The 72,089-nt window shown below is 39.1% G+C and overlaps 2 pseudogenes; both read left to right on the forward strand.

Moving 5' to 3' along the window:
* Window positions 1-15,603: 15,603 nt before the first annotated feature.
* LOC114694760 lies at window positions 15,604-20,733 on the forward strand (annotated as a pseudogene).
* Window positions 20,734-63,592: 42,859 nt separating this feature from the next.
* LOC114694797 lies at window positions 63,593-64,017 on the forward strand (annotated as a pseudogene).
* Window positions 64,018-72,089: the final 8,072 nt, after the last annotated feature.

A 72,089-nucleotide genomic window follows, 5' to 3' on the forward strand; every position in this document is an offset into this window, starting at 1 on the left:
TCCTCCTGAAACTGGAACTGGAGAGCAGGTGATATGTAGAAGAATTTCTAAACAGTCTTATTACATAAGAAACGCAGAGCCAAATACAGGGTTGAAAGCCGTCGAGATCAGAGAAATAGGAATAGCCACCAACTAACCTCAGCTCACCACGCCACACCACCATAGCTTCCCAAGAGAACCAGCTTCTTCCTGTCTAACCTGCGTCTTTATTGCCTTGCTGTTCTGCCTTCTCATTGGATCTTAGCCAAGTCACCTGACTTCCTTTCACTGCCTGTCTGTACAAACTCCAGGTGTCTATGGTTGTACTGAGATTAAAGGCCTGTGTCACCACACTTGGCTGTGTCCTTGAACGCACAGAGATGCTGCCTGCCCTGTGATTGGGTTAACGGTGTGTGCTACCACCGCCTGACTTTTGTTTCTGGCTGGCTATCTATGTCCTCTGATCTCCAGGCAAACTTTATTTATTAACATACAAATAAAATATCACCACATTTCAGCACAAATAAAGTATCACTACAGTGATATTCATCTCTGTTTTCAAACATTTCTCATGCATCTTCTACCCTTGAATTCCCCACAGTAAGTGAAGATTGGTTAGGCTAGATTCTTCAAATGACTATGGAGCTAGAACTCTCTGAACTGCAAGGCACAGAGAGAACTCTGTGTGTGGCTGAGCAAGGAGCTTTCTCCCAGGTTTACAGAAGACACATTTGATAAAAGATGGGACTATAGAGAGCAGCCATTAATTACAGAGTGCCAGCTTTCCCTGGAGACTTAATCTAGGATAGTAAATGACCAAATGTCAGGTCATTCAGGTTCAGAGTGACTAGGGGACAGTCTTGATTGAAGAATGTTGTAGATTCCTTTCACAGTGCATGGCTTACATACACACAAATCTCTTCTTGTAAACACAAATCACATAACCTCAATCTCTGTGAAATTTGAAGGGCACATGTATGTATATTACCTTCATCCTGAAAGGAGGCAGGTATTTACTGGAAAACAAACATGTAAATTGTTTCTCTTGTTCTTATTCTTATTATCATTGATCTACAATAGTATACACACATAATATGTTTCTCCATATACCCATTTCTGTGTTGGTATATTTTAGCACATAAAGCAAATGAAAGCAACAAAAGTTCATTTCTTGACCCTCCCCCACTGCATCTTAAAAGTGGCACATTTAGAACTCATGCCTCCCCTAGACTGCCTGGCTTGGAAAAAGAGTTGGCACTTTGTGATAAGTTTCCTACCTGTCAGCCCATCTCTGCATTTCATGGCATCCATAGCTGTTCTCATTTGGACCCCCAAAAAAAAAAAAAAAAAAAAAAAAAAAACAAAAAACCAAAAAACCTACCTTCAGACTAAATTTTAGTTGTTCTGCTAACCAATAACTCATCAGCACAGAAGTTAGAAAAGAATTGAGGCCCCATTGTCGACTACTGAGTTAACTCCCAACGGAAGATGTTGATGTTCTAGCTTTGGGGCGCTGTGGCTCCCTTGCTTCCTCAGCAGATCATTGCTGAGGGACCCTGGTCATTTGGTTTACTTTGTTTCTCTTCCCTACAGCTTCTCCAGAAAGTGCAAATGAGGGACACCAATATCAATTTCATACCCGTCAGAAAATTTCCTGTTATGTGAAATCCCATAGCTTGTACACTCATGCAGAGAAAAGCCTCTTTTCCTTCTGATCTACCATTAAAGTTGGATGCACATGGTGAGCCCATTTGTGAGGAAAAATCAGAGTTTTATCCCAGGTGGCTTTGGAACCTCATGAGTCTAGCTATGAAATTCTGACCATCTGGGTTCAGCAGTACCTGTTTTCATGGCTTCTTGAGGCTCTTGTTAACACAGCAGATGTTTCACACAGTCAAGGGACAGCCTGGCAGTTCAACCAATGCTTGTACTCTCTCAAACTTTCTCCTAGTACAGTTTAGTACGTGGTTTCAGTTGAAAGGAATGAAGCATTGCTTGCTTTATGCTAAATGTGTCCATATGTTTAACCTTACTAAAAACAGATATTAAAACAGAAATATCATGGTACAGTAACAGACCTAGTATCCTAGCCCCAACTCTAGCATAGTTTTCTTTTAAATAATAAAACACAAGGAAAATAAATGTGACTCTATTAAAGTAAAGATGCTGAAATAAAGGTGGATACAAAAATTACTAAAGTATTGTTCCTAAGATTACCATTCTCATTGTCTTCATTGCATTGTACTAAGTATTTGTTTGTATATGCTAATTCTTAATATACTTACATTACATCTATATGTAAAACTACTCTATCTGAAAATTTCTTCTCACTAAAATGCACACCAAGAACTCACTACATTGCACACTCTTAACACCTTACCCCAAACTGACAGACAAAAAATGCATTAACACCACAAAAACACCACAAAGCAAGTTTTAAAAGCACTCTCTGAACGAGATTGGCTATAAGCTAGGTTGAAATCATAAACACTTTTGACATAAAGAAGAAAATAAAATTTGCATTCTATACTTGTAAAGTCTCTTTCTTGGCCCCTTGAAAAGCTTGGAAACTGTGAATTAAAATGCATTATAGAGTTCATCTTACTATTCAAAAGTATCTTATAGAAAAGAAAAAATAGACTCAATAGATCTAACTCAAAAATCATTGAGTGAAACAGAACAACTCCAAAGCCAAAAGGACTGGGGGAAGCAGCACTCAATTTGTATCTAAGGGAAAGAGTCTATTTGAGAGGGTTTCTTATTCTATATGTCAACAGGGACCATTCTTGTACCCTTGCTCAAAGGAAAAGAAACAGCAAATTACACCGCATTCTCCATTGCTGTGCATAAGCATTAGTCTAAAGCTATTATATTGGCCAAGTCCTTTTACTCTATGCACACCAACTAGCAGTTAATTATGGCAATGTGCCCACAGGGAACTCAAATGTGAGGATCTTACAAGTTTCAAATTCTCATTGCTATGTAGGATATAGATGTCGTTCTCCAGTGTGTCATTTAAAAGATAGGAATAGAGCCGAGCAGTGGTGGCGCATGCCTTTAATCCCAGCACTCGGGAGGCAGAGGCAGGCGGATCTCTGTGAGTTCGAGTCCAGCCTGGTCTACAGAGTGAGATCCAGGAAAGGCACAAAGCTACACAGAGAAACCCTGTCTCGGGAAAAAAAAAAAAAAAAAAAGGGTGGGGTGGGGTTGTAAGCACAAGGCATGGGGGTTAGCTCAAGATAGGAATAGCGGGGGGGTGAGGGTGTGGGGGGTGTGGGGGGTGACCCACACCTTTAATCCCAGCACTCAGAGGCAGAGCCAGGCAGATCTCTGTGAATTAGAGGCCAGCCTGGTCTACAGAGCTAAATTCAGGACAAGCACCAAACTACACAGAGAAACCCTGTCTCAAAATAACAAAAAAAAAAAAAAAAAAAAAGACAGGAATAACCAAATTCATTTATTAATATATTCTACCTTACCTGGGAAAGGTCTTCCAACATCCTCTGAATAAGTTTTTTAACTGAAGGAATCTGAAGAATGTACCACCCAAATATCTGTAAGTTAACTGCATCTGAAATACCCTAGCCCTTCAGGCTTACACCCGCAAGCCTCGGGAAAAGAGAAACTTCAAGTACCAGGAAAAGAGAAACTAAAAATCTAGTTCCAAGGGCAACCTGACTTAGCCATTGTTCAATCTCCCCTGCAACCATATAACAAGATTTCTGTTAAGAGATGTGCTCAACTGTGACTGGGATAGTTGCAGGTGTTCCAGGAAGGACCACTGTAACCCTTGAGGTTTCACGAAGAATGTACCGTTGATGTAACTGTACCCCCTCTGTGATCACTCTGTGATCAGACAATGATCTTGTGAAATGAAATTGTATGGGAATTATAATCTTGTGGATTTTGTGGGTTTTTCCTTTATAAGCCCTTATGGGGCTGCAGTAAGATGTGACTCTTGCTCTTGGAGCAGAGGAACCCTTCTGTACAGAAGCTTCAATAAAATCCTCGTGCTGTTGCATCAACTGGACTTGAGTCTGGGTTCTTGGGGCACCCACTTGAGACCCTCAACTTTTGGGTCCAACACATCTACTACAGTAAGATTTACTTAGTATAAAGAAATAGCAGACAACATGGTTTAAAATATCAGTTCTATGCCTCAGTCTGATGGAAAATGTCTTAGAAGGTAGACTAAATCTGATATCAGGATCTACAGGATCCACAACCAGATTATAAGCAAAGTTTACCCAAATGATGAATATCAATACTAAGTCTTGCCAATGAGGCTGTAAAAGCTTTGGGAATATCTACTAAATCTGTTAAGGGGCTTGTAGACAACGTTTACCTCTTTAGACATGTAAGCAAGACTGACAGTTTCGAGTAGCTGGCAATAATTACCTAAGTGGGATAAGAGTGATAGCCCAATTTAGAAAAACATAGTTCCTATCTCTTCAAAATTAGAGATGAAGATCACTTATAAAAATGTAAACTTAGTAGGCCACACCTGCCAAAAGACAAGGTAGGCTGTTCATGGACCTTCTCACCTCACCTCTCTCTGTACCCCCAGAACCAATCCTCAGGATCAACCCTAACTTTGCAACAGAACACCAGCTGCAGCCTCTCCTCCTTCCTGACCACACCTTCTGTGGATCCTACAGACCATTCTTCCCTAGTCTTCTGTTCCCCCATCCTCCAATACCAGCAAGTACTCCTGATGAACACACCAGCCCATCAGGCCAGTAAAACAGACAACACATAGTTGTTACACTCTCTGAAAATCCAAAGAGAAAACAGAAACCAGGAAACAAAACTCCTACACAATAAAGACAAACCCAGAAATCAGTACCCAGACATATCATCACTCCAAACCCAGACACCAGGATAAGAACACAATCAGTAACAGCCAGGGAAATGTGTTTCCACCAAAGCCCAGGTACCCTACCACACCAGGCCTCGAATATTCAAACATAGCTGAAGCACAATGAAAGGGAAAAAAAAAACCATAAAACCAACTATATGAAGATGATAGAGGTCCATAAAGAGGAAATGAATTAATCCCTTAAAGAAATCCAGGAAAACACAAGCAAACAATTGGAGGAGATGAATAAGTCCCTCAAAGAAAGCCAGGAAAACACAAACAATAAGAGGAAATGAATAAATCCCTTAAATAAAGCCAAGAAAAAACAACAGTTGAAGGAAACATAACTGTTCAAGACATGAAAATAGAAATGGAATCAATAAAGTGAACACAAACTGAAGGAATTCTGGAAATGAAAAGTCTAGGAATACAAGCAAGATCTATAGAGCAAGCTTCACCAACAGAATATGAGGGACAGAAGACACAATTCAGGTGTTGAAGATATGATAGAAAAAAAATGGATAAATATTGGTCAAAGAAAATGTTAAATCTAAAAATTTTCTGATATAAAACATTCAGGAAATTTGTGACATTATGAAAACACCAAACCTAAGAATAATAGGAATAGAGGCAAAAGAAGAATTCTGGCTGAAAGGTATAAAAAAAAAATACTTTCAACAAAATCACAGAGCCAGATCCAGGACAAGCACCAAACTATACAGAAGAAAGTTGTCCTAACCTAAAGGAGATACCTTTCAAGATGCAAGAAGCATATAGGACACCAAATAGATTGGAACAGAAAAGAAAGTCTCCCTGCCACAAAATAATCAAAACACTAAATATATAGAACAAAGAAAGAATATTAAATTTTGCAAGGGACAAAAAAAAAAAAAAAAAAAAAAAAAAAACCAAGTAAAATATAAGAGCAGACCTATTAGAATCAGACCTGGCTTCCAAACAAGACCCTAAAAGCCAAAAAGGCATAGACACATGTACAGCAGACTCCAAGAGACCACAGATAACAGCCCATATTACTATACCCAGCAAAACTGTCAATCACCAAAGATGGAGAAAATAAAATATTCCATGATAAAGTCAAATTTAAAAAAAAAAATCTATCTATAAATCCAGCCCTGGTGGAAGGTGCTAGAAGAAAAATTTTAACACAAGGAGGTTAACAACACCAATTAAAATACAGAAAACAAATAACCTTGTACCAGCATAACCCAAAGAAGGAACACACACCACCATCAACAACAGCAATAGCAACAAAGTAACAGTAATTAACAACCATTGGTCATTGATCTTTCTAAATATCAATGGTCTAAATTCCCCAATAAAAACACACAAACTAACAGAATGGATTTGAAAACAGAAAACAAAATGGATGCATACAAGATACACATCTGAACATCAAGGATAGACATTATCTCAGGATAAAGGTTGGAAAAAGATATTCAAAAAAAATGGACTTAAGCAAGCTGGTGTAGCAATTTAAATATCTAACAAACTAGACTTCAAAACAAAACTTCAGTCAAAAGCAATGATGAATGACAGTCCATACCCATTAATGAAAAAAATCACCAAGATTACATTTCAATTCTTAACATCTATGTCAGAAAAGCAAGAGCACACACTATTGTAACAGAAGCCCTACTAAAGCTTCAACCACATATTGGCTCTCACACATTAATAGTGAGAGACTTCAGTACTCCACTCTTACCAACAGACAGGTCATCCAGACAAAAACTAAACAGAGAAATACTGGAGCTAACAGATGTTATAAACCAAATGAACCTATCAGATATTTACAGAACATTTCACCCAAACATAAAAGATTATACCTTCTTCTCAGCACTTGGGGAACTTTCTCCAAAATTAAATACATACTCAGATACAAAACAAGACTCAATGGACACAGAAAATTGAAATAACTCCCTACATTCTAACAGACCACCATAGATTAAAGCTGGATATCGACAACAACAGAAACAACATAAAGCTTACAAACTCATGGAAACTTAACAATGCTCTACTGAATAAAAAAAAATAGGTCAAGGCAGAAATAAATAAAGACTTTCTAGAATTCAATGAAAGTGAATACACAACTTATCCAAACTAATGGGACAGAACGAAAGCTGTACTAAGAAGAAAGTTCATTGCACTAAGTGCCTACATTAAAAAAAAAATGAGAATTGAGAGATCTCATACTAGCAACTTAACAGCACACATGAAAGCTCTAGAACAAAAAGAAGTGAACACACCCAAGAGTAGACAGTAAGAAATAATCAAACTGAAGACTTAAATAAATAAAATAGAAACAGGGAACAAAACAAAGAATCAATGAAACAAAGAGTTGGGTCTTTGAGAGAAATCAAGATAGACAAATCCTTGTCCAAACTAACTGAGAGAGAATATCAAAATAACAAAGTCAGAAACAAAAAGGGGGACATAACAACAGACATCAAGGAAATCCAGAGAATCATAAGGATATATTTTAAAAACTTGTACTTCACAAAATTGAAAAATCTAAACAAAATGCATAATGTTCTCCATAGGTACCACTTACCAAAGTTAAATCGATATCAGATTAATAATTTAAGCAGATGTATAACACCTAATAAAATAGAAACAGTCAGTAAAAGACTCCCAACAAAAAGTGAGAGAGAGAGAGCCCAGGGCTAGATGGTTTTAGTGTAACATTCTAAAATTCTACTAGACTTTCAAAGAAGAACTAACCCCAATACTCCTAAACCATTCCAAAAAATAGGAACAGAAGAAAGATTGCCAATTCATTTTATGGGGCCACAGTTACCCTAATACCCAAACCACATAAATACTCAACAAAGAGAAAATTACAGAAATATGTCCTTTATGAATATAGATGCAAAAATACTCAGCAAAATACTTGCAAATCAAATCCAAGAATACATCAAAATGATCATCCACCATGATCAACATACAAATGTCAGTAAATATATTCCACCATAGAAATAAACTGAAAGTAAAAACCTACATCATTATCTCATTAGATGCTGAAAAAGCCTTTGACAAAATGGAACACCCCTTCATAATGAAAGTCCCAGAGACATTACGGATAAAAGGAATATACCTAAGCATGATAAAGTCAATTTACAACAACCCTAGAGCTGACATCAATTTAAATGGAGAGAAACTCAAAGCAATTCACTAAAATCAGGAACAAGACAAGGTTGTCTACTCTCTCCACATCTATTCAATATAGTACTTAAAGTTTGAGCTAGAACAATAAGCTGAAGAAGACAAATGGAATATAAATTGGAAATTATAAAAATCTCAAAGTATTTGCAGATGATGTGGTAGTATATGTAAATGACCCTAAAAATTCCACTAGTGAACTCCAATAGCTGATTAATACTTTCAGCAAAGTGGCTGGATACATGATTAACTAAAAAATAAATAAATAAATAAATAAATAAATAAATAAATAAGTAGCTCTCTTATATACAAATGGCAAATGTACTGAGAAAGAAATCACAGAAACAACACCCTTCACAATAGCCTCAAATAATATAAAATATTGTGAGAGTGCCCTTAGGGGGCAGTGTGGAAACCTAGTGCTGTGGAAATTTCCTGGAATCTATGAAGGTGATCCTAATGAGGACTTCTAATAATGGAGGATATAGTCTAACTGGCTATCTTTTGTAGCCAGGCAAGGCTTCCACTGCTGGGCTTGGGTTACATTCAGCCAAGTTGTTGGCTGAGGGGGTCCTTTGGAGATCCCCAAACAGCCCAGACTGATGCTAGGACAGAGGGTTGCTTTCTGAAAACTGATAGGGGCCCTCATTGCTGAGGACAACATCCACACATGACACATTGAATGTTCAAAGGTTGAGCTGGTGCCTACATGGAGCTGTCACTCCTAAATTCTAGTCACTTTGGTACAGGAAGGTACTTTGCAGGCTACCAAAGAAAAAACTGGACACCAACCCAGGCACAAAACTTTCAATGTAAAATCCATCCTGCCTGCAAGATGTGCTAGGACAATGATGACACAGAACTTGTGTGAGTAACCAGCCAATGTCTGGTTTAACTTGAAGCCCATGCCCAGCACTGCTTTGATTGCCAGGAACTGAAAACTGGGTAGCTCAGAGACCTAGGGTAGAACCAACAATAACTTGCAAAGGAAAAAAGATCAATGAGGTAATTCCTAGTGATATTTTGTTGTTCTCATATCATAGATCAGTGACTTGTCCAGTTGATATCAGAAAGGGTTCCTCCAGCAGCAGATGGGAGCAGTACAGAGATCCTGTAAGCAGGTACAGCCAGACTTATGTGGAAAGAATCTCTAAATTGGAGGTCTTTCCCCGTGATCCCTTAGAAGAGGAAGTAGAAAAATTGTCAGAATCAGAGGGGATGGAGGACACCAGGAGAGCATGGCCCACTGAATCAACTAAGAAGGGATGACATGGGATCACAAAAGACTGAAGTAGCAAGCATGGGACCTACATGGATCTGTGCCACATTCTCCGCATTTATGTTATGGCTGTTAGTTAGCTTAGTGTTTTTGTGGGACTCCTAACAGTGGGAGTGAGTGAGTCTCTGACTCTTTTGCCTGCTCTTGGAACTCTTTTCCTCCTATTGGGTTGCCTTGTCCAGCTTCAATAGGAGGGTTTTCATCTTATCTTATTGTATCTGGTTTTGTTGTATTTGGTGGTTGTCTCTTGGATGTCTGCTCCTTTCTGGAGAGAAATGGAGGAGGAGTTGATCTGGGGGAGAGGGGAGTTGTAGGAGAGGTGGGAGGAATAGGGGGAGAGAAAACTATGGTCAGTATATATTTTTATGAGAGAAGAATCTATTATTTTTAATCCTGGCATGATTAGACACTAAACAGCCTGGGAATTGAACCTAGGTCCTCTGGAACATCAATCAGTGAGTGCTCTTAACCACTGAGCCATCTCTTTCTGAAGAATCTATTTTTAACAAAAGAAAATAATAAATCCCCAAACTTAGAGGAAAAAAGAAAGTAAACTTTACAAAAATGAATGTTGTTTTAACTAAAAAAAGATTAATTTTCTATAAATTATAACTTTCCTTACAAGAGAAGAAAAGTTGACCAGTTATAACTAATTTTAATCAATCAAAATTACAGAAATTAAAACTGACAAACGTTAGAAAATAAATATCAACTCTAAAAGCAGGTTCTGGGTTCTGATTATAATTTAAGCTGTTGTATTCTTTGATCAAGACTAACCGTGAAGGAAAGTATGAGAAAGAAAAATCTTCTGATAATTTAAATATAAATTATTTTGATATAGTATTTATGTGTATATATTTATGTGTGTTCAATTTGTGTGTTTTTGTATTTGTATATATGTATTTGTGTATGCATGTGTGTGTGTGCGCGTGCTCGCATGTAGACCCTTGTAATGAAGTGCTTTCACTTCAGTTTAAGTGTGAAACATTTTTGAAAGAGAAAATATAAAAGTCTTATTTTGATTTTAGGACAGAGGTATAAATATAAATTCAAATTATAAAAATTAAAAAAGAAATAGATAAAAAAACTAACTCTGCAAATTGGTTAAGTTAGTTTAAAATATATGCAGCCCTACTGAGAATTAAAATAAACATACTAAATTGGAAAGCTAAAAATATAAAGTTTAGCAGGCACATGCTGCTTCTAACTGACATACCAAAACCATGATGACACACAAATATTGGAAGAAAACAATAAAAATGGCCTATCAGGCTAAAACCACTCAAAAACTAAACTGATATGACACACTAAGCTAAAATGGACATATCTTAGATAAAGACAACTTATTAATGCTTAATTCTCTGAAGAACCATCCAGAAATGTATACATCATATCTAGAAAACTTAATAAGAAATGTGTACCAATTTTTCTAAAATCATGATTGTATCAATAGAAGTAACATAAAACTTCAAACTGTCTATAAAGGCAAAAATACCCTCATTATACAACCAGACAAAAGTCTTACAAGAAGGGTGACATGCTCATTTCACTGATGATAGATAAAAAAATGAAACACCTGGTACCAAATCAAATCCATGGTGTAGTCTAAGGATTTAAGGATAATTCAGCATTAAGAAATCCATAGATGCATTACTTTCAATCATACATTAAGAGTGAAAAAAAAAAAACCCACATACTCATCTCAATATAAGCATCCAAAGCATGTAATAAACTTCAGTTCTCATTCACAGTTTTGAAAAGTCTCTTAGGTGATGTTAGGTTTCAAGCCTAGGACAAATGGCTAAGGTGCCTATTTAACATATCATAGCAAACTTGGCTGCCAGGTTCTCCCTGCATCCCTCAGTCCCTACCTGTTATAGGACCCTCTGGCTGGCATACCCACCCTCTACCCTAAACTCTCCAGCCTGGGGGCTGGGCTGCCCTTCCCTGTATAATCCAACCATTTTGGTTACTCATCTTCTTTGTACCTTTGGTCCCCTTGGTTGCTGACACTGATTCCCTTCTCTCCTCTCTCCACCTCCCCACTACACACACATGGCACATCTCAGTCTGGTCATATGCATTCTGGATTCTCCCAGATGTCTCTGACTCTGGCTATCCTCTCCCTGGTATCTTCGAAAAAAACCTCCTCCACCATACCCTGAAGCAATCATGTCCTTCCCTTTATATTTCTTCCTTCCTTCCTTCCTTCCTTCCTTCCTTCCTTCCTTCCTTCCTTCCTTCCTTTCTTTCTTTCTTTCTTTCTTTCTTTCTTTTCATTCAAGGAATCCTTTGAATTCTACCAGAAACAAAGGTTAATTCACAATGGCCATCAAACTTAAATATAAGTCCTGAGATTGTCAAACTCCTAGACAGAAGCAGAGGTAAAAACCTCGTGTTCATTTATCTTTGCCCCCAAACACAACCAAAGCAACACTGAGCAAGTGGAACACCCAGTTGAAAGGTTCTGTACAGCCATCAAAGCATACATTCAAATGAAAGTGAACATACACATTGAGAGGAAATACTTGGGTTTCCTATGATTTAGAGCTAAAACTTCAAAATACCTAAGGAGCCAATAATGAAGCAGCAAGAAAACAGATAACCTACTTTGAAAATGATCCATCAATGTCAGTAGACATTTTTCTGAAGAAATCATACAATGGAAATAGCCTTTAAAAGGGTTCTTGGCTTCTACACATCAGGAAAACACATATTAAAAGCCCAAAGAGAGGCTACTCAAATGGCTGAGCTAGTAAAGATGACTGCTGCCAAGGTTCAATCCCCAAGACTCACATGGTTGAAGGAGAACACTGAGTTCAGCAGGCTGTCTTCAGGCCTTCCCATGTACACAAAATAAATAAATAAAAATGTAAGAAAAAATTAAAAACCAACAAGATTTTGTTCGGCACCTATTAGATACCTTTCATTATAGAAAATAAAATGAAAAGTGTGAGAGAGGGATAAATGCTGGGAAGGACAAATATTGGAAAGAATGTGATGTAATGAGCATGCGTACACACGTTGATGAGAATGAACATTAGAATAGACATTACAAAAATGGCTTGAAGTTTCCTTAAAAAATTAACAGCCAATCTGCCAAACAAGTCAGGACTTTCCTTCTGAGTATATATCCACATCATGCACGCAGTTAACTTAACTTCTGGACTTAAGGTAATTGTTTCTTCTCTTGGGGAATCAAGATGCCTTAACTACATATACAGCTAGGATTAAGTCCATCAACAGCAGCCTTGTAGCAAAGGAACGCTTTCAAAACATCGCTCTGATTCAAAAACATCTGAAAGATCCCTGTTTATCCTACTACATAGAATTGTTCGGTCTCACTCCATGCTCTCCATTTCATACACAAATAGTTGCTTTGTGCAAACCGTACCCAATTCCTGTCAGTCATTTCATGCCTCTATGCCTTGTTTCACATTATTCTTTTAATAAATTCCATCTTCTTACTTACCAACCTCTACTCTTTTCAAAACTTAGCTCCAAACTCACCAATACTCTTCAGTTTTTTTAAAAAATATATTTATCCTGCTTTTGTTTAGAAAATCAAATTGCTATCACAGATGTTCTCCTGTGGGTCTCTATCCATACCCCTATTAGAACACTAATACACAGGATAATAATGTTACTGGCATGTGCACTGGTCTTGTTAAAATCTTCATATTTAACTGGTTTAAATGAGAATGTGTTATTTTGAGATGCCTACTGTCAAAATGACTTTCCTATTTGAAGAAGGTTTGTCAGATTTAACAAAGATAAATACAGGAGACCCAGTTAAATGTGAGCATACTTACACAGAACATCTATTTTATTAATCTGAAATTCAAGTATGACTGATTGCACTGCACTTTATCTGTCAGCCCCAGTTTTGAGGGAAACCAAATATTGGTAGATACGAGAACCACACTTTCACAAGAAATGGCAAGGGACAGCAGCCACCTTTCAACAAAGCCCAAAAGAGGGCAGGAGACCTGGCCTGAGCTGTATCACTGGTCTTGGCCCAGGCTGTGATGATGAAGTGATTACACAAGCAGGTACCTGGTAGCAGAAGTCAATATGAGCATCCCCATGCTCGGTCTCCAAGGTACATTCAGCAGCACCCTCCCCAGACCAAGTGAGCTATGGCCACAGCTGCTTTATCCTCCCATGCATCACTTTTTATGACTCTAGTTTATGAACTTTTAATCAATTATTTCACTTTTCTTTCTTCTTGTATGTCAATTTTCAACATTTATCACATGGCATATTTGTCTAATGTGTCTTCCTGGTAGAAATATAAACAACCTAAGGCTAGAGCTGGACATCATCCCTTGTTTCTTGCACAGAGCCCAATGTGGAAATTAGAACATTTAGTTAAGGGAGAAAATGAATACATTGTTCAAAAATACCTTTTCTATGCAAATGTAACCAAATATGATTTCTGCTTTGAAACCAAAACACTTATTTGTTATATTCATTTTCTTAGAAAGTACATCATACAATGCAATTGTGGTCATAAATGAACGTATCTTTTATATTCTAGGAGCCTGAAACTTTTCCTGGACCTCAGAACAAGAGTTAATAATATACCTTAAGATCACTTAAGACTGCTAGACTACTGTGTACTCAAACTGTTTGTTTAACCTGTCTTTAAGAGGACAGTGTAACAGTCAACCATTCTCGCTTTGGATTTCTCATGTAATCAACTTAAGCTAACGCATAGCTGCGGTCTTAAGTTAAGCCCCTGACCCAGATAATGCATATGGAATCATTTGCTGAAAGCAGAAAACACAGAAGTTGAAAGCAACTTCCTAAAATCCACCAAAAAATTTGGAAGCATCCATTATGGATATTGGCTGATAAACAATGATGTTTGTTATCTGGGTCAGTTGAGATCAGTTGGAGCCAGTGACTCAATCCCTTGTAAAAACTCTGTTAAAGATTTTTATAAAGTATCCCATCCCTTCCCCATGTGATACTTTCTGTGTTGTTGAAAACAAAGCCCTTTTTGTTGGGGAGATACATACACACATAGATACAACAGACAGATGCAAAACAGACACACAAATACAAACACACACACACACACACACACAAACATACCACTCACACAGAGAGATACACACATCTCATGCAACAGGCAGACACAGGGACAAACATTCACAAGACAGCCTTCAAGCAGACATAAATTCAGACTCATTTAAGAGACAGAGGACAGAAGACACACGGAATTGAAGTGAAAGATTCAAATCTGGACTTGCTCTTGGTTAAATGCCTCCAAGGGCGGGTGCTTTTATTTCTTTCCTTAATGTGACACCGGTGCATTATTGGTGGCTCAGCCTTAATCATGAATGCATTAAAATCCATGTATCAAATCCACCATGTCAAAAATAATTGCTGAAGGCTTGGATAAAATAACATAATAAGCTGTAAACCCCATAGTGCAGGAGGTTATACACCAGGACCCGTGATACATGTGAATGCATGTGGCTCTCTAAAATTCACATGGGTATTTTTGACAGCTTCATACACACATGCAGTGAACTGTCATTATACTCGCCTGCCTCCCATTATCCTCTGATATCCCACTTCCTCCCCATCTGGACCACTTCTTCCTCGCTACTTTCCCGGTGGCTACACCATTAGAGAAAATGATACTCCCTCCTCCAGCAACCATTAGCAGTCACTACCTCCTCAGGGAGGGATGGAGCCTCATGGGGACCTCCTCCTACTCCATGAGGAGAAGTTGGAGTGCCCAGACTTGTGCAGGTGTAAGTAATTGCTGAAAATTCACACCTTGCTGATCTTAACCCCTCAAAAGAAAACCCTCAGGGGGTCATTGGGTCAAAAGGATTCTGCCTTTATGAGGGCAATGAGTATCCTATAAGATGGACACAAGAGAGCCTTTTTACCAAGGCAGGAAGTAAAACTTCACCAGACAGACTCTGCTGTCATTTTGATTGTGGAATTTCTAGTCTCCAAATGTGCACAAAACAATTCCAAGTAACCCTGTCTCATCTACCTGTCTGTCCATACACCTCTCCACCCTCTATGCGTCCAACTATTCGAGTACTTGCTTGGCTTCTATGGGAGCCTTCACTGCTACCCTAATATTAAGTAAGTCCTTGTTTACCAATCTAGCAAAGCAGTGAACAAGAATGTTTTTGTTCAACTAAGCTGTTTTTGCAGAAATCGGAACTAGGCTTTCAGTAATTTTTTTCTAAAAATCAGTATTTTTATAACATTTGAGCTTGGTATGGCAGTTTATTATCTTAAAGAATTATAGAATGGAGGTGGGGTTAGAAATGGGAGGGGGAGTTGCTTCAGTGTGGTGGTGCAGCCGGTCACGTCCCGTGCGTGGTCACTCCGCAAAGATGCCTGAGGAAACCCAGACCCAAGACCAACCCATGGAGGAGGAGGAGGTCGAGACTTTCGCCTTTCAGGCAGAAATCGCCCAGTTGATGTCCTTGATCATCAATACTTTCTATTCAAACAAAGAGATCTTTCTGAGGGAGCTGATTTCAAATTCATCAGATGCTCTGGACAAGATCAGATACGAGAGTCTGACGGACCCTAGTAAACTAGACTCTGGGAAGGAGCTGCACATTAATCTTATTCCCAACAAACAAGATCGAACCCTTACTATTGTGGATACAGGAATTGGAATGACCAAGGCTGACCTGGTCAATAACCTTGTACTATTGCCAAGTCTGGTACCAAAGCCTTTATGGAGGCTTTGCAGGCTGGTGCAGATATCTCTATGATTGGCCAGTTTGGTGTTGGTTTTTACTCTGCATATTTGGTTGCTGAGAAAGTGACTGTGATCACCAAACATAATGATGATGAGCAGTATGCCTGGGAATCCTCAGCAGGGGGCTCATTCACAGTGAGGACTGACACAGGTGAACCAATGGGCCGTGGAACAAAGGTTATCTTGCACCTGAAAGAAGACCAAACCGAGTATTTGGAGGAACGGAGAAGAAAGGAGATTGTAAAGAAACATTCTCAGTTTATTGGCTATCCCATCACTCTCTTCGTGGAGAAGGAACGTGATAAGGAAGTCAGTGATGATGAAGCTGAAGAAAAAGAAGATAAAGAGGAAGAGAAAGAAAAAGAAGAAAAGGAGTCGGAGGACAAGCCTGAAATAGAAGATGTTGGTTTTGATGAAGAAGAAGAAAAGAAAGATGGTGACAAGAAGAAGAAGATAAGAGAAAAGTACATTGATCAAGAAGAACTCAACAAAACAAAGCCTATTTGGACCAGAAATCCTGATGACATTACTAATGAAGAATATGGAGAATTTTACAAGAGCTTAACCAACGATTGGGAAGAACATTTGGCAGTGAAGCATTTTTCTGTTGAAGGACAATTGGAGTTCCGGGCCCTTCTTTTTGTCCCAAGACGTGCTCCTTTTGATCTGTTTGAAAACAGAAAGAAAAGAACAACATCAAGTTGTATGTGCGCAGAGTTTTCATCATGGATAACTGTGAGGAGTTAATCCCTGAGTATCTGAATTTCATTAGAGGAGTGGTGGATTCTGAGGATCTTCCTCTAAATATTTCCATGAAATGTTGCAGCAAAGCAAAATTTTGAAAGTTATCAGAAAGAATTTGGTCAAGAAATGTTTAGAACTATTTACTGAACTGGCAGAAGATAAAGAAAACTACAAAAAGTTTTATGAGCAGTTCTCAAAAAATATAAAGCTTGGAATTCATGAAGACTCCCAAAATCGGAAGAAGCTTTCAGAGCTGTTGCGGTACTACACATCTGCTTCTGGAGATGAGATGGTTTCTCTCAAGGACTATTGCACCAGAATGAAGGAAAACCAGAAGCACATCTACTTTATCACAGGTGAGACCAAGGACCAAGTTGCTAACTCGGCCTTTGTGGAACGTCTCCGAAAGCATGGCTTAGAAGTAATCTATATGATTGAGCCCATTGATGAGTATTGTGTGCAACAGCTGAAGGAATTGAGGGTAAGACCTTGGTGTCAGTTACCAAAGAAGGACTGGAACTCCCAGAAGATGAAGAGGAAAAAAAGAAACAGGAAGAGAAAAAGACAAAATTTGAAAACCTCTGCAAAATTATGAAAGATATTTTGGAGAAAAAGGTTGAAAAGGTGGTTGTATCAAACCGACTGGTGACATCCCCATGCTGTATTGTCACGAGCACATACGGGTGGACAGCAAACATGGAGAGAATCATGAAAGCTCAAGCCCTCAGAGACAACTCAACAATGGGTTACATGGCAGCAAAGAAGCACCTGGAGATAAACCCTGATCACTCCATTATTGAAACCCTACGGCAAAAGGCGGAGGCTGACAAGAATGACAAGTCTGTGAAGGATCTGGTCATCTTGCTGTATGAAACTGCACTCCTGTCTTCTGGCTTTAGTCTGGAAGATCCCCAGACACATGCTAACAGGATCTACAGGATGATCAAGCTTGGTCTAGGTATTGATGAAGATGATCCTACTGTGGATGATACCAGTGCTGCTGTAACTGAAGAGATGCCACCCCTGGAAGGAGATGACGACACATCGCGCATTGCTGTGGATATTGTTCTATATAAATAAAACACTGATGGCCAATGACCAGGCAGGAGGTAGGTGGGACAAGGAGAGAGGAGAATTCTGGGAGGCGGAAGGCTGAAGGAGAGACACTGCAGCCACCGCCAGGAGAAGAGCATGTAGAGACGCCGGTAAGCCACCAGCCACGTGGCAAGGTATAGATTTATAAAAATGGGTTAATTTAAGATAAAAGAACAGTTAGCAAGAAGCCTGCCACGGCCATACAGTTTATAAGTGATATAAGCGTCTGAGTGATTATTTTATAAGTGGATTGTGGACTGCGGGGCTTGGGGAACCTGGAGAGAAGCCCTCCAGCTACAAATGGCGCCCAACGGCACGAGTTTCCACCTTAAACCTGAGAATATTTAATAACCAATTCTAAACAGAGCCAAAACCAGGTTCCTGCTTCTTGTCTCATACGGCAGCTAGATGCGGCAAAACACAAGTTTAGACACTGGCGGGTTCCTGGCGGGTGCGTTTGACGGCAGTATGGCGGAAATGAGGCATCTGCCAGCGGCAAATTAAGCTGTGTGGTAGATTTAGTCTTTACTAGTATTTAAAAAAAAAAAAAAAAAAAAAAAAAGAGGTTTCTGGGCTACACGCTGCTTTGATAAAAGCTTAGACCCACTATTTCTGAGACTTGATGACTCCAGAGCTGGCAGAAAACGTACCACTGCCATGTTGGGAAGCTGAAGTGAGCGAAGCCAGCAGCCACAGCTCCGTTTCAGGCTTACAATGGTACAGTTTAAAGCAAATAGGCTCAAGGCTCAAGGTAATATAAAACATAAGCCACATAAAGATGGCTACCACACAGAGAATCTGGATTATGTTCTCTTTGATATTCATAATTAAAGAAAAACATTTGATTACAAAAGCTGTTGAGTTATGCCAAAATGTATATTTTAAAGATACCTTGACTTCAAAATTTGGATATAAGGATATGTTACTTTGGAAAAGAGGTTCTGCTTTTGTTTCCACAGAAAGCCAGAGGCTGTGGACTTGTTCCAGATTAAGATACATCAGGTTTCACCAGCCAAGACCCCCTGAAAGGTCTCCGATGACACCATAGCCCAGATGATCCAACATCCAGAGCGGTTTCAAGCAACTGGTTCAAACAATACAGCCTCAAGGACTACCCCATAGGTCTAAAATTTTCTTTGCATCCCCATAAGATACAGCGCCCCCTCCAGCAGGAAGTAGTAAGAGATGCTACGCCCAAATTCCCAAATATACCAAGCTGGCTTTAGAGGTGGAATTGGCTCACTCCCCCTCTAAACCCAGACATATTGCTTTAAAAAAAAATGGTTAAGAGATTCTTGTGTCCCAAATCAGAAGAGCCCTCTGGTGTGGGACAGAGAGAAACCAATATTTTTATTTAAAACAGGTTGATTATAAATGTGATCTCTTTCTAAAAAAGAAAAGGGGATATAATATAGATATATAGGAGGATATGGAGATGATAAGATAAAAGGGTAGATTAATGAACCTACTTTTAAAGAACAACTTGTTTAAAATGTTTTACATTGGTATAGATTTTAGTTTATGTTTAAAATGTTTTACATTGATATAAATTTTAGTTCATTGATACAAGCTTGGGGTTGGTTTTGCTATACTGTATATATATATATATTTCTATTCTTGTTTGAGGTATTGTGTTTGTATAACTCATTTAAAATTGTAATGGATAATTTAAAAATAGATTAATAATTAGTCATCTATGATAATCATATCTGTAGCCATGTTAGTTAAGTCTTCTAGGTATACATAGATATATTTCAGATAGATAGGTAATCTTCAAACACTTCATAGACCTAGAGAATATGGCATTTAAATAACTTAGAATTCTGTTGACATGAGACACAATTGCTCCTGGCTGCACCAATTGATCCCGAGAGAATGTTGGGCTTCTAAGACATTTCCATTTGGAAGTTTGTCTTTTGGCACAAAATGGCCTACTGGGCAAAGAACTGCCCTTGCCTTGATGGCTGACAGTACAAATGCAATGCTCTCCTTTCTGGACAAGCGGGACACAAGGAAAGCGACCACTGTACTCTGCCAAGACAGGGTAAGATGGTCTCTTAAAATTCCTGCTTCTAAAAGTGGTCTGTCAGATACTCTAGCCTGTAGCCAATTTGAATGCACCAACAATGCTGAAAACATTAGGTGACTGTCCAGGCTGCCAGCTGTCTTGGTCTACTCTTGCAAGATTCCCGAAAGTTGCTTGCATCCACCTACCATTTCTCAGGTACCATTATGTTCCTTCTCAGGTCTTTGATGTGGTTGAAAACTAGATAGTTGTAATTTCCTCAGTTATGATAAAAGATAAGTTAGATATAAAACCTTAAATTCACAAATATAAGATAGATAGACATCTTCTTTAATATTGTAACTATAATTCTTGCTTGGTAATTGTTTTGTTATATGTAATTTTACCATGTTAAAGTTAAAACCTTCCTTTTTAAAAAAAAAGAAAAAAGGGGAAGTGCTGTGGATATTGTTCTATATAAATAAAACACTGATGGCCAATGACCAGGCAGGAGGTAGGTGGGACAAGGAGAGAGGAGAATTCTGGGAGCAGAAGGCTGAAGGAGAGACACTGCAGCCACCGCCAGGAGAAGAGCATGTAGAGACGCCGGTAAGCACCAGCCACGTGGCAAGGTATAGATTTATAAAAATGGGTTAATTTAAGATAAAAGAAACAGTTAGCAAGAAGCCTGCCACGGCCATACAGTTTATAAGTGATATAAGCGTCTGAGTGATTATTTTATAAGTGGATTGTGGGACTGCGGGGCTTGGGGAACCTGGAGAGAAGCCCTCCAGCTACAGCACATGGAAGAAGTAGACTAAACTTCACCAGAATTTTGATGCTTACCTCATTCCTTCTCTGATAATATATTTTCCAGGATTTTTGTTTATTTTTGTTAACGTTTAAAACATCTGTGTGGCATGTAAACTAAGGGGAAGATAAAATTTCTTTCTACTTGTGATACTGTGATACTATAGGTTTAATTCAACAGGTTGGTAGAACAACAATTGTAAGACGTAATGTAACCTATTAACTTTGTGGTCTGAAGTGTTTAGCTGTACAGAAGCTGGATTCCTTAGTAGACCAAATAATTTGTCACTTGGGAGTATTCTGAGATTTAGCTTCATGTTTAAAAGGAAAAAAATTAAGATGGCTTAAGTTTCATCTTAAAATTTTTCATCCCCTGTAGTCATTCTGCATGTTGTAGTCTTAGAAGAACAAAAGCTAAAACAGAAGAATTCCCCATGTGGCTTGTTTTCCAAAGTACCGAGAACAAAACCCTACGCTTCCCTAGGTCTTGTAACCCTTCAAGTCTGAATGGAAATATAGTGCTTGGTCATATTCTACTTTAAAAGGTAAATACAGATGAGATAAAAAAAAAAAAAAGAAATGGGAGGGGGAAGGAAGGGAGAGCTCTATAATTATATTTTAATGAATTTTTAAAAAAAATATTTATTAAGTAACTCACTCTCCAACTACAACTCGGGAAAAATAAAAATACCCCAGTGTAAAAAAAAAATTAAACACAGTATATAAACATATTCCTAAATATATAAATGAAACCCACTCAGTCTCAAATTTAAAAACTATTTTAAAAAATAAAATATGATTATACATGTTTTCATCAGAAGAAAATTAAACACTTTATTGGTGACATCATAAAACACATGACAACAAAATTTGCTTTTAAATTACATATCATTCTACTGTCCCACAAAGTAAATTGACTGCTTTCCTCTTACTTCTGTATTCCAACATTAGTACACTTCATGGTGTACTGATATCTGCCCACACCATCCTCTACACACACTCCCCTCTATGACACAACCAGCTTACAGGTCGAGAGCACACTGTGCAGCAAAAAGCCAAAGAGAAGAAAACATGCTAAGGATACCTTGTCTGGATTTAGGATTTATCCACCCAGAATAAAAGTGATGGGTATTGTGTGAAGAAAGGTGAGATCTTAACTGGTCGGTCCTCCCCTCCTATCACTCTTTGTGCGAGACTCCAGAGAGTCTAGGGTGCCAATACAGACTCATTTTGGCCTACCTACATTGAGATTCTGTGGACCTCTTCTGGTAGAACCTGTTCTAAACTTGGATTTATTCCTCCTGTTTCTTCCTAGTGAGCCATACTCACTGCTTTGCATTATGGACTCCACCAGCTAGAGAATCTGAAGAATGCCTCTGTGCGTGGAAACCCATCTGGAATTTTGTTTATCCCATCCATTTTGTTTATCTTGACTTCTCAACAGAGTGAAATCACCCTCTGTATTTGATTCCTTTCGGTTGAATTCTATTGCATTATACCCTGCAGGACATTCTTCTTACCTTACTAATTGTCTTTCCTTGGTTTTCTCTAGCTTTCAAATATTAAAAATTATTACGAGACAGGTTTTCGTAGTTTGTTTTATTGTAAGTTCAATCAAGATCTCTTCCTCTCCTCTTTAACTCCCCGCTTATTAAGTGTTTTTTGAAGGCTCTTTTCTTTTTGTAATCTCAAACTTTTCCCTAAGGAAACTCATTGATTACAGGGTGTGTATGTCATACGGACAACTAATTTCATTCATTCTTCTAAGAAAGTTCATTTGAGCATTAGACATTCAGATTCAACTGTATAATTGATACTCTAGAAAGGTATTCCCTAGCCATTTGTTTTAACAGAGACTCTTATGGGTAACTCTTTTTTTTTTTTTTTTTTTTTTGATTTTTCGAGACAGGGTTTCTCTGCATAGCTTTGAGCCTTTCCTGGAACTCGCTTTGTGGACCAGGCTGGCCTCAAACCCACAGAGATCTGCCTGGTTCTGCTGGGATTAAAGGCATGCACCACCACCATCCAGCTACACTTCCTTTAATAGTATGTCACCATTAAATCCCAGTCAGGAGCCATTAGTGAGGACCGAAAGCCTAGTTATAATTGAGATAAATCTAGATTCTAGGCTTAGCTCACATGTATATCAACCATTCTCTTAACCTTTATGTGAATATTATTAATTGGATTAATGAATCAAGCATTCAAAGACTAAGGCTATAGCTATGTGGTCAAGTGTTTACCTAACAAGCACAAGACACTGGGTTCAGTCCTCAGCATTAGGAAAAATATAAATACTGAATTGTCTTGTTATCTCAGTCCCTTATTTCTTAGTCATTCTTATTTCTCATTTATGTGTTTCCCCCAGGATAACTTTTTGTCTGTCACATCTGTCCTTGTAAGCAGATCTCTGATTATACAGTTGCCTGAGCATCCTGATTTCTTTCTTATTTCACTTTTGTTATGAAATCCCATGATATTTCCCTTGCAAATGATCTTGCTTTTCTGTGCCTCCAAGTTCAAGTAGTTTATCTAGCATTTTTTATCATATTCATCAAAGGTAAATATTTCTAAAATGTTTTGTCTATAAAACATTTATAAATTACTCAACATAACTGTGTTTTCACAAATTTGGGGGATTGTCGTGATATAAAGTTACAAAATGGAAACATACATTTAAAATTATTATTTTTAGATTTGTAATGGATGTTCTTTTTTCCACTTAGTAAAATATTATCATTTTGTTGTATATGGGCTTTATTATTTTGAGGTGTAGTCTCTCTATTCCTATTGTCTTCAACACTCTTTATCATGAAGGTATATTGACCTTTATCAACTGCATCTTCTGTATCTATTGAGATAACCGCATACTTTCTATCCTTAGCCTTATTCACATGGTCCATTGCAATTACTCATTTGCATGTATCCAACCAACCTTGCATCCCTGAGATGAAACTAATTTGGCCATGGTGTGTGATCTTCTACATATGCTCTTGAGTTAGGTTTGCAAGTATTTTATTGAGGCTTTTTTAATCTTTGCCCACTATGGAAAGTGATGTAAGTGTACATGGGGAGGGGTAGGAGGATGGTGATCAAGAGGGGAATAGGGTCAACAGAAATAAAAGTGACATAATAAAACCAAAAATTTTGGATGACAATTCAAACACTAATAGGTAGTATTTTCACTAATATTACGTTAATGACAGGAACAATACTATTTCTACTATTTCACCAAGCTCTCTGTAATTTCAGTGGTAAATAGTTAGCTATAGGTTAAGTGCCCATCTGTGTTGATTTATGATTTATGTTTTCCAGTCTAAAGATCAACCAAAATAACATAAAATTTAGACAAATAGCTAAACTTTGATGAAAAAAATCAATTGAGAAAGTTCCCCCCAAACAGTGTTTTCTGTGATTCTAAAGACTATACTTGGGTTTCCATATCACTTACAAATATTTTAACTTGGAAAAAATAGGAAACAGATTTATTTTCTCATTGTATTTGGTCCTAGAAAGTATCTTGTGTCTGTCATCACCATGACACACTTAAATATAGGTGTGTAAATCTAATTATGGTGATCAATGACTTATTGGATTGAGTAAATGACATCATCATGGATTGAGCAGGAATCATACTCATAATTTGAGCAATTTTCTCCACAGTTCTTAGTTTAAATCCTGTATACACTACCATAAAAACGAAGTACTGATTATTTCATTTTTTAAGCAATTTCACAAAGATTTATCATTTGAAATTGTGGATATAATAATGGATATTAAAAGAAATATTTTGTGTCATTTTCATTTCAAAAACGAGGGAAATTATCTGTTTCCAAAAGACAGTCAGTGTATCCATCCTGGAGAAAAACTAGTCTACAAGTTGTCTATATTTTTTTCAAAGCACACTGAACAGAGGGCAAATTCTGACAGTAACTTTGTTGCATTTGATAATTTTCAATACTTCATTGACTGAATGAAGAGAAATTGTATCCAGTCGAGTGTAAACTGTGAATAAAGCAGTTTGCTCCTGGTATTTCAGGACATGGAGCTCTTTGATCCAGGCAGTAACACTGTTGCCTCCTCTACATACTAATCCAGAACACCTCTGGTGTTTAGTGGAGCCTCAGAAAATAGTCATTAGCAGTGTTCTTTAAAAACTCTCCTGTGGTATCAGTGGTGGCCAAAACAAAAGTCTGAGCACTTTTCTTTCAGACACTCTGCATATCCTCCATAAATATTCAGTCAGGGCCTTGTTGGACTTGTCTTACCAAAGCTGCTGAATATTTAGTAAGCATGTGATGACAACTACTTCCTACGTTATAAGCCTTGATGTTAGACAGGGTTATTTGATTTTTAAAACCATGGTTTACATATAACCTTTTTTTAACCTTCAACATTAGTGATATTATAAAATAATCTTAAGAATGCAATATCAAACTTTACATCGTTATTTCTGTATTATTTAAAATAAGATTCATTTGTAGCAGAGCCTGGCGGCCCACGCATTTAATCCTACCGCTTGAGGGCATAGAAAGACAAATCTCTATGAGTCTAAGCCCAGAAAGTTCCAGGCCAGGCAGTACTACAAAGTGAAACAGGTCTCAAAATTTTAAAGAATTCATTTATTCATTCATTTATACATTTATTCATTCATCTAAATATCCCACTTTTTTGTTGGTTGGTTGGTTGGTTGGTTGGTTGGTTGGTTGGTTAGTTGGTTGGTTGGTTGGTTGGTTGGTTGATTGTATGCCTATGTAAACTAGTCATAGTTAATTATTTTCTGAGACTATGGTATTTATGTTCTATATTAATATTATTTTTAGGTGATTCATTTACCCTGCAATTATTATCACGACTTTTATCAAACATTTTTTATCCATTAAGGTATATTTTAGAAGTGGGCTAAAATTTGAAGCAACTATCAATACAAGTATGAACCAGAACACTTAAGCAGTAAGTGACGATGTATAAACACTTCGCTCAAACACCCTCAGTGTGGGCCAGTGTAATCAGTTTCCAACTTGAAGTACATTTGAGATTGCAAGAGTGCAAGGCCACTCCAGAATATTGAACAACTAATCAACTTTATCACTATGTACTACATATAAATAAAAGTGCTTCTTTTCTTCGTTTTCTTTATAAATATCAAATCCCATGATAGGCCAGTTATTATCAGTGGGAATTCAAAGGCCAAGACTTGATGAACTGTGCTTCAATATTAATACAAAAGGTACTGAAAAGGTCTCCCCTAGATAGGAAAATCTGTGTAGCCTTGGGGCTACACAGGAGTTACCCAACCTCTTCTCTGAGACGCTCCATGAGCAAAACCCGAGCCCATGACAATTATTGGGGTTATTACCCCGGGAAGTGTTGAAGTGGTTGTCCTCTCTTTTGGACATTTCTTTGAAACATTATTGGAAATATTTTGTAGTGTTGTTCCTCAGTCCCAGCTGGAATAAATTGATTTCTGGGATTTAAGGAGTCTAAGCAGGCCTCATTTATAGCTTAGATTTGTGGCTCTCCAGAACCAGTTTCTTTTCTGAATAGGTGCTTCAGTTTGGTTCTGGTGTTTGGTATTTTCTCAGCTTCTGGATTCCCCTGTCCTAAGGTGCTGGCCATTGTTAACTCTTAGTAGTCATTTTCATATTTACCCAATGGCTTCTTTATCATCAGGCTTTTTCTTTATAAAGTATTTTTCAGCTTCCACTAAAAGTCCAGCTTCATTTTCTAGAATCTTGGATGTTTAATGAGCGCCAGAGGAACTGCCCCCCCTACCCCCACCCCTACCCACTTTTCCATGTTCATCTGCTGATTCATTTTCCCATTCCAGCACTAATTACTTTTCAGAATCTTCATCCTGTGTCCCTTCTTAAGTTCCTTTTTTTCCCCTTATCTGGACATTTTCAGCACTTTTAAAAGTAGAAAATTTTGATGCAAAAGAGAAAGAAATTGGTGCTCCAAAGGTGGATTTGCCACAATCATTATAGTTCTAGTGTGAATTAGCAGAAAGGTAAAATCACTCTAAGCTCAAACAGTTCAAATACTTAGCAGATTTTTTTAATGTTCCTTTCTCTCATCTGCTAAGTAGATATAATAATATCCAAATGAGCTCTACAGGGTAGAATGTGTAATCTCTTGTAAAAAATAAAATAAAATAAAATAAAAAACAGATATTCAGCACAAGCTCATTACCCCTATCCTGTTTCTTTGGGGCAATAAATATTTGCAAAACTTAGATAAACTACTTTAGTCTTTTTATTTCATTGACCAAAAGCAAGGAGGTTACAGCAGCTGCTGGGAAAGGCCCCTAGGTTCCCAGCAGTCTGTGAACTTGGGGAATGTTGCTTTTACAAAGCCCCTGCTGTGCTTGAAGAGGTGGTGTTTCCATCCCTTCTGTTGGGGCTCAGCACCCTCCCATTAGAGGTGACTGGAATTTCCTCTGTACAAAGTAAACATGTCTGCATCTTGGGGGTTCAGCAGGAGCAGCCCCCAGGGGCCTCTCCTTGGTCTTTCACAAAGCACTGTTGTTGCCTTTCATGAGCCTCCCTAAAACTCAGCTTATAAACGTCCAAGGAAACAGCTTCCTTGTTCTTATTACTTAGGCTGCAGATGCTCCTTGTAAGCTGAGGGATTTCTCAAAGTTTTATTAAAAATTTATATATTTCAGCAATGAGATCCTGCCCTAGTATCTATGCATATAATTATCAATGATGTCCTGATCACCGGCCCACTATGCAGAATGATTCTTCTGTTTCCAACCAATGGCACTGTACACTTTAATACTCTTCCCCAGCCAAGTGTGGCTCAACTGATCTTTTATCATAGTGTTAAGAGGGGATGTTAACACTAGCAAATCAAGACAGAAAGCTGACATCATTAAGGCTGTTGGTGCCGCTGGTACTTTCCCCTGCATCTTCTTCCAATGGGATGGAACAATATAAATCTAAGAATTATTTTATTGCTGTGCGTTTCTCTGAAACCATTGCCCCAAATGATAACTCTTTCATGTAAAATAACTGATTCTATCTCATATCAGAGCTATTGGCTGTTTAATATTGCCTTGAAAATTACATGGAAAATTAAACCAATCTAACCAGCCAAGACATAATGTGACATTAAATGTCTAACAAACTCACTCGAGCTAAAAATAAGTAGCATTAAATCAATACATTCAAGCTATTTACATAATTGTCCTCATCTTTCAGAAGTCTGTTTGCCACTCCCTGCCCACTTTGTTTTCCACTATACATATCATGGTTAATAGATTTTTAATTAACCTACAAGCAATACTTCCTTAGAACCTGCTGGAAACTACTTATTAATGGTATCTAGCATCCAGGCACAGCATTCAGACTCATATGACTTTCACAAAAACCATCTCATAAGGATCCTTTGACATGGTTTCTATTAATAGTCAAATAGGAAATGTTCAGAGTGGCTGGATGAGCAGTTCATAGTCAAGTTATCTGTGTCACTCACTCAATTAATTAACTACATCAAAGCCATACAAAATGAACATTTAAGATACTGTTAGTTTAGATGTAATCATCTAGTTGTCCAGATGTTTTTTAAAAGCTTTGAAGAAAATGACCAAAAATATATGTATATATACTTTAAGAAACATAATTCCTGTGCTAATTCTTTGTGAAGGTGATTCTGAAAATTGTGCTTTCTTTTAGTTCCATTGACTATAAGTGTAGTAGAAATTTGACTTGACTAGTCACTGAGTACATTTGTTACATTAGAAAAGGTTATTTTAAACTAATAATAATAATTTGTTCTGGGAAAATGGTTTTTGTAAACTGTGTTCTTTTCCCATTTTTTTCCTGTTTAAAACTATATCAAATCAGTCTATTAGAGTGTTATTTGGTGTGTAAATTCTATGGCTATACATAAAATAAAGGATGACTTTCTGAAAGAGGAAAAATTAAAAAATAAAGATAAAAATGAAACAATCTTGCATTACTATATATTGATTATATTTATTAAACTTACTAAGAAGTGAAAGGTTATGTTCTTTTTATCTTTTCCATCTCTACCATGCTTTGATCATAGCAATGTTATCACTGCTCTAGAGAATGTGACTCTGTGTATGTGACTGCATTTTAAAAGACACCCCCATCCCAGCTCACAATATCTTCCCACTTCTGTCCCTTCCTCATACTCTTGCGTGATGCAGCCACCCTGAGAAATGGTTCCGCATCTGAATAATGCCAAGTCACTCTTTTAGGAAAGAGAACAATAGTGAACCAGCAAGCCCAGGGAGAGTTCAAGTCCAAACACAAACAGGGATTGGGGTCTGCCTCATTTTTGTCTTTATGTTCTTGTGGATGGTGTCAAAAGTAGAGACTTTTTTTGAGCTGGAGAAGGAGACATAAGATAGCCATGAGGTTTTGAAAAGCTCCCTATTTTTCTATCTTCTTGAAGTCTGGCTACTCTAAATTGAGTTCATGCTACAGATCACTAATGCTTTTAGGTGACTGTGGGAAAGCTTGAGGCCATGCCCTTTAACCTTGATGTCAGCGTGTGCAGTGATTCAATTTCCTTAGCCCTCTTCTTGATCCCTGTCCTTCTGTGAAAAGCTTGGGTTCTCCTGTGGTCCAAAGGCACATTCAGTATTAGGGAAGAGATTTGTAATGTCAATATATTTGATATTTTTTAAGTGTCCCAAATACTCAACTTCCTTGCACTGCTCTTTAATCCTGAAGAAGCCAACACTTTTCAGTGTGCTCCCTGAGTATCCAGATAACACATACAAATTTTAGCATTGCTTAGAGTCCAAGGGTCACACCTGTTCAAGGCTTTTCTCCCTCTTTTATGTACCTGACGTATGACAAATGATGAAATTTGCCATTGGCATTTCCATATTTCTCTATGATGGGTCATCAAGTCCTGCCAGCCTTCCAGCCATAAACAAAATTTCAACTTTCATCTGCATTTCAAGCTGAGGTGAAAGTGTAAAAATTAAACATTTTCAGTTTCTTCTGGGTATCAGTCATGCTCTGTGAATGCTCCAAAACCAGCAAGGTACACTCTATATGGCCTCTCCTTCCAAATGGTTTCTTGGAAAGGCCATAGGAAAAGAAGATGTTTTTATTAGCAGATCTACAACACTATGAGGGGAGCATGCAGCTTGGACAAACAGGACAGGTTTTCCAACAGAAGAGGCTGTGACAAAGCCAAAGCCGGCAAAATAAGATGCAAGCAGCCGGGCCAGACAAAAAAAGGAAAACAGTCTCCTAATTCCCATGAACTTGGAATTAACCATGGAAAACTGATGATTCTGGAAGAATGTTGGAATAGAAATGTCTATTTAATATGTCTCATCAAGGGGACAACTAATCAAAGCGAAGGTGCTTTAAGGTATTTTGCTAAAACTCCATTGATTTATACATAAAGAAGTGCCTGTTGCCCTGGTCTACAAGTTGTTCCCACACTGTTTTTATGTGTTTGGGTATTGCGTGGTGGTGGTGGCTGTAAATGTGGATGGGTGTGTGCATTTCGTTTTTCTTTGGAATGTAAATTTGGAGGGGGGGGAAGTGATCAGTTCATGCTGGGTAGCTAAATGAATCAACCTGTCTAAACTGTTTTCTTTTTCCTTTTTTTTTTTTTTTTTAATTTCTTTTTCCGCAAAGAACTGTGTCTACATTCCACCATCTTGAAACTATCGTTAAAAAAAAAAACACAGACCAGGGAACCAAAATTAATCCCCAGTGGACTGTAAAGGTTGCCGTTAATAATGTTCACCTGAACTTAAGACTTCAAGCTTGGCACGTCTGTCAAATAAAGGAGACAGACTGCATGGATGGAAGGCAAGGACAGGCTCAGGCAAGGCAAGCACTTTCAACTTCAACAGGTACAAATTGCAGACGGGACACAGAGGGCTAGCAAAATAAATTATTTCCTGCCATCCTGTAATGTTTTGCAATCCGGGTGGCAGTGGTTTCACTGATGAGACCATCAACCCACCCTCTGCATCTGTAGTCACTCACTGTGACCCAGTGGGGACAGCAGCCTGTGTCTCCAAATAACCAAACACCAGACTCTGCATAATGCAAAACACCTTCTGTTTTCCCAAGCGTACAACGGAATTAAAAAAAAAAAAAAAAAAAACTAAACCCAGTCCAAATACTGCGTTTATTTAACAAGGTGGTTATACAGAGAGCAAGTGTTTATGGAGTCTCTTCTTGTTTTCAAACTTCTGGCTCAATTTACACCAAAACAAATCCTAAACTGCTCCTTCAGGGAAACATTTCACAAATGATAACCCCTCCCTGAACCTCCCTGAGCAGACACAAACACAAACACACACCTCCTCACCCTTCTCTCTGCACCCCTTTCCCTCAGAAATGAAAGACTATTTCTTCTGTTTTTATCCCAAACAGCAACAAAAACATAATGGCTACTTCCTAGGAGAAAAAAGTCTATATAAACACTTAGGAGCATCTATAAAAGTCACATATTTTAATCCATTTATGAGTAGACCATTTTGAATAATGTTAGTCTCTGGTGTTTGGGAAAGTGGCACAAGTATCTTCTTGGAACACAGTGTCTCTACAATGAAGCTTAAACAATCTCCTATAAAGATAAGGGTGGGAAAAAAGGAGAGCCAGCCCCAGGGCCCAGAGTGAAGGTCTGTTGAGACTCATGAACAGGAAATGGCAAAGGTCAGCTGACATGGTTAAAACTGCCCCACTGGGAGGTTTCTATGCAGCATTAGTTGACCTCACTTGTTCAGTAATGAGGAAACTCAGAGCTGGTGTTAAATAATTTCTTCAGACTTTACAACAGCTGTGTGACAAAAGGAAAACAAGAAACTTTAGTGACCTATTGTGAGGTGGGGATCCAGGGGTGACCGGATCTCCACTTAAGACTCACAAGACAGCTCAGCCAGTACACAGTAACCCAGGCTTGCTAAAGATAATGCAAACAGAAACTGGGAGAATGTTTTCTATACAAACAATACTTTTATGAATGCCAATCACTCCATTGCCCATGTGGATAAGGATGAAGGCTCCTGGCAATAATGTCTTCATATTTTACTTCAGAAAATATACCGGCAGTGGGAGAGATGGCTCAGCAGTTAAGAGCACTTGCTGCTGTTGCATGGGACCTACATTTGATTCCCAGGACCAAAGCCAAGGGGGCTCACAAGCACCTGAAACTAATTGCAAGAAGCCAGCCTCTGACCTCCATAGACACCAGCACACCTGGGACATGAACACACAGAAAGGCAAGCACGGACCTACACAGAGACACATCCATAAATAAAAGTAAACTGGAAAAGAAGAAAAAGGTGTAGAAACTTCTAAATGGTGCTGCCTCCAGAGCCACAGTTGAGAATTCTGGCCATGATGACTGGCCATTCCCTCAGCTTTCTCTGTTTCTCTGCTGCCTCTGGAGGGAAATGCTGCTCTCTGGGGTGCCTAGCACAAGATAAACCTGTGAGGAGGACTTTTAGTCTAACCACAATAATAACAGTAATAAAATTACCCTGCCTGCCTTTACCTCAGCAGAGTTGAACAAAAGTTTCTCATCTTGAACCACCAGAACTCCAGGGAGTGATAGAATATACATGACTCTCACTATTAATTTAACCAGTCACACAGGAACGCCGTAGGAAAACAGAGACTCCCTCCTGCTCCAGTACATCAAGTAGCCACATGTTGCCCTACTGCAGACAGCCTGTCATTTCCACTGCAGAAGCTGTCATGGGACAGAGAAAGTTATCTGAGTGTCTGACAGCCCGACAGCATGTTTGAGGCAGGAGGGCACAGAGGTCAAAAGCCTTGCCTAGAGTTCAAATATTTTCCCGTTACAATAACAATTTTGACTGGAGTGTCAGTGTTCTGAATACATTTTCCTTCGTTCAGTCTTTACTATTAAGTGGATAGTCATTCCTGGAGCCAAAAGAGATCAAGTTTCCTCAGAAGTTTCTTTTAAAACAACCTGTTAGCTTTCATCAAAAGGCTATAGATGTTTCAATGAGCTGTATCAATGATATTCTTGAAGATGATTAAGTGTGAGAGACTGGGAATCGTCTGTTTAGAGGGCACTAAGTATACTGGTGTACAAACTGAGGGTTTGGGCACCAGATGTATAAACTGAGGCACGACAACACAGTATGGTTGAGGGGAAGGTTTTTCTTGTGGATGTGAGGGGGAGTTCAGGCAGAGGCACCTGAGAGAGTCCAGAGCATGGAGAGAAAGTAGGAGATTGAACAAGGCCAACTGACTGGAATTGACTATCAGAGGAGAGAAAGATGTGAGAGACAGAGACAGAGAGAGACAGAGACAGAGAGAGACAGAGACAGAGAGAAAGACAGAGAGAGAGAGAGAGAGAGAGAGAGAGAGAGAGAGAGAGAGAGAGAGAGAGAGAGAGAGCAGGCAAAGGAGAGTGGGCCAAGAGAAGAAGACAAAAGTACTGGACAAAAGAGAGCACATCTCAGAAATGTCAAGGTTATATGGGAATGAGAAGCTAATGGAAGGGACGTCCTTGAGCTGGAGAAGTTTATGGTAAGGGATGATATAAGAAGACCTGAGAAAAGCCACTGGTACTGAGTGATCCTGGAGGTCAGGATGCGTTTTGGTATGCTAATAGGTGCCACAGATAGCCATTTGTCCCTTCTGACTGATAAGGACCTTTCCTTTGGTAGAGGCAAATGGGCACCAGAATATCTGGAGTGTGATTTCCTTTAGGCCTGACTCACTGTACAACATATGCTCAAAAGGAAGGGGTGGGCTAAGGCTGTGACTCCGTGGTCTAGTGCTTGCCGGATTTTATGAGATCTGCAATTGATCTCCAGCCCTGAAACAAAATCCTGGGGTTTGAGTGAGTATGTCTCTAAATTAAAAACTCAGATCACTGACATTTTGTTTCAGCCACAGGAAGATGCATACTTCATGAAATACAAAAGTTCACAGCCAGGGGCTCAGTGGGGAAAGAGCTTGATTCATGAGGACTTGAGTTTGGATCTCGAATTCTCACATTCGAGCTGGGAATAGGAGTGGACATATGTAACCCCAGCATTGGCGAGGCAGAGATAGGCAGGTCCCTGGGGCTCAGTGGAGAGTCATTTCAGCCAACCCATGGGCTCCAGGTTCAGGGAGAGACCCTGTCTCAAACCGTAATGTGGAAAGCAATTGAAGGAGGAACCTGACATTGACTTTCCGGCCCTTACAGGCGTGAGTGTACACACATACGCATTCACATGAAGTTATAGGTCTTTTTTTTTTTTTTTTCAAGACTAATTTCAGAGTGGTTTGTTTTTCAACAGTGAGGTTTTATGGGAACAACTAGAAAAGTTGAAAGAAAAAGCCTGGAGGTGTGGAACTAAGAAAACTCTGCTATGGAAACAAAAGGAAACAAGAGCAGTAAATTAAGTAGGTTTTACATTATATACCCTCCTAATGGAGACACATTCGCTCTCATCAATTTGCGCTTAAGAGGGAAAATGGATGTTTATCAAGGTTTTTAATAATGCCACTGCTCACATAAATTAGCATGGGGCTGGCTGGGTTGATTTAAGTTTCACTGTAAAGAGCCATTCCCACGGTAGAATTCAATCTCATCTCTGAAAATACAATTATAAGCCCAATATACAGCACTTTCCAAGTACTATTTTCCCAAACAGCACTTTTTTTTTAACAATTATTTTTATTGTTTGAGAATTTCATAGATGTATATAATGTGTTTTGAATAAACCCACCATCCGGGTCTTCTCTTTCAATTCCTACCCTTTCCACAACTTTCCCTCCCAACTCCATGTGACCTTTCTTTTAACCCACGGTCCACTGAATGCTGCCTGGATGTGCATGGGTGTAGGACCACCCACTAGAGCATGGCAGCCTCTCGGGAACCACATCCCTGAAGAAACATCCTCTCCTCCACCAGCAGCCATCAATTGCCAATGGCTCCTCAGACAGGGGTGGGTCTTCACAGTCCCTCAGTGATCTGTGCTGGGCTTTTGGCTTCTTCCTGTGCAGATCTTGTGTATGCACTCACCGCTGCTGTGAGATCATGTGTACAACTGCTCCGTCATGCCCCGAAAACTCTGGCTCCCATAATCTTCCTACCTTGTCTTTGGTGATGATCTCCGAGACTTAGGAGCCGGGTGTGATATAAATGTACAATTTGGGGCTGAGCACTCCAAGGTCTCTAGTCTCTTCGTGTTGACCGGTTGTAGATCTCTATGTTAACTGCCATCTACTACAAAAAGAAGCTTCTCAGTGAAGGTTGAGACATGGTCTAATCTGTGAGCCTAAAGATCTCCCCGAGACATCAGCAGAAGCTTGAGACCCAGGGGATTCACCAATCCTGAACCAGAGCAAGGCCTATTGTCAAGATTGAAGACGCAGGGTAGAGACTGGATTTGACATGGGGTTAGGCCCAGAGATCCATAGGAAGTCCCAAACAATGCTTTTAAAATCTGATTTCAAGTAGAATCTATATATCTTGCTGTGATCTTTGCTTTGCTTTATTTGAGTGTGTGTGTGGGGGGGTATTTTTGCCTTTACTGTGACTGGTTTATAATTTTTTGATCTACATGATATTTCAATATCTATGAGGTCCGAAATCCTGCCTCCTATGCTGAAGTTTGACAAGGAGTCTGGAGAGCAGCCCTTCATAGTGTTTATGACTGAGGGAGAAAGTGCTGTTTTGGATAAGCAAAAAAGAGGCAGGGGCACAAGGCAGAGGAAGGGTGGGGCCTGCATCTCTACAGAATTCGCCAGAAGCAATGTGTTATCTCCGAGCTGCTATCATACCTTGTGTTGTGTTACTGTCAGCTTTTATAGACTTAACTCAGTCTGAGAGGTTCAGAATGGAGTGAGGACTGTAGCATCTTCCTTGCCGCTGGGATACTGGTTGAGGCTTCCCTCCAGGCCTGCTAGCCTGTCTCCAGGGCAAATTGGCACACGGTGATTTTATTGCTTTTCATTATGAGCCTTAACTCGACATAAATGGTTTCATCTGGGTACTTGAATTGTCCCTTTCAAGTATTTATCTATCTGATCACTTTCATAAGTACATAAAATCCCATGTCTAAGCTCACTTGACTTGTAGAAATGCTAAAATCCTTGGCTACGATTAAGATATCTGAGAGTAAAAACAGTTCTCCATAAGGAAAGCTCACACAAAGTAGAGCTGGGATAGAGCTGACAAATTTAGCAAATAAAAGTGTAAGGTGCCCTTGTATAAAATGCATGGCAAACAAGACTGTCAGTATAAATTTACTCCGTGGAGCATCTGGCACATGCTGAGGTTTCTAAATCATTCACTCTTTAGCTAAGGTCAGATTTAACTAGCTACTTTGGTCTACTGGGCAACCCTAGCCCAAACCACCAGAAAGTCTTAGGCATCAGCATATTATTCACCTCTCACTGTTTCCCATGGTTTTCATCTATAAAACTTGAAAGTATTGTCTCTGGTTATGTTCACCAACCTAATTATGTCAAACATAGCACAACCTGCAAAGTATTCCAGGCACAGAAGAGATCTGGAAAATTAAACATTTCCCTTTCCTAAGCATGTTTTTCCTACATAACTAAAAATATGACTCTTGAAGCATTTCAAAATTAACATTAAAAACAGATTACTATTCTTTTATTCACATCCCTAGGATTCTGCTTTGAGATGTAAAATCTCTAAGGTAAAAAAAATTTAAATAGTTTATGAAATTTAGACAAGCCACATACACATACAACAAATGACTGTGTGGTCCATATAGCAAAGATTGATCCAAAAGTACCTAAGTCCATCACCTAGATGTCAGATGAAATCATTAGGTCTGGTCTTTTACCCACAGAGTCACCTTGGTGACATAATGGAGATTAATTAAGGTAGACACAGCTGGTATTCTTTAAGAAGAGATAAAGACACAGTTATTACCTCCAATATTAAATGTAGAGAATGTGAAATTAAACCTCTTGCTGTTTGGAAGTAGGAAAGACTGCTAAAAAATAATAAACACATTTTAAATATCTTGAAAAGCAAAAGTACATTTCTACATGAGGTCAAATGCTTTCAGAAAAGAAAAATCTTGTGCTCACAGCCAGTTAACACTGAGAGAACCCTACCATGGTCTCACCTCTTCCCTGAGCAAGGCAAGCCAATACTTTGCTTGATTTACTACCTAAAATGAGACTAAGAAGGGACACATGGCACAGTGAGATCTCCAAATGCCAGGATGACGAATGCTGTTTCTCTGTTTCAAAGGACAAACCATCGATGCAGAGAAAAACAAAATTTCAAAAGCACTCTGGCAAGGTATCATGAGAGGCATTAAAATAGCACAGTAAATCCCACCTTGAGGTAAGAGCCTGTACCCTAACACGGACAGGAGATGCACAGTGGGACATTCTAAAGGAACAGGAAAGCACCTCATCCCCTAGCTACTATGGTTTAGATGAGAGTGTGTACTCCATTAGTGAAAGGTAAATGAATGTGCAGTTAAAACTAAGATCCAGAACTTTCTAGAATGAGGTCATTATTTTCCAAATGTAAGGCATTGCTTGCTAATCATGTAACTTTCATCTCCCAAATGCTATTCAGCCTCCCCTTGCCTTAGGGTAGTCATAACATCCAATAACTAACAACTGCCTGTAACTCCAGCTGTAATGGATCTGATATCCCTGGTCTCCTTGAGCACCTGCACTCGTATGCACATACTCATAGGCACATATGCATACCAATAGTTTAAAATAAGAATTTTTAATCACTTAAATTAATAGTAGTATAGCATTTTTCAAAGTATAAAAACTACCTTATTTAATTCTTCCATATGTGTCCACCGTATGTCACCATGAGTAAAACAAAAACTGAGTATATTTTATTTCTAATAATCTTTAGATTTTTTTTTTATTTTGATTGATTATCCAGGGTCCATGGTCTTACATGACCCAATGTGTGTGTGTGTGTGTGTGTGTGTGTGTGTGTGTGTGTAATTTCACACAAGTCAAGCATGTCAAATTTTAGCATCTGATTTTGGCAAACTCACAAGACCATAACCAAACTGTTCGGGCATTTTTCTAAATCAAGTAACAGAAATAATTCCATCTTCCTCTCTGTCACTCATCTTTTCACCTCAGTCTAATTACAAGGTTTTCTCCTGTGAAAATCAGTTTTAAAAATAATTTATGCAACTGTATGCAACTCAAGTATGAGTTTAAATGAAAATCTTGATAAATGCAAGTAATTGATGTTAATTTACATGTTCCTCAATGATTATCATTGGTTTCAGGTAAACAGTCTGAGGCTCTGGGCTGCATCTTAAATACTAGAAATGACAGTGCCTACATGAAACTGGCTGAAAGGTCAGTTTGGGACAAAGACAATCACCTAGATGGAACCTGGGAGAAGTATTGGTAAAGGACCACAAAACCTAAAGACTTTCCTCATGGCAAGCAAATAACAAAAGTCCTGCACAATTCATTATCATAAAAATGAGATTAAAACTATTTGCTCATTTATAAATATTAATTAACTTCTAATATGTATCAGACTCTGCTTGTAACATTGCAAATTCTGCAGAAAGAAATTAAAGGCCTGGCCCTGCTCCATGACTCTGTGTAGAAATAGAATTAGATCTAGTCTGGGAAAATGAAGAGAGTATTTGTGTACAAGAAAGCTGCATGGGGAGCTAAGAAGGAGTACTACCCATGGCAAAAAGGAAGGAAGGAACGATGTTAAAAGTACTTGTATACACGAGATGGAAAGACAGAAGAAGAAGGAGCACACAGAGGCATGATTGGAGATGAAGCTAGAGAAAAGGCCAGGGTAAGAGCAGCCAGGACATGGTAAGACCCTACAGGTAGAAAGGAGTCATCAGAGAGTCAGCAAAGAGGCCCTAAGGAAGGGAAAACAGAACACATTTGGACATCGCAACAAAAGGGCGAATACTAGGAATGGAAAGATCAAACAATACAAATGTTCATTTAAAGTAAAACAATAATGAGGAGGCTGAAGCTAATGCCAGGGTGGGTGAAGTGGACTCTGATTTTCAGCTCTTGGAAAGGCCGTTCCAGTAATTGTGTGGGTGAGCCTGGCATATTATTGCTACAGAGTGAGAGGTGATGACAGCTTGGAGTAGAATGGATGGCATTAAGAGGGCAGGTTGCATAAGGATGGAACTGATGGAACACATGACGGCCACAACTGGGACTTCTTATTATCAAGTGTGACAGGCCCTAAGAATGGTACCTGCTCTATATTAGCACTTAAGTGTTTTGGAATGAGCAATATTTAGAACTGATGAAAATAATGATGAAAGGAATCGGGTAACAAGAATTCAGAAGATTCTACATGGCATATCTTAGATGGATGGTGAGGTCATGAAAAAACGAGAAGCCCAAGAAGAAAGATGGGTTTTGAAGTAAGAGCCGTAAGTTAACTGTACCTCTTTGATCTTGATGTATCTTGAAGTCAACTAATAGCAGTTAAGAAAAAAGAGAGGGAGGGCAATGTAAAGTTCCAAGAGATCCTGTCACCAGACAGACATTTCTGAGTCACTCATTGATGGGAAGTGATTAACATCTTAGCATAAATGCGATTTCCTAAGCACAGACTACAGTGGAAGAAGAGGAGCAGATGGGAACCAAGTTTGGAAAAGCTTTCTGACCTAAAGACAAGGAGTAGTTGAGTCTGCAGAGGAGAAGCACATGTAGAGAAGCACAGGCATTCATTGGAAAGACTTAGTGGGAAGCAGGGTCAGGTCTGTTTCAAGGCAGTGAGCATATTGAGTGCAATTCAGAAGTCACACAAGATGAGAACAGAAATAATGTTTATGGCTCATTAATGGCAAAATGGTGTACGAGATTAAGTAATAAGTGATGAAATGAACTCATGGTATAGAGTGGATTCATATTATACAGTGGGCATGGGGCATACAGTGGAGACATGGTATATAGTGGAGACATGGTACAGGAGTAGACACATGGTATAGTGAACATACAGCACATAGTGAACACATGGCATATAGTGGATGCATATCATACAGTGGCATGTGGTATATAGTGTACATGTGGTACAATTATAGTGGACACATGGCATATAGTGGATGCATGTCATACAGTGGCATGTGGTATATAGTGGACATGTGGTACAATTATAGTGGACACATGGTATACAGTGGGCATATAATAAACCATGACCATGTAGCATACAGGCAGGAAGAAAAGAAACATACTTTGCTGTCTGGACAAGGGGTGGGAAGGGCACACGTGACCAGGAAAGGTTGAAGAGAGGCCTTCAACTGTTAAGAACAGATCACCTAAACAACATTGAGAAGAACTGATTCTTTTGAAAAGATCAATTCTATTCAAATATTATAAGTTTTAGAAATACTGATAGAACCATCAAGAAACATCTAAGAAAAAGAAGGAAAAAATATCAAAAGCTGAATAAACAATAACAACAAAAGCAAGTTGCAACAACAAAATACCCCTACTGAGAAAATTTACATCAAATTTGGTGTTTCAGAGTATCTATGAAAAAAAAAATCTTCCTTGGATGTTCTCAGATATTACTCTATGAAGAAAAAAAAAACAGTCTTAAATATAGGCCATTTCCGTGTATAATTCATGTCTTGAGAGTTACGAGTGATACATTAATCAGTTCAGCCTGCCATAACAAATGAGCAAAGGCTGAGTGGCTTAAAGAACAGAAATGTGTTTCTTACAGTTCTAGAGGATGGGGAGTCTATGATGCTGGTACTCCAAGCATCAAGGAAAACCAAATGATTTGGTAAGGCAGGTTTCATTCTGAGACCTTCTCTGTGACCCCATCCCTCTGTGTGCTAGTATGACCTCATCTTAGAGCATTTGTGGGGGAACAGTAGTCCCTGATGCAGACAGAAAGAGAGCTCTGTGTGTCTACCTAAAAATAGACTATGCCTGTCAGGCCAGGATCCCATGCTTATGATCCCAATGCTAATTATCTCTATAATAGCCACACTCTATCATATTGAGTGTTAGGAATTTACACATGGATTTTAGGGGATTCAGACTTTCATCCAATAAAAATGAAAATAAATCTTAAAAACTGCACTGATATTTAATTCAGTCTTTCCTCAGCATCTGTGGTAGATTGGTTCTAGATTCCCCTTTGGCTAAGTCCTTTATATAAGATGTCATAGTAGTCACATGTAATGTCACATTTTCTTGTGTGTTTTTCAAATTATCTCTGGGGGCTGGAAGTAGTTTATACTAGAGCATTTCCCTAGCATATGTAAGAATTATTACCCATAATACAAAGGCTAAAATTCATCTCTGGTCATGGTACATGCTTATGATACCAATATTCAGGAGGTGGAGGCTAGAGTATCAGGAGTTCAAGACCAGCCTGATACACAAAATAAATAAATCTCTCTGTACTGCTTGTAATGCCTAAGATAATATAAATGGGATACAAATGGCTGTCAGTATTGTTTGGGGAATAATGGTAAAGGGGAATCTGTGCATGTTGCATACATATGTAACCATTTGTTTTCATAGTTTTGATCCGAGGATGGCTGAGTTCACAAACACAGAGAACTGGAAAGGCTGACTGTACTCCAAGTGTGGAGGATAACCACGTGATTGGGAGTTCGGGAATAGAAGGCCTTTGAAAGTTTATTTGATCCAAGTTCTGTGCACCACACTATCCATCCCAACTTCTTGAAAAAATGCATTTGTAAAATCATATCTCTTGGCCAGCAGGCACATAAAAAAAAACCTGCTCAATGCCATCCAATGTCAAGGAAATGTAAATAAAAATCATAGTGAGATATTACAACATCCCAGTAAGAGTGGGTCTTATCAGAAAGAGTAAGGCTAGCATGTGTTGGTGAGGAAGAGAAGAAAAAGAAACTCTTAAAATCCTGGTATTGGTGGAATGTAGACTAGTATAGCCACTATGCAAAACAGTATGAGGGTGCCTCACAAAAACTAAAATTAGAATAACCAGATAATCTATATACCCAAAGACAATGCAATCCTTGTATTGAAGAAATATCCACCAACCCATGTTCACTGCAGCAATATTTATGGCAGCCAAGAAGTGGAGACAATCTCAGCATCTATTATCTGATGGACAGATGAAGAAAATGTGGACTGTATCCCCAGTGTAATACTGTTCAGGCATAAGATGAATAAATCTTATCCTTTGCAACTGTGCTAATGAAAAGAGGGATCATGCTCTAAGTAAAACAATCCAGACATGGAATCATCACATGATCTCACTCATCTACAGAATCTACAATGTTGGTCTTATGTAAACTGAGTGGTGGTTACCAAAGGGGAAGAAGGAAGTGGGAGATGGAGAAAGACAGCTCAACGTGTACCAAGTTAGATGAAAGAAAGGCATTCCAATGCACTATTTTGCACAGTAGAATGACTATAGATAATAATGTAATATGAATTTCAAATGTTAGAAAGGATGGATTAAAGAATTTTGTGCCCATGCAGAAAGAGATTAATATCTATGGAAATAAATGTTTAACCTGATACCCATTAATATGCCCAGCTATTTGTTTTATGTATCAGCTGAAATATGTTTTGTAAATGAAAATATATTTATAATTGGTAAAAAAAAAAAAAAAGAAAGAAAGAAAGAAAAAGAAAAATCAACTACTGCACATGAATTGTGCCTTGGAGAAAAAAAAATTACCAGAACAGAGACTGTTAAAAAATGAAAAACATAATCCATAAATGCCCATGTTTTGCTCTTGATAGATGGAAAGTATGGATGCAAGAATAGGTCAATGTGTTAGATGGATGCATGGATGGAATTTCTGTCTTTTTACTAACTTAATGCATCTTTATCCACAATAGATAAGTGGAAAAAGAGAACTGTCTCACTAAGCTTAGAATTTATACCTATATAGCTTCCAGTATTCCTGGCTTCATCCATCTTACAGTTCCATGGGTTACTGCAGCAACTCCAGCTTTTTTTTTTTTTTTTTTTTTTTTTTTTGCCTCTGAGGGACCCTACCAAATGTTCTTAAGCCCCTGCTAAACGCACAGGATTTACCTAGTGTGTCAGCATTCAGACCACAAACCTCAGAAGGCAGCTGAGACTCACAACCACCCCTGGATCTATGGCTGAGCCTGAAATCTAAAATCCCCCAAGTTCTTAAATCTCTCTCTCTCTCTCTCTCTCTCTCTCTCTCTCTCTCTCTCTCTCTCTCTCTCTCTCTCTGCCCCTTAGATTACTGTACCTTAAAGAATTCTAAGATTTAAAGCTACCGTTTCCCCATATTTTCTAGGGTCTGTGAATGATTCCCTAGAATGCACTGCTCTGTGAACAAGGAAGGCTGTATAGTAAGCACTTGGATCCAGTAAGGTACTGAAACCTGTGGGAAGTGCCACCTCTGTCTGTGTAAGGAGAGAGCATGCTAAAACCTTTTCCTCTCAATGATCCTGAGCCCATCTTTGCCTAACTTGCTTACACACCCAGTGGAATGTTCTGAATTCTTGGGTTGCTCTTCCCCTGCCCAGTCTGTTGATGGTGAAAGTAGAGTTTAACCTTCATAGGATGAGAGAAATGTCTTTAAGTTTCCAGACAATGCCTTCCAATGCAGCCTGGTATGACAAGGACTTTCGCTTGGTTGGTGGGTCATGAGGACTCTGGTGTACTCTCTTGCCTTCATCCTTGTCTTCACATCAGCCTCATGAGTGACTTCACCAAAGGCTACCTGCAAGCATTGTGGGTTCCTTTAGGCTCATACCCATGACATTCAGTCTATTGCATAAAATCATGCATTTTCTAAGATTTAAATTATAGTTTTAAATATTTTAATGATAGAAGGAAAGTGAAATATGCCCAAGCTCTAGAAATTGGTTGTCAGCCTAATAAGGCAGGGACCTAGAGTTATTGTCTCCTTCAGTGAATTAGTTCAAAGGAAGGAAGCTGTAAACTAAAGCATCTTTGATCATGAAAAATGTAACTGCTATATAATATACCCCCCAACTTACTACTCTGTCCCCTGCCCTTTGAACTAAATGCAAGAAAATCAAGGGCTAAAGGTCTGGGGTGGATTCTGAAGTGATTTTGTGGTAATTTAGAGTAATTGGGATTTTTTTTATGACAGTTGCTATAAAGAAGAATATATAGCTTTGGTATTCCTTGCGACAGTTCTTTGAATTACACCCACAGAATAAGAAGTCTGAGGCAGGGCTTTTAATTTATGGTGATAAACCCATTCTACCATCATGGGCTAGCATTACAAATGAGTAAGGAATAAAAAAATCAGCTTCTGGGTCTAATGAAAAGTGCCTGTAAGTGCTCTCGTGGTGTCCAGATTCTTTTCTGCCCACACGCACATCCACACAGCCCTAATACAGCTCTCGGCAGCCAATCTGCATCTTGAAGCCAAATGGCAGCTCATCTGAAATCCTAAGTGCTAAGTGCAATGCTGAAAACATGCAAAAATCTTAATTAGTAAAGGATCAGGGAAAAAAATAAGTGTTCTATTAATAATTAGGCAAAATTGAAGCATGATAACAAGAGCTCAGACTCTGAGACAGTCACTGCCTCCTCAGCACAAATTACATTTGATCTGAGGAAGGGCTCTTAAGAGCCAAGAGTATAAAGATGTTTTCAGTATCTCCTCTCCCCTTCAGTGCCCCCGCTGTGTGGGCCCCTCTCTAATGAGATGCTGGCATTTTGTGGAACACTAGCAGTGTTCAATTAGGTTTCCTTTATCCCTAACTGTCCTCTTTTAAAGTGAATGAATACCAAGCCAATTATCCTTTAGAAGCTTGCTTTGAGCTGCATTGACAGACTTCCCACATGTTTGACAACTATCACTCTGAGACTCTGCCCTTAATTCAGATGTAAGGAAGAAGGAAAAGGGATGGCCTCAATTTCTATGTGAATCCAATTGGGCTCACAAAGGCTTCACTTGTAAAGGGAGTGATAGACAAAAGTCTGGCTCTCTGAAGGATGCACTCCAAGTCAGCAGAACCCTCATCCCCTGGGCCTCACCTGAGACCTGCTGACCTAGAACCTGCACTTTAATGAGATCTTGGGTGGTGTGTATCAACATAAACACTTGGGAAAGATTTGCTATGAAACCATCAAAACTCAGACAGAAATATATAACCCCTGGGGGAAACATCTGCTTCTGTATAGAAAGACAAAAAAAGGAAGGAAGCGAGGGAGGGAGGGAGGGAGGGAGGGAGGAGGGAGGGAGGGAAAGAGGGAGGGAGGGAGGGAGGGAGGAAAGAAAAGAGAAGAGAAGAGAAGAGAAGAGAAGAGAAGAAAAGAAAAGAGAAGAGGAAAAAAGAGTGTCCCTTTTCTGTCTCATCAAAAATAGAGAATTTCAGCAATGCTCAAAGAAACAAGCTAGACTCAATTGTTGTAACAGTCATCAGTGAGGCCAACGAAGACTGCCAGACCCACCTACACTATTCTGTTTCCCACTCTCCTTCACTTTTATGTAGCTAGGAAGGAATTACTATGGTTGATGAAACGGGAGTAGAAGGGACACACTCCACTCCCCTGTGGAGGCACTAGGCAACCAGTTCACCTTTCTCCATGCTTCCTCTTTAGAAGTCTTCATGTCTTCATGGAAGGTCATGTTGATATGGAGAAGACATGGGGGGTGGGTGCAGAAGCAGAAGGGTGCAAATGATGCCATTTTTGTCTCTACACTAAAATAGTGAATACTGAGCATAGAGTTTTAGCAATAATGATGCCATTTTTGTCTCTATACCAAAATAGTGATACTGAGTATAGAGTTTTAGAAATATTCAAAGAAATCTGAAGCAAATCAGAATAACTCTACCAGCACATGTAGGACAGCTGTCCTCATATAGAATTCTTGGCCCTCAGCACGTTTTGTGTGTGTGTGTGTGTGTGTGTGTGTGTGTGTGTGTGTGTGTGTGTGATATAAGTTTCCGTGACAGGGATTTGTATTATGTCAGAATAGCCTCACCTCTGTTGACAGATACAATTGGCCATCTACACATGAAGTGCGAAAAGAAAAGCAAGATTCACCCCATGCTTGGTGGACTACAAGGCACTTACGGCTTTGGCACAGCATACTCTGAAAGGCACGGACATCACCATAAAACATGCAGTGTGGCTTGAAAATTCCCTGTGGCCTTTAATTCTGGCTAACATAGATCCATAGTGCAATATCATACCTTGAGTTAAAGCCTGTTAAATATGACAGTAGAACTTTCTGGATTCAGGAGAAATGGAAAAGGTTCTCATAAAGCTCTACAGATCCTATTATTTTCCTTAAAATTCTCTACTTTATATTTGCCAGAAGCTTTACCCATGTGTTTCTAATGTATCTTAAACCTTCTACAAGATTTCTGTAAAGCAAACATAAGCATATAGAAGATGAATGCACCGTGACAGCAGGAATACCATTACTCAGTGTTCATTTTCTGTGAGCATATGCCATGTGTGTGCAGGTGCCTGTAAATGACAGAAGGTGGCATTTGATCCCCCAGATTTGGAGTTGTGGGAGGTTGTGAGTCACCAAACTTGGGTGCTGGGAGCCAAACTCTGGTCCTCTGGAAGAGCAGAGAGTGACTTTAACCACTGAGCCATCTTTCTAGCCTTTTAATGGTTATTGCTTAACCATCACCTCACTGATTCACATCAGAAAAGGACCCTAGGCTACCCTCAGTTTTCTTTCTTTTTTCTTTTTTTCTTTGTTTTTTTTTTTTTTTTTTTTTTTTTTGGTTTTACAAGACATGGTTTCTCCGTGTAGTTTTGGCGCCTGTCCTGGATCTCGCTCTGTAGACCAAGCTGGCCTTGAACTCACAGAGATCTGCCTGACTCTGCCTCCCCAGTACTGGGATTAAAGTCATACACCACTGCTGCCCTGCAAAACTTCAGTTTCTAAAGCTCTAACTGGCCCTGAGCCATGGTTAATGTCCTTTTTTAAATGACTCTGATAATGTCATTGCTTAGAAAATAGAATCTAGGCTTCCAAGCATTCATTTCAAGCATAGAAATCCTACTCTAGGAGCCCTTCTCTGAGGACCTCTGAGAAAGAGTTTCAAATTGCCAAATGAAGCCTCAACCATGCTAGTCTGTGTTTGCATTCCTTTCTGAGGTCAAACTTCCATAAAAAACACAGTAGCAGGGAAGGATGTCCCCAGTCACTCTTCCTCCTGAGAAGTACCTCTCCTCCTTTCTCTCCCCCTCCTCCCCCACTTCTCTCCTGTCCCAGTGCTTAAATTTATTGTATTTTTTTCTTAATAAACTTGAAATTTTCTTTGTAAAAAAAAAAAGAACAGAATAACTCATCCAGATATCTACTTCATCAGTCAAAAACTGCTTAGAGAAATGTTGACATAAGAGAAATATTGATACAAGATTAAGGAAGTAGTTATTAAACACACGTCAGTCATGAACTTGAATAGGTTTGAACATAGCACATCATGTTCAATGGTGGTGAAATATAATGTGAACTTTAAGTCAAAAGACATAATTATGAGATGTATGATTTGTGTTCAAATCTCCGTGGCTTAATGCAAGAAAAAGTATTAAGTGCAAATCAAGGAAATTGGTTCTTGATGTGACAATGGAGTCATAGGTAGCTTTGAAAGGAAAGTCCTTATCTAATAGAGATATACAAAAACACTTCAAAATGAAATAATTATAGTATCTGGGCTTCGTTTTCACATAGCTTGAGTGAATGAAGGGTCTAATGTCTACAATAAGACTGACCAATCAAGAAGCAAGGCTATTTGATGGCTACATCAGTATCATTATGACATTCTCTTTAATTCTGTGAATATTTAAATTCTTGTGATAAATTATTTAAGAAATAAAACAAACAAACCAAGGCCTCTGAATTAATATCTTGCTATGGCAAATCCCATGACTTGCAGATCACCCTGGGTCAGAAGAGGTAAAAGTTCACAGAAGTTTCCTCAGCATTTTAATGTGTGCTCTGCACACAGGGTTGCTAGGATTAAATTTAATCAACTACACTAATTTGCATTAATAGCTGGACTTTGCTTGGATATTTCAAAGGAAAATCCATTTCTAGAAAAAAAAAACAGAGTTTAGCTAATGAGCATTTTAAGATTGTTAGCATTAAATTGCCTTACCCCACTCTTCTCATACATCCTGACGATGAAACAATCTCTCAATTGTTAAATTGAGACAATCTCTCAAATAAATAAAAGGGGAAAACTTTTATTTATTTATTTTTAATTCCAAATGAGTCATCTTCCTCATTAAATTTAATTGGCATGTATTATAAGCCTAATTTTCCAAAGTTATTCATAGTTATCCATATTTCCTTAGGCTTCCAAAGTGAAGTAGACACACTTCACGTTTTGGATTAATCATGCTTTTCTCTGAAAAATAAGATTCTGTGTTTCTGGAGAAGTTACTTTATGCTCTATCTCCAGGCAATTTTCAGAATAGGGAATGTGAGGATGTCAGACTTCAAAGTCAAAAATCTATAATAACCAGAAGATTTCAAATAGTTTATAGATTAGGATATGACCAATTTGAATTTCAGTCCAAGCAAAGAACATTTGTAGTTCTTCCTGAATGGACGTGTGACATTAATGTTGATTGTCTACTTAATTGGATTATAAAGCACTCAGGGGATTAATCAAGCACACTTTTGGGTGTGTCTGGGAAGCTGACTCCAAGAAGGTTTACTAAGGCAGTAGGGAACAGCCCTGAATACGGTGTCACATCTACTAGTCTAGGGGCCTGAAATGGCACAAAGAAGAGAAAAGAAAGCCTTTTATGTAAGCAGTCTCATATTCTCTCTCTCTCTCTCTCTCTCTCTCTCTCTCTCTCTCTCTCTCTCTCTCTCTCTCTACCTCTCTTTACCTCTCTCTCTCTCTTTCCTACTTACCATGTGCAAGTTAACTTAGTCCATCACATACCCATACCCTATCATGATGGACCAGTGATTATCAGCCTTCCTAATTCTGTGAACCTTTAATACAGTGCCTCGTGCCATGGTGATTCCCCAACCATAAAATTATTTTTGTTGGTACTTCAAAACTGTAATTTTGATACTGTTATGAATTGTAATATAAATATCTGATATGCAACCCCTGTGATAGAGTCAATCAACCTCCAAAGGGGTCATGATGCAAAGGTTGAGAACCACTGTGATAGACTGAACCCTTGAGCCTAAACAATTTTTTTCTGTATATTCTACTTTTCTTACTACTGTGACCAAATATATCTAACAAAAATCAACTTAATGGAAAAAGGATTTATTTTGGCTCATAGCTGAAGAAGGTAGTATCCATCATGGCAGGGCAGGCATAACAGCTAGGGAGGAAGCATCTATGACCGAAGGACCATGAGGCTGCTTGTTCATACCTTCGCAGATTAGGAACCATAGACCTAAGGTTGGAACTCAGTCAGGCTATAATCTATGAGGCCTACCCTTAGCCTCAGTGAGCCACCACTTCCCCTGTCTAAATTACCCCCTAAAGACTTCGATGCCTTCCTGAACAGTACCACCAGCTATTCAAATACACACACGAACTTATGAAGTAATATTTCATATTCATTCATAGCACTCTCCTATGTTGTTTTGCTCATGTATTTTGTCAAAATGATGAAAAAATGTGTCACTTTTATGAATAAAATGTGAAAATAGTTTGGACACAGATATCACTAATTATAAGGTTAAACTAAGAAAAGTAATTAGTTGGAGGAATTGTTTTGGCTAGAGCCTACCAAGATGGTGTTTTCCATCAAGTAAGTGTTATAGTTAAATTCTGTTTAAATTAATTAGTTTCCTTTTATATAGGGTAAGAATCACCAAGACAGGAATTTACTCATGTCTACAACTATTTCAGCCATCAAAGGTCATCTTAGAGAAGGGATAAATATAATAATTATAATCTCAAAAGTACAAAAAAAAAGATCATCTCTATGAACATGGAAGCTGATTCAGGCACATTAGAAAACTCCTCGGCAATATCTAATGAAGATGAAAACATGTCTATTGTATTACCAAGACCATCTATTCTTAAGCACATGTGACCAAATTACATATATTGACTCATCAAAATTCATATACTAAAGTGTTGATAGTAAGAATTTCATAACTGGTCCAAGATGAGAAATAACTAAATGCTCATAGCCAGTAGAATACATAAATAAACCATGGAATGTTCACATGGGCTCCAAATGAGAGCCTTCCAGCTATAAGTCCTAAGTTTCACTATTATCAACTTCTTGGTATGCCTAAAAATGCTTATAAACTGGTACCAGTCTTCCTGAAATCTTGCCCTTAGTTACCAAACAATATTCTAAGTCAGTTTCCTGCTTTGAATTGGGATTGGCAATGATGAGATACTTTTCTTAGAGTAGTGGGACAGAAGCCTAATGCTATTGGAATGAACCTTTCAGCACATCAAGTTAGCCCATTCAAGCCTGTCTCATATTACCTCCTGGTACAAATACCACTGGAGATCCCCTTGATGTTGGAGTATCATTTCCAGGAAATCTCTGGTAAGTTAAAAATGTATAAAACATGAATAGTGATACGTTAAATAAACAGCAGCACTGGAGATCTTAGCAATGTTTGTGTCCAAATGGTCAACCAGCACAAATATTCTGAAGCAATGGGATATGGGGTTCGATGATGAAGGATGAGTAGTAGGCTATCCATTGTGTGTGCTAGAGAGAGTAACCCCAACTCCCAGTCATAAAAACATACACTCCTATGTCTGCAGGAGGCAAGAGCTACAAGGAGAATCTCTGTTACCACAGTTGGCTCAGGGTCTCAGTTTGGTTAATATTGCTGTGATCAAATACCATGACCAAAAGCAAGTTGGGGAGGAAAGGCTTTATTTGACCTACACTTCCACATTGCACTTCATCTCTGATTGAAGTCAGAGCAGGAACTCAAACAGGACAGGAACCTGGGGGCAAGAGCTGATACAGAAGCCATGAAGAGTACTGCTTACTGGCTTGCTCAGCCTACTTTCTTATAGAACCAAAGACCACCAGTCCAGGAGTGGCACCACCCACAATGGGCTGGGCCCTCCCCCATCAATCACAAATTAAGAAAATGTCCTACAGGCTTGCCTAGAGCCCGAGCTTATGAAGGCATTTTCTCATTGACGTTCCTTCCTCTCAGATGACTCTAACCTCTCAAGTTGACATAAAACTAGCCAGCACACCTGAGCCTTTATCAACTTAACACACAAACACATCACTTTTCAATTACAACCTTTCCTTTCCTTTCCTATGTATCCCCAAGATAGAACGTTAGTATTAATATCACAAGATAAAATATAGATAACTTTGAAAGTCCCACAGTCTTCACAAATCCAAACACATTAAAAGTTCAATCTCTTTAAAATATCCAACCTCTTTAAAAATCCCAAATCTCTTTTAGAGTTCAAAGCCTCAACTATGGCCTTCTTGAAACGTGAAATACTTTACGTCAAGAGAGGAAAACCAGGGCACAGTCACAACCTGAACAAAGTAAAACCAAACTCCCACTGTGTAAATAGCTCAGTGTCCATGACTGGGATCCACTCAGTCTTTTGGGCTCTTCCAAAAGACCTGTGTTACTTCTCTGGCTCTGCCCTCTGCACCACACACAGTCTTCTAGAATGTGACTCGCTGCACTCTACCTACTGCTCTTCTTGGTGGTCATCCCATGGTACTGGCATCTCTTGCTGCCACTGGGCTGCACTTTCACTAATAGCCTGTCCTGGGCTCTTTTCAGAGTCTCCAGACCTGCCACACAGTGCCAAATCTCAATTGCTCTCCATGACCCCTTTATGCCACCAAAATGAGTACCACTTGGGGGATGCTTACACTACTAAATTCATCTGCTAGAAGGAGGTACATCCTTGGCCACCTCAGAAGCCATGAGGAAACACTTCCCAGAGATTTCACCTCAATGATGCAGGTTTCTTCTTAATCACAGGCTTATTCTTCATTCCCAGCCAACCAGCATCCATTGTCCCTGCAAAGCAAAGGTTTCATTTGAGTGGTTCTCGTCTCTTATTAATCACATCTGATTCTTCAGCTCCATCTGGCCAAATAGCAGAAATTTTTCACACAAATGGCCTGGTAGCATCTTTGCTTCTCTATGAAACTTCACAAACCAGGCTTCCATCTGCTCTGCTCTCAGCAATATCATCTAGTCTTCCAAGTTCTCACAACAGCTCACCAAGCTTTGAACAGTCAATGACTTTTCTAGCCCAAACCTTGAAAGTCCTTCCACGATCCTCCCAAAAATGCATGGCAAGGCTTGTAACAGGAATACCCTATCATCCTGGTACCAACCTCTCTCAGTGAGGGTTAATATTGCCATGATGAAACACCATGACCAAAAGCAACTTGGGGAGAAAAGGGTTTATTTGACTTTCACTTTCTTGTTGTAGTTCATCATTGAAGGAAATCAGGACAGGAACTCAAACAGGGCAGGAACCTGGGGGCAGGGGACAGGAGTTGATTCAGGGGCCATGGAGGGGTGCTGCTTTCTGGCTTGCTCCTCATGGATTGAGCCTATTTTCTTATAGACCCTTGGACCATAACCCCAGTGGCAGCCCTTCCCCAACAATACTAATTAATTAAGAAAATGCACTTACAGTCTTACCTACAACCCAATTTTATGGAGACATTTTCTCAAATGAGGTTCCCTTCTCTCAGATGACTCTAGCTTGTGTCAAGTTGACATAAGACTAGGCAACATACTTAGAGACCTATAAGCTGGTTCTACATGACTATGTTTTATGCAAAATAAGCTTTCACAATAGCCTTTGTGTATAGGCAATGTCATCATTGTGTGAATATGATGGAGTCAACTTAAACTTACTGCTCTGATGGCACTAGATAATATAATTTTATGGGGTATGGTTATATGTGGTACATCACTGATAAAAAGCATCATTATGTGGCATTAGCTGCATGTATGAATTATATGTAAATACATGTTAGTTATATGCATATTATATGTATGAGTGTTGAATGTCAGTCAATAACATTCACTGTCAGACCACTTACACCTATCAAATTTCCCAATAGATAAACCTAACTAGTACACGAAGAATTTGGAGAAATCTCTATTTTATTCAATCAATTCTATTGACATTTGAGAAGACATATGAAAATAATTTATTCCTTCTTGTTCATTATCATAATAACTCATTTGGTTCATGTCAAAAGAATCCTGGCTTTAATCATTTTAGACTGTTAAAGTAATAAACATTAACTTAAATACATGAGTCATTCTACTTCAAAAAAGATAGCTTAGCTCATTGAGTTTTACTTTCTCCCAAAACCCCACTAAAAACAGAGTAAAAGGAAATTTTTATGGCCCTGGTAAAGGAGAAAGTAAAGGAGAGAGCAATATGAGTCCAGGTGCTGTCAGTAGATGATGTACACCAACTGATTCAGTAAACAGAAAGAAAAAAACTAAGCCCAAGATCATAGAGGAGAAAACACTGAAGCAATATTATTTACACACAGAATACTGCAAGCTTGGGAGATGCTATCATTGAACAATGCAGGAAACAAGGAAGAATTGGCCAAGGGGGCTGTAATCAAAAAGGACCTCAGCAAAGCATGGTAGAAGGGCAATTGTCAGAAGGCATTTGTGGATTTTATCTCTGAAGCTTTCTGGCTATGGAGGTACCACATACAGTGGAAAGTGTACGCATCTGTCTACAGTTTCAAATTGCATCTGTACCTATTCTCAATTCTGAAAGCAACAACTGTAACACCACCAGAATATCTGAAATCAGAGTTCCATGAACCAAGCCTTGGTCAATTTGACCAACTCAAGAAAGAAAGCCCAGAGATGCTGTCATTAGAGATGACCTCCACTTGACCTTCACCAAAGTCACCCTGAAATAAAGCATAATGACACTGAATGCAGAGAAGATGAGGAGCTAATGATCAGGAGATAGTCAGGGGTGACCATTCATCTCAGGCAAAGCTCTATCCTGGAAGACAGAAACCAAACAGATGTACTGAAGAATGCAAGGGAGAAAATATTGACAAGAGAAGAACTTTTTCTGATAACTTCTTTAAATACCATTCTAATGGTATTTAGAAAAAATGGTATCTAATGAAATAAGATATAGCAAGATAAACTAGACCCTATAGAAAAGACCATCTAGAGTTTTGAAAGGAGGTGGGGGTAGAGGTACTCCTAAAACAAATGTGTTAGGAGGAAATGTTTCCAGAAACTGAACTAAGACAGCAGAAGGGAGGAAATCAGCCTGCTAGTTCAGGCCTTTGATCCCAGCTATCCAGGAGGATGAGGGAGGAAGACCGCAAGTTCATGGTCATCCTGTACAACTTAGCAGAACTCCATCTCAAAATAATAAGCGAAAACGGGACTGGGGAACCGGAACAATGGCTTAACCGTTAACTTGGGTTCAGTTCTCAGCACCCACACAGCAGCTCACAACCATCTGTAATGTCCTCTCTTGGTCTCTATGGGCAGTGGGCACACGTGTGGTGTGTATATATACAGGCAGGAAAATACTCATAAAATAAAAATGAATACATCTTTTTTAGAAAAAAAAAGCTGGGCATATAACTTAATAGCAAAAGCACTTGCCAAGTATATGTGAATCCCTAGGTTCCATCCCCAACATTATAAGGAAGGAAGGAAGGAAGGAAGGAAGGAAGGAAGGAAGGAAGGAAGGAAGGAAGGAAGGAAAGGAGGGAGGGAGGGAGGGAGGGAGGGAGGGAGGGAGGAAGGAAGGGAGGGAGGGGAAAATGAGATATGACTTAGTTTTTCAGAGCATTGGTTGGGAAAAATCACATAGAAAGTATGAAAATTTAGAATGGTTTTAGATGTCTCAATAACCCTGAAATCAAGACAATAGTTAAAAAATAATTCAGAATTCTAATGAATGATGTTTTCTAAAAAGGGACTTTTACCCAAAAAATTTTAAGTCATTTTCAGATTTGATATGTCTTTACAAGAATCTATATTCCTCCTATCTCCTCTCAAAAGGCTACTAGAAAATGGGGGTAGGGTGTGGTGGTATTGTGTTCCCCAAAATATTGTGCACCCTAATAAACTTATCTGGGGTCAGAGACAGAACAGCCACAATATTAAACATAGAAGTTAGGCAGTGGTAGCACATGCCTTTAATCCTAGCATTCCAGAGGCAGAAATCCATGTGTTCAAGGATACAGCCAAGCATGGTGACTCACGCCTTTAATCCCAGGGAGTGATGGTAGAAAACAGAAAGGTATATAAGGCGTGAGGACCAGAAACTAGAAGCATTTGGCTAGTTAAGCTTTTAGCTGGTTAAGCTTCAGGCTTTCGAGCAGCAGTTCAGCTGAGAGCCATTGGGATGAGGACACAGAAGATTCCAGTCTGAGGAAACAAGACCAGCTGAGAAGTTGGCCAGGTGAGGTTAGCTGTGGCTTGTTCTATCTCTCTGATCTTCCAGTGTTCACCCCAATACCTGGCTCAGGTTTGATTTTATTAATAAGAACTTTTAAGATTCCTGCTACAAGGGGGCAGTGAAGTGCCATAACAATTAAAACAGTTGTTGCTCTTACAGAGGACCTGAGTTCAGTTCCTAATACCCATATGTTGGATCACAACTGTCTGTGATTCTAGTTTCAGGGGCTCTGATACCTGTTTCTGGCCTTAGAGGACACCAGTTTCCCACCTGGTACACAGACATACATGCAGGCAAAACACACACACACACACACACACACACACACACACACACACACACGTAAATAAAATTTACAAAATAAAGCTACTAAATGATGATGGGTAATAACACATGAAATAGGAAGCATTCAAGCAGAAAAAAAAGACTAAGCATATAATATATAATAAATAAAAGGAAGAAAGACAGCCATAAAACAGGACAAAAAGGAAAAGGAATCCCCAAGACAGAGAAGAAGGCTCACAGGGTATTGCCTGAAAGGGAAAGTACCAGCTCAGGACCCCCAAGACCAAGTTCTCAACCCAAAGGAGATTTATTTGACCCAGAGGGACAGAGGGCAGAGAATAAAAGACAAAGATGGGAGATATAGGATGGGAGAGATGGGGAAGGGAACAGGGAAAAGAGGTGGGAATATTGTCCAGGAGAGACAAGAGACTGCCTCTGCATAGAGAGGAGACAGACACAGCACAGAGGCAAATGGCGGTTTATAAAAGTAAAGGGGGAAACCCTGTGTGAGGATGAGGTGTTTAAATTTAACTGGGAAATGTTAATTTGGTGAGCCAAAAGGGACTTTTGATTGCTGGACTTCAATACATTGATAGCTGGACCTTAGTAGTCATCCTCAGGAGGAGGAAGTGGCCAAATAAGGGAATAGGCCTTGGTGGCTAGCTTTTGGAGTGAAAGCTAACAGGTTTTAGCAAGGCAGAGGAATGGGAGAGAAGGGCAAGGCATGCCAGAGCCATGCTTACCATGCTGGAGCTGGCCAGAGTCCCTTCATGACCCATGGTGACAAGCAGAGCTTGGAGAAGTGTCCTTTAAGAGGCAGTCATTCAAGGCTGCTAAGCAACCAGATCCAAGCACCAGGAGACAGATTCCTAGGCAAATCTGGCCATGACTCATATCTTCTTTGCGGACCTTGATTTTATATATATATATATATATATATATATATATATATATATATATATATATATATATAATGATAAAATTCCTGCTTCCTATGGATTTCATGAATCCTGAAGCAACTCACTAATTTCTTCTCACAAAACTGCTCTCTGTCTTGGCTAAATCAGAGTCCTACAAAGTGAGCCACAGCAATCTTGAAGAAAACATAAAGTAGTTGGCTTTCCTGGCTGCATTTCTGTAGAGTGGTCCATACCAGTTCTGCTCCATGCCCTGTTATATGTGTCCCACTTCCCCAGGACTCTACCAGACTAGAAGGGCTGTAGAAACTGTAAAGACTGAATCCGATGAACCAGACTCCTCATTTCTTGTTTTCCTGGAAATATTCACCTAAAAGAAATAGATTCCAGAACAATTGTGCAGTTTTCCAGACCAACTGATAAATACATTGTTTGGAGCGAATATACAGAAAGTAAAACATTTTAAAAGCAAATGAATGAGTTAGGCAAAAGATAGAAGTTGGTTTCCTGAAGGTGGGGGGTCGGGGCAGGACAAGAGCAACTATCTTCAAAAAAACATAATGAGAACCATGGGAGGTTCTAGAAAGCTGGGTGAGCACACACATATTTGTAATTTAGGTATGTTTGATGTGTGTGTTTGCATATATGTGGGTATATATTATCCTTTTCTGTATGTTAAGCTTTACAATACATTTAAAACAAGTCAAATTACTTTTAATCTCATCGCACAGACAAAATCCCAGATACCACAAGTGTTTCTATCAGTATCAGTAGATATTTATAACATCTGCAACTTGTTCATTTTTTGTCCTTTTACCCTTACACATCTTACAGAGTCATTCTAGAATTAATCCATCTCTTTCAGTGTATCCTATCACTATTCCAAAATTTACCCAACTATTCTCTATAGACAATCTCCCATCTTCAAATTCTCTTCCTCCTGAAATGGAAGCAAGCATTATTTCCTGTTCCCTTCACCATGCACATAGGTGCAGTAACAACCAAAAAGAAAATTAAAAAGTACCAGGACTCACTGGAAAGCAAGCCCTTGGAGACCACTCTGTTCCTCTTACAGAGAGGATGAGTGTTGCGTGCACTTGGAGATGGCTCTGTCTTCTCACAGAGAGAATGACTGTTGTATGTGTTTGGAGGCCACTCTATTCCCCTTACAGAGAAACTGATTGTTTATATGTTTTTTTCTTTGTGATCTTATGTCTACACATTTCAGTATGCCAGTGAACATGTGTTGAAGCTTAATAGTTAAATGTCTCAGAAGAAAATAAAATCCTTCTATTATATTTTCCTTAATATTTGATTAATGGTTTTGATGCATGAATATCAAGAAATGCATAAACATAAAGTTCATCCTGTCACCATCGCTTCCACCCCTTTGCATTCCTATGACCACTGTTGGCAAGATAATTAGCGAAAACAGTTTGGTGTGTGTCCCTTCTACACATCTCTGTGAGATCTCGCCCTCTAATGAGATACCCCAGAGCCTCTCTGGAGGCATCTCAGTATCCGAGGTAATACAAAACCGGATTTCAGCTGACACCACAGCACGAACAAAAACACTGTGTAACACTCTTGTTCTCAGACACGCACATGATTCTTTTCACTTTCTTTTACACGTCCGTCTACCCAAGCCACCGTGCGACTGTGCAGTTTTCTGTTAACAGATCCATGGTGCCCAGTTCCTTTGACAGAGGCCATTTGAATTCGCTCAGGAAATCTTTTGCAGGCAACCCCCCTGGAACCATCTCACACTTGAAAATCCTGGGAACCAAATTTCTTTCAGGCCCTTACAGAAGAGGTGGCAAGTCCTACTGCCTCCCATGCCTCCTCTGGCTTCAAATCAAACACTCTCTTAAGAAATCCAGATACCTTCAACTGATCATCAGGACGGATTACAAAGAACAGCATTCACATGGAGACACCAGTCTGCAACTTTTGCCAAAGCCGCACAATGTCCTTCTTGAGTACTTGCTGAACAGTGACTAAGGAAACACTTGGAGCACAGAATCATGTCCATAACCTCCATTCAAACCCCTTCCACCCCATGCCCTCCCTTGCCCTCATCCTTCCTGTAGTTTAATAAAAGTGGTTAATAGTTTACAAGAAGTGGATAATTAAAACCAGAGAGACCTATAAATCTCTTCCAAGACAAAAGAATTAAGCCAGGTTCAAGGTTTCCAAACACCCGTCAGGAATGCATGCACAGTATATATTCGATTGATTGTCTTTCAGATCAAATGGGAATAAAGTGTTATGGTTGGAAGGGGATATTCTAAGGTTACTTTCTAAACTCAAGTTCATCAAACATTTGTAATCTTACCAGTGGAAGGATCAAACAATATCTTTAAACTGGGATTTGATGAACGAAAGCTAAACTTTTTAGCCAAGGGCATAAAATGTTATAAATATATATATAAAACTACACTCAACCAAGCATTTTAACAGATTTAAACATTCCAAAATAAAAAAAGAAATATAATGGCCAATTATTTTGCCTTCATTTGTCACTATTTTCATACCATGCCATTTTAATTTCTGTTTCTACTATAATCAGATTTTACTTTCCTAGTGTTTCATCATGATTTCCATGAATAGATTATTAATTATTTCTGTTGCTTTCTCAGACTCATTGACTGTCACCACTGTAATATCCTCTGGTACCATGTGAAATATGAAGCTATTAACAAACAGCCAAGCTAGAAAGGAATTTAAATGCCCCTTTTTGTAGCAGTCCCTCTATTTTAGAGTACTTTTACATTGATTAGGAGGACACCGCTTTTACTCTCATGCCATGAAACTGAATATATTATATTGGGTATTTGGTTGTTAGGTGACCTTTAATTTCTTAACCAAAGAAAAATTACCTTTTCATTTCATTTACTTAAAAAAGTATTTACAAAGTAACTCTTTTGTAGAAAAAATAGAAAACACTTCTCAAAACTAATATTATCAGAAGTGTTTTAGTTAGATTCCAGTCCTCTGAAAAGAAAGAAACGACCTTGTCTCTATATAGCTCTGAGGTCTTTGGAAAGAGGGAACAGGATGCAGTCACATTGCTAGCACCTAGCAGTCTTGCCACACAGTAAGCAGCTAATGATTATGTGGTAAATACGTGTGTAACTAAATGTCTGAATGGACATTAAAGATGGAAGAAGTATGAGTGCAATCTTTAGACAGTCAAAGCAGAAAGTTTTCTGGTTTGATGGGGATGTTCTAGTCAACATAACATCTCTCGAACCTTTAACACATCCACTAATATGCATGCATTCACTATAAAGAGAATAAATGTTTTCTCCAGCCATACACACCTTAGCTTCCTTTGTCTTCGGTATACTTTAGAATAATAGAATAAGTTACAATCCACAGGATAATAGTCTATTGCAGTGGTTAAGTGCATCTGGGAAGGCTGATATTCCCACCTTGGCAGCTGAGAGTAAAAAGGTGGTAGTAGTGAGGTGAATGATCCCCCCCCCCAACAGAATGCTTCAAGATAAGGAATAAAATAGATGTTCCAGTGGTCTCCTGGAAGAAGCCAATTTTGATGGATTCACTAAGACTCTTTTAAGTAACTAATCATTATATCCACTTAGCTCATGGTCAGTCATGACAGTTGAGTAAATGAGTGCCACAGCAACATCAGTGCAGAAGATGAGGAAGGGTGCAGGGGACCCTAGGATTAGAGATATCTTCCAGGAAGTGTTGATATTCAAAGCTAAGCTAAGAAGAAAAAAAGCAATGTAGAAGTTGTGGTAGATAGAGTTCATGAAGGAAGAAGGAATGCAGGAAAGGATCAGATGTTCCAGAGAACATACAGATTCAATAGAGAGGGGTTGTGAGAGTGAGCCAGTCAGGTCAAACCAGTGATGAAATTGACCAGAACTAGAAGGCATTGATCACCATCCTTAGGAGCACAGAGCCTACATGTGAAAATGGATATATCAAGGACTTTAAATATGACTCTGATGTGAGCAAATTGCTTCTGAAGGCAAAACATGTGTAAAAGGCCATACTATAGGCAGAGAAATTAGACAATATGTTCTAAGAACCCTACAAGTGCCCACTGTCAACATATTTGTTCTAAAAATAAAACCAAATCTTTTATTTGTGGCATACTCTTTTATTATTTCTCCCTTGCTTAGGGGAGTTTATTCAACTGTTTTTTCCAAGATACGATTGCACCCACTAGATTCTTTCTGGGTGATAGACAAACTAGAATGACTAACTAGCCAGAAACTAGGATAGGAACACACATGTACAGAGAATCACCTAACTGGATAGCAAGCATCAACTAGTCACAACAACAACAAAGATGGTATGGTCATCTGGCTCATGTTCATTATTTCCAATATAATAAAAGATATTCTCTCATTACTGAAGCAGTGGCGGGAGACCCTGTACACATTGAATTAAACAACTACTAACAAACACAAATAATGAATGCTGCAAGGTATTTATTTTATTCAACTGTATGTAATTTGAGCATACATACCACAAAATGCTATAATTGCATTGAACAACTAATAAGTTCATCCACATAGAACCAACACTAACCCAATTCTTTATCACCACAACCCAAGAGAAACCTGCAAACTTAAGATTGAAAACATCTCTGTGAGATGCTTGAGCTGTGTCTTTAATTTTGGCAGCAGGTTTTTAAACTATTTTACTCTTTAAAAACAATAGTACATGTTTCTTATTCTGTTCTTTCATAAATCCTACTATTTTGTACTTGATACAATTTTATTGAAAGAAAAAGGGAGGGCTGTTCTCAAACACTATGTAGGTTAACTGCCTTTTGAGTCAAGAAATTAAAATAACTTTTCAATGAGATTTTTTCTGTAAGTTAATGGAGGTCAGACAGAACAATGGCCACTATGACTAGAACCAGGAATAACAGCCATAGTTATCAATAGGAGGCCCTGGCTGTAGTTTCCTTTGTCTCTCAGGAAGTTTGCAGGCATGCATGCTATTAGTCTGTTTATAATATATGTAGTAAGAGAGAAAGAACCAGAAAGTCATCAACTTTTTAGTTAAAGCCCCCCCATCCCCCCACTCCTCCACCCCCCCACCCCCCACCCCCATCCCCTCACCCTACCCCCACCCCTGCGAGCCCCAGGGCTGAAACTGAGGCACTAACTTTCCTAGCATGGAGTCGCTGTAGTGGCGTCAAGAGGCCATTATCTAGGATTGTTAGTGAGGAAGGTGAGAAACAACTGAGAGCTTCTATTGGACATCTGAAAAGTGAGAGGACAGAGGATGAGGTTTACAAATCAGATAATTCACATAGAAATTATCAGAGTAGAAAGAGTCTGAAGAGAACTGTGTATTACAAAGGAAAAACAGGAAGGACAAAATGAGAGACCGTCCAGTATCAAATGACACTTCCTTCCCTGCCCAGCTGAGCGCATTCATTCCTGCTTGTGGTGCTTAAGGAAGAGAGCACTGAAAATCAAGAACCCTCACATCTTGCCTGCAGTCTCAGGTTTTTGCTTTTAATAGGTAATAAAGAAAAAAACTGTTTAGAAACAAAATATTAATCATTTCAAATGAGGTGACAAAATGCAATAAAAGGTTTCTACAGAAAAATTACCTGTGGCACAAGTATTAATGGATAAAATGCCATGCTGACACATTGTAACCACTCACCCTCTATGTGTCTATTTTCTACAGTATATAACTAGATAGCTCACACACAAATGAAGAAATTGACAATTGTTTCAAGTAATGAATGATTTTTGCAGAATCAATTACTTGAGAAGCACTTTACCAGTGAACATAAAATAATGAATGGTAATTCATAACCTAAGCTGAAGTGTTCTGAACTGGAGAACATTCCTGCAAGTCACCAATAGTCTGCTTCTGTGATCTGCTTTTCATCTCTTTAAAAAAAAAGAATAAACTGTTCCTTCATGACAATGTTTCAGTAACTGACAGCATTGGCAGTGTGGCCAGAGATAGTGGGATGTTAGGAACCATGACTGATAGGAAAATTGGGGGCTGCAGAAAAGAAGAAAATACAAATTCAAATTTAATGAATAGCTGCTGTGCTTCAGAATCTTTTCAAACAATATCAGATGACATATTGAGGTCACCGCTGATTTAAAAAAAGATGTATCTGCAAAGGGAGGCACCTATCTTTCCTGCGATCTACATTGAACTCACTGAGCCTCTGCTCTACCTACCAATCCCGGCTGCAGGCACATCATGGGTGCCTATGGCTGGCTCCTTCCAGGCTGGAGGACCCACTGGGTGGTGTGGTTAATTAGAGGGGAAGAGCTGAAGACTTGGTTCTCTTTGATGTAAAGCCAGTGTGAAAAACAAAGAAGCAGGTTGTCTGGCCCCTAATCTGTCAGAGCAGAACTGGGGGAACAAGCTGGTAGCTCTGCAGTAGACCGACTGCAGTGGGTTGAATGAGAAGGATCCCCATTATGCTTGAATACTTGGACCCCAATTGTTCAAGTTATTTGGATTAGCAAGTGTGGCCTTGTAGGAGGAGGTGTGTCGCTGAAGGGTAGGCTTTGAGGTTTCAAAACCCCATCCCATTCCCAGTTAGCTCTCTCTGCCTCTCTCTCAACCTCATGGCTATTGTCTCAAGTTGTGAGCTCTCAGCTACTGCTCCAGCACCATCCCTGCCTCCCTGACCACCTGTCTCCTGTTTCTTTAGCTAGTTCTCTTCCCCATGCCAGGGACAAGGTTGTAACTTAGGAGTTTCATTGCTCCTGTTACTAAGATGGATTTGAGGTTTCATTGTCTGCCTCTGTTACAGAGGTTTGTCTGTAGTTTGCTCATGTGTTCAGCAGAGATATCATGTGTGTGTTATGCACAATGGACGCTCAGTCTGAGAGAAACATTTGATCATGTGTAGAGAGCACCATGGAATTGATGGGAATAATTGAGAGCAGTATTAAAATGGCAAGCAGACCTTGAAGAAAAAATTTATCTCAGTTTCTTTCACTACTTCTTTGGTGAAACTATTGATTAGCCTTTCCTTGTAGATATTTTCTCTAAATTGTTACATGAGAAGGGGCAAATTAAATCATTAAATAAATTAAATTCTTGAAATTGAATTAAAAGTTATAGCATACCCTAAAATTAAGTTAAACTGAGAACAAATAAATTAAGAGGTTTAAAATTATCATTGAAACTTAACTATTTTAAATTGTTTTCTGTTTAATTACTAGTGTTGCAGTAATGTTGCTTTATATTCAACATATCAGTAGTAGCTATGATAAAAGCCAATGAAGTAGTGTGAAATCTAATCACCATTTATTATATAAGTTTATTATAAATATATATGTCAAACTGGCTTTCCAAGTACTGTTGAGGAAACTGAAGAGATAAAAACAATAGAATCAGAGATGGAACTTTTTCTGTTTCTTGCCTCCTTAAGGAGAAGAGCTACTGCCACGTCTGTGCATCTGTAATGGATGGTTGTTCAGAACTATGGATTCTTGAACAAGAGGAATAAGCAGATGTACAGCACCAAGCCCAATAATCTGAAGGCCCTCAACTCCTTCCGCTACAATCGGCAACCGGCCTACGACAATGGGGTCATTGTGGTCCTGAAATGCAGATCTGGTCAGCTGAAAACAGCCACTTCTTACTTGAGGACCACCATCTACAAGAACGCACGGGCAGCATAAGGTACATGATCCTTGAGAACAAAGACAGCCCTGATTTGTACATGGCCATGGCGGCTGTTCGCAAGGCCAGTGCCATCCTGAGAAGCCAGAAGCCTGTGGTGGTGAAAAGGAAATGGACCTGGCCCACTAAGAGCTCCTGAGCCCCACACCCCAAAAACAATAGAGTCCACTGACTTTTTCGACCACAGAGGGGGGAGGTGGGGAGAATCAGAGATGAAAACTAGAAAGAGGAAGAAGAAAAAGAACAGAGGAAAATATAAAAAATAATAATGAAGAAGCCCCTTGCCATCTAAATGTGATTTAATCAAAAGAAAAAGGGAATTTTAGAATGAGGGAAATGAATCTCACATTGTGTCTATATTTTTAAAAAAATACAGACAGGCTGAGGAGGTGGCTTGCTGGATAACAGCACTCACCCACAAGCATGAGAACTCAAAGACCCGAATTCAAACCCTGAGCACCCACATAAAAAAGCCAGGCATGGCTATGTGTGTCTAAAATCCCAGCACTACCCAACAGAGACAGACAGGCAGAGCTCCCTCAAAGCCAGCCCAGCTAAAATGCCAGGTGTCAGGGTCAATAGAGGACCCTGAATCAAAGGAACAAAAAGCAGAGGGAGGATGAGACATTGGATGTCTTTCCCTGGTCTCTTTGTGTATATATGTGGGCACACATAAGCACCAATGCACCATACACATATTCCCTGCACACACACACACACACACACACACACACACACACACACACACACACACAACTATCCAAGTACCAAGTACTATCTTCCACTTCTGCATGAAGTGGTTATGGTAAAGATGCAGCAGAGAGGTGGTTATCCTAATACAGAGCATCACCACCGCTGAGCCCTTAGGGAGCCAAACAGGGGTAGAGGCAAAAGCACTTCTGTGCTGATCAATACACTGAGAATGAGCCCCAGGCTGTGTCCAAGGGTCTGTAACCTTTGAGGGCAGGTATTTCTTGTTATCGCCTCATTTTCAGTAACCTAGGAAACGCTTTACCTTTTTCTACTGAAGCAATCAATATCCAGATGATTGTTAAGGCCTGTTTTTTTTTTTTTATCACTGAAGATAGTAAGATTGTAAGCCCTGGGCCCTTGAAAAGAAGGAAAAATAAAGTGAAATTCATTGATTTTAAGTATTTTACATTTGATGGCTCTTAATAAAAAAACTAGTATGCAATCAAATGAATTCATCTTTTCCCCTTAGTGGAGTGCAAGTTTTAGAAAGTATGGGCCCTTACAATAAAGGAAGGATGTTTACACAAGAACTGAAGTCTGGTTTGAAGTTATTTTTACTTTAAAATCATACAAAGTTTTCCTCCAATAGAGGATATGATCTACTTCTAGCAAGCCTATGAGTATGTGAGTGTATTTCATTTGAACTATACTCCTAGTTCAAGAGGTGTGACACCAATCAGATGTCTACCATATTAGAGGCTGGGGATACCCCTCAGCAGTACATTCCTAGCCTGCAGAAAAACCTGAATTTGATCCTCAGTACCAAAAAAGAAGAAGAAAAAGAAGAAGAAAAAGAAGAAGAAAAAGAGAAGAAGAAGAAGAAGAAGAAGAAGAAGAAGAAGAAGAAGAAGAAGAAGAAGAAGAAGAAGAAGAAGAAGGAGAAGAAAGTTACTCTATATCAGCTAAGGCTACTTTTCAATGCAAAGTTTAATTGTACTGATCCACACCATTGAGAAGGACTTTCTTTTCAATTTAGTTTATCAGGTAATTGCCCCTCAGTCATTGTAAACCACATATGAAGAAGACAGGCTACAAAATGGAATCAATAATGGAAACAGCGGAATTCATTTGCAAAGGAGCATTTGATATCAGTGACTAAGGCCCAAGAAACTTTAAAAATAGAATTCATATTCAGATTTTTCTCTGTCAGATGGCTTATGGGAAAATGAAAAATGAAATTGCCATGGGATCACACCTACATTCAAAACCCTAACTGTCCAGGATGCCAAATGCAAAGAGTAAATTGAACCATAATGTATTGCCTGTATTTCACCACCTTTAAGCTTCTTTGAATGGCAGTTTTACATGGTTTAATTCACAAATTGCCATATCAAACACAGTACCAACAACAACAAAGAACATTTAGTTTAAAATAATTCCATTATTTTGAATTTTTCTAATACCACTTTCAAAAATGTTTATTCTTTGCTATCAAAGCAAATTTAATAATTAAGAAAAGTTGTTTAAACATTCCTCACTGAGACCAAGCTAACTACACTAGTACTTTGGAAAGAGAAAGAAAAAGACAGGCAAAGGGATGGGGGAGTATTTTCCCTAGAACCATCTAGCCTTTTTGGATAAGCTCTCTATGATGGTTTGAAAGAAAATGACCCCCATAGACTCATAGGGAGTAGCACTATTAGGAGGTGTGGCCTAGTTGGAGGAAGTGTGTCACTGGGGGTGGACATTAAGTTCTCAGATAATCAAGCTAGACCCAGTGTGGGTCACTGTCACTTCTTGCTGCCTGCCGATCTCAGCTACCTCTCCAGCACCATGTCTGCCTACATGCCACCATGCTTCCTGCCATAATAACAATGGACTAAACCTCTGAACTGTAAGCCACCCCCAATTAAATGTTTTCCTTTCTAAGAGTTGTTGTGGTCATGGTGTCTCTTCTCAGCAATAGAAACCCTAAGACACTATCTAAAGAAAGAAAGTGAATACCTAGGTTGTATATAATAAAGACACTGTCTGTGCAATTGCTTGTTTGAGGGAATTGAATGTTTTCCTAAAGGAGGTGTCAGAACTCCAAATCTAAAAGGAAAGTTTCCCTAGCACAAGCATGTGCCTATGACATCTCAACTGAGCTAAGAAGGTAAGAAAGAAAGCAATTCATGGGACATGCATTTGAAAGCGAGAACATTGATGAGGGAGAGCGACTACAATGTCATACAAAATTAAAACCTAGATCCCCTGCTCTGTCATCTTCTCAGTCATTTTAGCAAAACTGTGCAACATATGAAGCAGCAAAGCTCTGCATACCACAGCTTCCTGGACTAAGATCCTTAAAGAATGAGTATCGAAAACAAAGCTCTTCTGAACTAGTCAGTGGTCCTTGGAACTGGGAGGTTACAGGACTTCTCTTCATGTCAGCATTTCAGATAGATCCCCTTCTGAAAATGTGCTTTGTGCTTTCTTGCCATCTTAAATTATTAAATTATGCAGTGTCTGATTAGGACTTAGAAGGCACAGTTCATGCCATGGTCAGATCATATTAGCTTTGTAATCATGGGACATCACTTAGCATTCCATCTCAGGTTTCTATCTCCTTAACATCTACTCTTTAGTGTTACTGAGAGGGGAAAAAAGGTGCTAACAAAGCAGAAGTGGAAAGCAGGGCTTCAGAAGCTAAGTTCTCAGTGTTGCTGTTCACCCCTTCTTAACCCCACACATAAATAAGGCTTCACTGCTTGTGCCTACTATTTCCCATTCCCGACACAATTATGAAGCTATAAAGTCCAACTACTACTAAACTACTTAAGAAAAAATGGATTTTTGCATCCACCTTCTATTTACCACCCCCCCCCTGAACTACCCTGTCCCATGGCTGGCCTTCTAATTCATTTTCACGATCTCCAGGGTTTGGGGGTGTTCATAAGGTAGCCCCTATTTACTGCCTTGTTCAACCCACTTACAGCTAACAAAGGATTTGGGTATTCATATATGCAAAAATCTTGCCTCAAATATGGCAATAAATTGGGATAAATATTATCTCACCTAAGCTCAGAGGCAGGGAAGGCTTGAGAGGGATTTGGTCTGCCTGGGTCATTATTTCTCCCTCTTAAGCCATACAACAGAGTGTCTTATCCAAGTGTTGTTTCATCTCAACAGGGGAAAGCATCCAGAGAGTTTCACTCTTCCTTGTCACATCAGGAAGGAGAAGGGATTGCTCCCCAGATAAGAAATGGAAAAGCATCTGATGAGAATGATTGCATTGAGTTAGATCACAAAGATTTCTAATGGAAGTCACTTCAGGGAATTCAGGGACTGGCTTAAATGATTATTGGAAAGGTATAGCAATTGAAATGGAATTTCTGTGATTAGATTAAAATAATTACTATCTACTCCTGGACAGAGAGGGCCTGAGTTTCTTTCTTCTTGCGTTCCGGGACCTAGCCAGGAAGGGTCAGAGTGCGGAACACAGCAAAAGCCCATGGCACTCTTTTGTGATAATGGCTTACATTGAAAAGGCTCAGCTTCCCCCTGGCTCAGCCCCAGAACCCTAACCTCACCACAAGGTAGGAATGATGCTTTAAGACATTAATTCGATAAATGCCACAGCCCATGTAAAGCCTTTTGCCTTACTCTCTGAGACTACCCATCACTGAATCAAGGGTGTGAATGTTCAAGGCTGAGCCCAGCCTAGAACATAGAAGCTGTCATAGTTTTCTTTCCATGTGTGTTGGTGTAGAGAGAGTCACCAGCTCTTGTTGAGAAAGAGAAGGTTCACTAGGTCTGCCATGCCTCACCTCATGATTCAAAAGCAAAAAGGAGTGAGGGGTGTAGCTCAGAGGAGAGCACACGCTTAGCCTATGTGGTGATTTGAAAGAAAATGGACCCCCATAGGCTTATAGGAAGAGGCACTATTAGGAAGTGTGGCTTCGTTAGAGTAGGTGTGGCCTTGTTGGAAGAAGTGTCACTGGTGGTGAGCTTTGAGGTTTCAAATGCTCAAGCCAGGCCCAGTGTCTTTCTCTTCCTACTGTCTGTCAATCCAGATATAAAACTCTCAACTACCTCTCCAGTACCATGTCTGCCTGCATGCCACCATGCTTCCCACCATGGCCATAACGGACTAAACCTCTGAAATATCAGCCAACCCCAATTAAATGCTTTCTTTTATAAAAATTGCTTTGGTTATGATGTCTCTTCACAGCAACATAACTTTGACTGAGACAGCCGGTGTGGGGGCCTAGACTCAATCTTTAGCTCCAAGTAGAAAGAAACAGAGGAGACAGGGTACAGAGACAGAAGAACAAGGAAAAGAGTAAAACAGAAGGCTAAGCATGGTTTAGTGAAAGACAAAGAGAGGCAAAGAGTGGGAAAAATGGGAAATACATTCTGGGGTGAATAAGACATCCTTGTGGGATATGCAGGAAAAGACAGAAAAACATAAAGTTCTACTCATTTTCATTTACACCTACTTCACACCCAACAGGTAATACTATGTCAGAAACAGTCAGACAATTCTGAAAAAAAAAAATTCTATATACAGAGGCTCGATAGCTTTAATTATTTTTTTTCAGTGACTCAGGAAAGGCTCACAGCAAAGACAAAGAGAAATGTTGAAGAAGAAATTGCACCATGGAATAACTAAGCAGAGAAGACCTGGGAAAGAATGTTTGGCATTGAACCTGAGACCCAGATATCCTGCACACTCCAAAAGTGCAAAAGGTGAGTGAATATACTGAGTATTCCCTGTGAGATAGACAGAGGAGGAGAGTGGCTATTCAGAGGAGGATAATGGGACCCTATAGCATAAGAGCACAGGGCAGTTTCCCAAAATGAGAGTTACAACCAGCCCTCAGAAAAATAGCGACACTCCCATTATCTGCCCTGCACCACTGTCCTACAAAGTGACAATGAATTTGGCCTATCTGAGATGAGAGCAATGGGCAAGCAACAGAGGTGGCCGTGGGAAGAGTGGGCAGATGTGAAATGACTGTGCAGGTCAAATACATCGCGAATGCCAAACTGTTGACCAGAAATGGTGAGTGGTCATTGCTTGTGTTTACCTCATCCAAACATCATAAGAAATTACTCAAGTCACTTGATGGTTGAACTTCTACAGTCTTACCTACTATTTTCCCCACAGGCACTAGTGTCTCCCATTTTGAGCAGAGTGCTCTTTCTTTGACTCTGTGTGGCTGGCTTATCTGATACCACCCATCCAGGACTCAATTTGTCATTTGGGTTTGATTGTTGGTTGTGATAGAGATGTAGTTCAAACCAAACCACCATGCCTGATGATGAATCTTTGAAGCATTCCCACCAACATTCAGGAAAAAGGAATCAAAACTGCCTGGAACCCCACTCATGCTATTTATTTTACCTTTTGCAAAAGTACTAGCCAATGCAGTTGCCAATATAAGCAGTTATAAATACTAGCAAGATACAAGAATGATTATAATTAGCACAGTAAGAAAATGTACTGAAATGACTGAAACTTCTATGGTACTACATGGGTGGTCACTACATAACATACATTTCAATAGCTTTTATGACATATCATATGTAGAAAATACATCTGCATTTATTCATCAACATTGCCAGTTGGAATAAGTAAATCTAATCTCTCTCTCTCTCTCTCTCTCTCTCTCTCTCTCTCTCTCTCTCTCTCTCTCTCTCTCTTGCTTTTGTCAAAGTATTTTATTATACAAACATAAAAAGTGAGTAAGACTGTGATACTATCACAGTTTTATAAAGTAAATGACTGTGAAACAGCATTGATTTAGGAAAAACAGCAAATACTAACATTTAATTCATTTGGGGCTGTATGATTCCTAATATACCATATTGGTCTGTAGGCCACTGTTGTTGGCTCTTCCCAAATGCTGTTTTCTCTCTTCATCGCATTTACGTAATCAATGTATGACTTGTAAAATTCATTCACATAATAAATGTGTAACATACAAAACTCATTTACTTAGCTAATATATAACATGCAAAACATCTCTACTTAATTGATATATGTCATATACACTCGCTTAGGCCTATATTTTAATAAGTATTCATTTATTTGTTTATTTACTTATTTTACATGATTTTTATTCACTCTTGGAAGTTTCATAGCATGCACTCCAATCCTGCTCCCTTCCCAATCCCTCCATATCTGTCCCATATCCCCACAGCATGCCCTTCCCCAAATTAAATTAATTAAAAACAAAACAAAACCTCTTAAACTCCATCAAAACTATAGCAGCCAGGTGATGGTGGCATGTACCTTTAATCCCAGCACTCAAGAGACAGAGGCAAGCAGATCTCTGTCAGTTCAAGGCCAGCCTGATCTGCAGAGTGAGTTCTAGGACAGCCAGGGCTACACAGTGAAACCCTGTCTGGAAAAAACAAAAAGAAAGAAGAAATGGGGAGAGAGAGAGAGAACCTATAGCAAAGAGCAGCCTCAGTGAGGTGTGGCAAAGGCCAGCCAGAGCAACTTGGTAAGACCCTGTCTCAAAAAAGAAAAAATAAATATTTTAGGGGGTAACTCTAACTCCAAAAGATCGGATGCCCTCTTCTGGCCTATGTGGGCACTGCACTCACACACAAACACGTATGCACACACACAGGTATAAAATAAATATTTTAAAAAGACTATGCCAAAGAGAACTTGTTTAAAGGCACAAACTCATGAAGGTGGGGAACAACGATGGAAAGATCAATAGCAATATGAAATTTTTTATACAAATGGGTAAATGATTCCCCTCTTGGGAAAGCAAATTTAATGACAAAGCTAAGGACACGTCCAATTTATAGAATAGAACCCTCAGCAAACAAGTCACAGGAAACACATTAATCTCCTCTCTGTTTCTACTTTTGCTGGATACCAGAACTCCATTGTTCTAGCAGCTTTGTTGAAATGTAATTTACATACCATGATGCTCACATGACGCGAGTTTATGACTCACTGGTGCTTTAGTATATTTGGGATTGTGCAATCATCCACAGAATGTAATTTTAGAACACTTTCAGACTTGCAGGTCTGTTTAAAGGACATCTCCTTACAGATGTCTCCTGACTATCCTCAGTGGACCCAGGCTATTTGTTCCCAGTCTCTTTCCTTTCCTCCTTTTCCTTATTTCCTGCTACAAACACTATGAACATTGAGAGATATGTTTCTAAGTTATTGGCTTCCTGGTTTACGGGCTGCCTCTCCTGGTAGAATGTGAGCTGTACAAAGCATGCTTCACATCTTCCTTTGCAGTCCAGCTGGTAGCATAATGTAGGGTTTTGCACGTGTTATGTGGTCACTAAACACATTTGCTGAATTGGTGAATGAATTGGCAAGGAATAACTGCCCCAGGAGGTGAGTAGTGTGGGTTGGTGAAGAACCAGTCATCAAGAGCAATACCTTATAGGATGAACAGCAGACAGTGTAGCAAGAACAGATACCCCTGCTGCCCATCACGTGTTTGAAAGAGGAACCCAGCCATTTGGACTGAGTAGATCCAGTAGGTTTTTAGG

The sequence above is a fragment of the Peromyscus leucopus genome, chromosome 19, assembly GCF_004664715.2.
Source record: "Peromyscus leucopus breed LL Stock chromosome 19, UCI_PerLeu_2.1, whole genome shotgun sequence".
In the NCBI taxonomy this organism is placed as follows: domain Eukaryota; kingdom Metazoa; phylum Chordata; class Mammalia; order Rodentia; family Cricetidae; genus Peromyscus; species Peromyscus leucopus.